General features: G+C 45.5%; 4 protein-coding genes across 6 annotated transcripts in view; 3 read left to right on the top strand and 1 right to left on the bottom strand.

Moving 5' to 3' along the window:
* Positions 1-473: 473 nt before the first annotated feature.
* ralbp1 (ralA binding protein 1) lies at positions 474-10,755 on the top strand. Its single transcript, XM_076293860.1, has 10 exons — positions 474-535; positions 1,747-2,109; positions 4,116-4,604; positions 5,244-5,593; positions 6,143-6,304; positions 6,489-6,620; positions 6,835-6,945; positions 8,034-8,155; positions 9,886-10,006; positions 10,198-10,755. The coding sequence occupies exons 2-10, from the start codon at positions 1,863-1,865 to the stop codon at positions 10,504-10,506; spliced, it is 2,043 nt and encodes a 680-aa protein (XP_076149975.1). The 5' UTR covers positions 474-535; positions 1,747-1,862; the 3' UTR covers positions 10,507-10,755.
* A 3,404-nt stretch (positions 10,756-14,159) lies between these two features.
* Positions 14,160-32,612, top strand: rab31 (RAB31, member RAS oncogene family). 2 transcript variants are annotated; one of them, XM_076293861.1, is made up of 7 exons: positions 14,160-14,341; positions 15,056-15,135; positions 19,279-19,360; positions 23,514-23,585; positions 26,692-26,798; positions 27,210-27,382; positions 29,059-32,612. In XM_076293861.1, exons 1-7 carry the CDS (start codon positions 14,303-14,305, stop codon positions 29,154-29,156), a joined length of 651 nt encoding a protein of 216 aa, XP_076149976.1. In that variant the 5' UTR covers positions 14,160-14,302; the 3' UTR covers positions 29,157-32,612. The 2 variants fall into 2 exon arrangements, with proteins under 2 accessions (XP_076149976.1, XP_076149977.1); XM_076293862.1 differs by having other exon boundaries at positions 27,210-27,319.
* A 7,991-nt stretch (positions 32,613-40,603) lies between these two features.
* On the top strand, positions 40,604-65,230 carry LOC143133909 (vesicle-associated membrane protein-associated protein A-like). Of its 2 annotated transcripts, XM_076293863.1 has the most exons (7): positions 40,636-40,780; positions 54,573-54,725; positions 57,436-57,539; positions 59,829-59,909; positions 63,105-63,278; positions 63,576-63,737; positions 63,816-65,230. In XM_076293863.1, exons 1-6 carry the CDS (start codon positions 40,723-40,725, stop codon positions 63,735-63,737), a joined length of 732 nt encoding a protein of 243 aa, XP_076149978.1. In that variant the 5' UTR covers positions 40,636-40,722; the 3' UTR covers positions 63,816-65,230. The 2 variants fall into 2 exon arrangements, with proteins under 2 accessions (XP_076149979.1, XP_076149978.1); XM_076293864.1 differs by having other exon boundaries at positions 40,604-40,780; positions 63,576-65,230.
* Positions 65,231-65,309: 79 nt separating this feature from the next.
* LOC143133910 (protein APCDD1-like) overlaps positions 65,310-69,269 on the bottom strand; it is a 22,828-nt gene continuing 18,868 nt past the window's right edge. The window contains exons 5-6 of the mRNA XM_076293865.1: positions 69,227-69,269; positions 65,310-67,875 (exon numbers count right to left, since the gene is read on the bottom strand). The exon at positions 69,227-69,269 is cut by the window's right edge and continues 279 nt beyond it. Of these exons, the coding sequence (XP_076149980.1) occupies positions 67,283-67,875; positions 69,227-69,269 (636 nt within the window). The 3' untranslated portion in view covers positions 65,310-67,282. The remainder of the gene's footprint in view (positions 67,876-69,226) is intronic.

Genomic DNA, 69,269 nt, shown 5'->3' on the forward strand with positions numbered 1-69,269 from the left:
CTTGCTTTTTGAACTGGCATACCACCCTAAAAAGTAAAATGATCCGCTATGATGCTTAATTCTATAGGTAACCTACACATGCTACAGTCTGTTGAATGCAAATTAACCAAAACTATGCATAACACTATTAAGTGCATTAATTATATGTCCCAAAGTGTGCACATGTTGCACTTACAGGTACACTGTGTGTAGTTAGCTACTACAAATTAACTTGCCCACTCATAAGATACCGCTAGAAAGCGAACCAAAAAGTTCTGAAATGATGTTTCAGTCTCTGGATACATTTGTTTCTTTCGGCTTACAGTTGTTACTTTGCTTATGTCTCCTTGCACCAATCAGAGACAGTTTAAATTAATAATGGATGAAGGGAGTTGTAGTTAAACATGGCAACGGTGTGGTCTTATAATAGTGCAATAAAGCATTTGAGGAACTACATTTCCCGAAGGTGATCTCGGGGTTGCGAACTGCTCACGCACAGTTCAGATAAGCACGTAAACAGGCGTCAGGAAGCTTGTCTTTGAACATTTCCTAACAGGTTCGTATTTCCATTTCCTAAACAGCCTCGGCTATTCACGAAATAATAAACCTAGCATCGAATTTATTTGTTTAATTTCAATAATATATAGTTTAAAATGACCTGTGAGTTGCTATTCCAACGACATCGTACTGTTAAGCCTTTACAAATGTTGTTAGCATACAAGCTGGCTAGCTGACGGTGGCTTAACTTACTCATTGACTTGCCATACTTATCGTCAGCTAGACTGCCAGGAGGCAAGACAATCAGTATATCTGGCCATATAAAACGACTATGCCAATCTATGACTTTGTGCTATAGTATGCCAATAATATGTGCTCTTCTGTAGGCTAACGTTGCTTGGTCAGTTACTCAGGCTCTCTGGGCATTTCCTGCGTGTTATCGGACATAAAGCTAACATGCCTACGAATCCTGTAACACAGCATTTGCAAATAGCGAACCGAATTTTGGAATGGAATGAGTTATTTTCTATATGGACCGACACGTGTCGTGCTTGTTGCAATTCATTCAAGTCATTTTAGACCAATGTTCTGCACATTTGCTGGTAACTTAGCAAAAGCTAATGCCGCTTAGTGGCTCTTCCTTTTGACGTCTCCATTTCCTCTTCAGTGACAGTAGATAGCAGGAACTTCCTTTTTAGCACTTAATGACACTGTAGTTGTTAATAATGCATTCCGTCGTTATTACCGTGAGAAAATATTACGTAACTTGGGCTAGTGTTGTGTTTCCATTGAAATAGGTTGTTATATCAGGTACGCTGTGTGAATCTATCCACTGCATCTCTGGGAAAAGTATATACTGTAAACAAAGGATGCTAGGGTGTTGACATGTAGCTCCATCTGCTGGTGGAGGCATAATCATTTGAAACAGGCCATAGAAAGATGCAGGGGCTTCACGCAGGGGCTTCACACAGCACGGATAGTGGAGGGCCTAACACTAGGTGGCGATGTCGTTTCCTTCTGGTAGACTTCAGGACAGTGGGTGTTTTGCAATTTTATGTTCCTGCTATTGGACTAGAAAGTTATGTACCAAATCTTGTCACAGTATTGACCTTAAATTTACTGATGTGTGCGTGTGCATGGCTGCTACTGCCTCTGCCTATTTGATCAGTGTGATTGTGCAAATACAGTATGTTGGTGTGTGGGCGGTGGAAGCATTCTGTATGTGCTGTGTTTGTTTATATTTGTATCCCTTCGTGATTGTGTCTCCAGGTGTCATGGCAAGGTGATGCCCTCCTCAACCCCCCCTCCCCCTCCCCCGGTTTGAACCCTGATCTTCTGAATCAGCCAATCCCAGAGCAGCAACAGTGTCTGGCCAGCCAGCAGCCATGACGGAGTGCTTCCTGCCACCCAGCAGCAGCCCGGCGGAGCAGCGTCGCTCCGAGCACCCGGGCGGCGTGGCGCGCACGCCCAGCTCCGAGGAGATCAGCCCAACAAAGTTCCCGGGGCTCTACCGCACCGGCGAGCCCTCACCCCCCCACGACGGCTCCCACCACGACCCCCCTGACGCTGCGTCTGACGAGGACAAGGAGCACAGCCGCAAGAAGAACAAGTTCAAGAAGAAGGAGAAGAGAAGTAAGCAGCAGCAGCAGGGCTAACTCTGTGTGCCTTAACAGAACTTCTTATGGTCTATTTAATGTTTAAATATGACGTAGATCACGCCAGAACAAAGCATGTTGGTTGACAATGGAGTCATGACTCATGAATACGATGTGCTTACTTTTCACCTGTCATCTTTCTCCGGCTTGTTGGTACAGATTTGCAGTACTTTTTCTGGTGATAGTGCAACAGCAGTAAGATCACCGTAATATATAGACTGCCCTGACCAGGCATGTCTCAAATGGCTGAGTGATTGCTCCAGAAGATCTGTTAAAGACAGAAAATAATACATACTGTATAGTAATCTCATAAGAAAAAACACACTTGTTGTACTGCACATGCAAGCTATTTTTAAAAAACAACTAGACAGCTAGACACAAGCTGACAGTTGTATGGTGGTTATGTGAGCAACACAACACAGAAACACCATACTGACTGAAGCTTATGGGGACGTGGACAAATCCTCTGTTTATGTGAAAGCATTGAGTACTGGACACTGGCACATGTTTACTACCACTGAGCCCAGCAGTCACACTGGGAAATTCTGTGGTTATCATAAAGGTTGTCAAAGCATTGTGCGCACATTGCTCAGTGTAGGTCCTGTTTATCTTAGCCTTATCCACTGCCACAGAGTGTTTTTACATTTGGCTAATTCTTGTGCTGTGGGCTGCCAGCCAGCCTGACTGTAGTACACACCATCCCCTCTCCCCAAACATGGGGTTAGGATCCCCTCCCTCTGTGCAGGTTTGCCTCCCAGCTAGCCAGCATTTCCTGCTTTATCAGGCTATTAGTTTCTACAGCTTTATTTAGCCCTTACCCCCTCCCTACTGCAGCCAATGGCGTCAAGGGAGGAAGCTGATTGACGTTTTTGGGGCACACCCAGGCCCCAGGGCTGCAGAGACGCTACAAGGTGTGTGTGTGTATGTGTGTGTGTGTGTGTGTGTGTTTTGGGGGGGTGGGGGGGAGGGGTTTTAGAGGCAAGGCCCAACCCAAACACAGGGATACTGTTCGGTCCAGCCCTGCCGGGTCCCAGCCCAGCCCCCTCTGGACTCCTGGACCAGCAGCCGTGAGCGGAGGATGGCCTGAGGCAGCGCTGGTGCTCCTGCACTCTGATTAATATTACTGATCGAGTCTGCAGCACGGCACAGCAAGACCTGCAGAGTGAGAGAGGGAGAGGGGGAGGGGAGGAGGAGAGATAGATGGATACAGGAAGATAAAGAGGGAGGTAGTGAGGGATGAAGGATGAAGGGTAGAGATGGGGGGGGGGTGTCAGGCTATGGTGGAGAGAGGATCACTATAAAAAGGACTCGGTACTACAATGTGGGCCCTGGGAATAGAGCTAAATTGAAGACTGACCTCTTTTTGCAGTATTCCCTTCTTTCTCTCTCTGTCTCTCTCTCTCTTCTCTCTCTTTCTCCTTCTCTGTCCTACTATTGTGCCCTTCTCAGTATGTTTATCAGCAGATGGAGAGAGGGAAGGACAGAGGTGTGAGGTAGAGCGTCTCTTGCTCTCTTTCTCTCTTCTCTCCTCTCTCTTTCTCTCTGCTTGGTTCAGAGTAGAGAATTATTTGAACACTTAACTTATCTTCTCTCCTTTTCTCTTCTCCTCACCCACAATCTCCTCTCCTTCTCTTCTTCATCCTCTGTTCTTCACTCCTTTCCTTCTCTACTCCTCTTCCTCCTCTCCTCTTATCCTTTCCTCCTCATCCTCTTCTGTTTTCCTCTCCCTCTGTCTACTCTCCTCACCTGCTATCTCTATTCCTCTCATTTTCTCCCTCTCATTACTCTTTCTCCTTCTCTTTTCTCATACATTCCTCTTCATCCTCTCTTCTCCATTCTGCCTCCCCCCTCCCCTCCTGACCTGCTATTTCAACTCTTCCCCCTTCCTGTCCTTTTCTCTTCCTCTCCTCCTCGTCCTCTCTCGTACTCTTTTCCCCGTTTTTCTTTACTTCTTTCCCCTTGTCTCCCCCTCTCCCACCTCAGCGGAGGGCTACGCAGCGTTCCAGGAGGACAGCTCGGCAGATGAAGCGGAGAGCCCGTCCAAGATGAAGCGGTCTAAGGGCATCCATGTGTTCAAGAAGCCCAGCTTCTCCAAGCGCAAGGAAAAGGACTTCAAGGTCAAGGAGAAGCTGCCCAAGGACGACAAGAAGGACAAGGAGAAGGACAAGGACAAGAAGTCCAAGGACCTGACGGCCGCCGACGTGGTCAAGCAGTGGAAGGAGAAGAAGAAGAAGAACAAGAACAAGAGTGGCAGCAGCGGCGGCGGAGCGGTGGTCAGTGGAGGCGAGCCGGAACCGAGTGCACCTGAGACTGTTGCCACAGCGATGCGGCCCATTTTCGGTGCGCCACTGGATGAGGCGGTGCGGCGTACATCGCTCTATGATGGCATCCCGCTGCCTGCCGTCTTCCGCGAGTGCATCGACTATGTGGAGAGTTACGGCATGAAGTGTGAAGGCATCTACCGCGTCTCAGGTACACAGCACATACACACATCACATCTCTGACTACATACAGACACACACACACACATAGTCCACATCGCAGACCACACACACCACACCACACCATACCACACCACATTACTGTAGCTGAATTGATTTGTTTGTACAGTGTAGTTAAATGTGTATAAATGAACCCCTGCTGTGCTACTACTACGTTGTTATGATATGCTACAGTATAGTGCTGTAATATTGAGAGCTGCAGGCTTTTTTTCGTGAAGTATTCTCTATTCAAACTTAGTTCAGGATGGAAGATGCCACATTTTGTTTGCACTCATAATTCACAGAAGCACAGTGTTATTTTCATACATTCGTTCATGAAAAGAGTACGTTTGACTAGCATGACTATAAGACGACTTGACTACAGAAAGTCACAATTTATGTCTGGAGTGTTCTTGTGCTCTCTCAGCTCATTCTATTAGAAGTAAAATAACACGTTGGGCTGTTAGCTTCACTATGAGACTACTTGAATACAGACTACAGAAGTCATTCATACAACATTGTATTCATGAAATGTGTTGTTGTGGTGACCTGCTCATCCTGCTATGACTGACTTTTGATCTCTGATTAACCTCTGACCCCTCCCTCCCCCCACCCTCTGGTTCATCACAAGGCATGAAGTCGAAAGTGGACGAGCTGAAGGCGGCGTATGACCGCGAGGAGTGCCCGTGCCTGGAGGAGTACGACCCGCACACGGTGGCCAGCCTGCTGAAGCAGTACCTGCGCGAGCTGCCCGACGGTCTGCTGGGCCGCCCCGCCGCCGCCCGCCTGGAGGAGGCCTGCGGCCGGCCCGCCGAGTCCGAGCGTCTGGCCGAGTGCCAGCGGGCGCTGGCCGAGGTGCCTGAGCCGGCGCGGCTCCTGCTGGCCTGGCTGGTCACGCACATGGACCACGTGATCGCCCGCGAGGCTGACACCAAGATGAACATTCAGAACATCTCCATTGTGCTCAACCCCACCGTCCAGGTACATGCCAAGGGGGATGACACGCATACATACATACATACACACGCACACGCACACGCACACGCACACACACACACACACATACTCACAGGCCAGTGAGTCAAACAACGTCCAGTCTGGGAGGGATGTAGAGAAACTAGACATCACCTTCACTCAGAGAGAGGGGGAGAGAAAGAATGAGACAGGCAGAGGCTTAACCCAGTATTTATGTGTTTAACCACAGCAAAACAGTCCACAAGTATTACATCCTCAGCATAAAAACAGACAGACCATGTAAGCATACAGACCATAGTGCAGCAAGAGAGAGAATGCACAACTCGCACCAAAAAGTTAACCTGAGAGACAGAGAGAGAGAAAGGAGGTAGAAAAAAGAAATTAGAAAAGAAGGATCATTACATGTAAATTTCTGCAGTCCTTAACCTTTTCCTTCACTGCCTTGTCCACCCCATCTGCCATCTTTTCTCTCTGCACTCCTTGCATCTATCCCCCTCTCCCCCTCTCCCCCTCCATCTCTCTACCCCCCCCCCCCCCTCCTCCTCCCCGGTGTAGATCGGGAACCGCGTTCTGTACCTGTTGTTCACACATGTGCGGGAGCTGTTTGGGGAGGTGGTGCTGAAGCCCGTGGTGCGTCCACTCCGCTGGTCCAACATGGCCACCATGCCCGCGCTGCCAGAGACGCAGGAGAGCATCAAAGAAGAGATCAGACGACAGGTAAACAAGCACACGCAAACACAAAAACTTACACACATTCACACACTTGGACTCATACTTAAACACGCACGCACGCAAACTAACACACGTACACACACTTCACTTAAAGGGAAAGTCAAATTTTGTCTGTGTGTGTGTGTGTGTGTGTGTGTGTGTGTGTGTGCGTGTGTGCGTGTGTGTGTAGGAGTTCCTGTTGAACTGCCTGCACAGAGATCTGCAGGCCGGAGTGAAGGATCTGTCCAAAGAGGAGAGATTGTGGGAGGTGCAGCGTATCCTCACTGCACTCAAGCGCAAGTTACGAGAGGCCAAAAGACAGGTACACAAATACACACACACAAATACAATCAACCCTAAAACGAGTATGGAAAGAGAAGGTCAACAGAAGGCTATGGAAATACAGAAAAACAAAAAAACTAAAAGTTACAGTGGGCACTACCCTCTAGGTTATGGAAATATGCACGAAAACACACACTGTGTCCCTCATTTCCTGTGTGTGTGTGTGTGTGTGTGTGCGCGCGCGTGCGCTGTAGGAGTGCGAGACTAAGATCGCACAGGAGATCGCCAGCCTGTCCAAAGAGGACGTCTCTAAAGAGGAGATGACCGAGAACGAGGAGGAGGTCATCAACATCCTGCTGGCGCAGGTCAGGACTCACACACACACACACACACACACACGCACACACACACACACACACACACACACACACACACACAGCTCTAGTCTCTTCCCTTCTCTTTTCTTCTATTCTCCTCTTTTCTGTCAGTCTGTGTGTGTGTGTGTGTGTATGTGTGTGTGTGTTTGTCTTTTCAGCTTTCTCTCTCTCTCTCCTTTCCTTTCTGCACCTCTCGTTTTGTTGATGTCCTAGTTTTCCCACCTCTCCTGTTTTCTCATTTGCACTGTCTTAGTTATGTCTGTGATTCCCAAAGAGTGTGTTGCTCTTGTGTTCAGTTTCAATGTGACCATACTCCATAGATATCTGACGGTACGTTTCCACACAGCGAAACACCTTGCAAATTTCACCCAATGAAAGGGCGAAACAGCAAAACAGTATTGGCTGCAATCGGTGCCAGGCGAGGTATCAGCTTGTTCAAAAGTTACAGGGGTCTTTATGCCTCAACTAAGTTTATGTCGCCTATAAACATCAATTCATGTTCATAGAAACAACGTCACTAACACAATATATTTCATACCTGTGTTGTAGCATGCAGCCTAGCCACCTGGCCAGGCTTACAATGAAATGCAATGTCCGGAAATGCTAGCGGTTGGCCTGTCGGCTACCTGGAAAGTTTTGAGTGTTTAACTAACATCTAGAGTGGTTTATTAGCCCTGACTAAGTTTGTGTGACATGAACCAGAATATGTCTTGATACAAGCACCAATGTTCGTCCAGAAACCTTTTAATCACATAGCCTACATGTTTTCATGTTACAGCTGTGGCAGCCTCCAGTTAGACTCAAGCACCAAACACAAACACGCAACTGATTTGTTCTCGAGTGGTCCTTTCGCTAACTTTGTTTCGCTTGCCTCGGCCATTCGCTCTCATTTCACCCAATCAGGGTGAATTTCGCCTCCATGCAACCTCAATTAGAGCGAAGCGAAATTTCGCTGTGTGGAAACGTACCGTTAGATGCTGTAGGCAAGGCTCCAGGGTGTGGTTTATATTGGCACTGCCATTTATGTTGGCATCACTAATGTGTGTGTGTGTGTGTGTGTGTGTGTGTGTGTGCAGGAGAATGAGCTCCTGACAGAGCAGGAGGAGTTGATATCTCTGGAGCAGGTGCTGCGGCGACAAATCGCCACGGAGAAGGAGGAGATTGAGAGGCTCCGTGCAGAGATCGCTGACATCCAGAGGTACACACACACACACACACACACACACAGAGTTGGGGATGGAGAGAGTTCACGCAGTGATTGCATCCAGAGGTACACACACACACACACACACACGCATACACACACACACACACACACACACACACACACACACACACACACACACACAAAGAGTTGGACAGGGTTCCCACGGGTCATGGAATATCTGGAATATCATGGGAATCTGATGAAGTCTATTCCAGACATGCAAAGAATTGTATCATTTGTGGGGCAAAGTCATGGATTATCAGGGAATTTTGTTGTAGCAGTTTTAAAATGTAAATCAGGTCTTTGAACCAGAATTATTTCCCAATTGGTTTGTTCCGAACAGAAACAGTATTTTAACGTTTTTCGGTTCAACCCTAAAATGGACGTTCCTGAACCGGTTAGAACAAAAAATAAAGTTCCCGAACCGGTTAATAACGTTCCATGTCGGCTGCGGGACATATAAATAAGTAGGCTGATCATTAGGACTTTATTATATTGTTAGTCTACATAATTTTCCTTAAGTCTCTGTCCTGTCATCAAACATTAAAAATCACTATAGGCTACATTATGTAAGCGGCATAACTGTAATTCTGGCATGCCTACATTTCAGTATTAAAGCCTACATGAAGACAAGGAACATTTCTGCCATGTTGTTTATTGGCAAACAACTGAACATACCCATTATACTTTTTACATAGCTCAATTGGTGCAAATGACAAATAGGGCAGGCTGTCATTGAGAACTTGACCAAACCTGGCCAGGGCCCAATCAGTGCATTTGTTTCTCTTGTGTCATCAAACAATACAAAACCACCAAGCATTACAGAAGCATCACTGTAATTCTTACATCTATCCAAAATTCTGTGCAACTCACTTAGCTAAATCTGTGCAAATACTGTAACTGGAATATGGTAGGCTGCCATTGTGAACATCAATTGGCCAAACCTGGTCAGGGCTCAATCAGTGCATTTTTGTCTCTTTATGTCATCAGACAATACAAAACCACATTGGTGTGTACATAGCTGCAATTGTGAATATCAATCTTATAAACAAATGCCTAAAACCATGTCAGGGCCCAGAGGGAAATGAAAAAGAATTATGCCTGTACAGCTGGCGGCAAGCTTCTCTATAACATTTCTCTCGATAAGTGAACGACCGGAAGTGAACCTCACCAAGTCATATTGCACAGAAATCTTGTCAAAGAACGAAAAAATAACGGTATTAACCGGTTACCTTTATTTTAGATAAAGGTTTCTGTTCCGGAACATAAAAAAATGTAAAGTTTCTGGGTTCGTTTCTGTTCCTAGCAAAACATCAACGTTTCTGGTTTTTGTTTTCGTTCCATGAACCGGTTCAAAGCCTTGATGCAAATATATTTCCACACATTATTGGTGTATATCTGGTAATTAGATTTACTGCTTGCTTGACTGGTTGTGGTTAGCCCAACTTTGTTTATTCAAAGCCCATTTATTCATCTCTCACTCTAAAAAAAAGTCAAAGATTCTTGACCGCTACGTGGCTGGTATGTTGTATGATTCATTCTATAGTAGGTCATGGAAATTCAGGTTTTTCGTGATTGAAAGGGAAAAGTCATGCAATTTTTCATCTGACTTAGAGTGGGAACCCTGGTTGGAGATGGAGAGAGTTCATGCATGAGATTGCACCCAGAAGTACACAGACACACTCACACTCATGCCCTCCCTCCTGTCTACACACACATAGTCGTCAGCAGGGTCGCAGTGAGACAGAGGAGTACTCCTCGGACAGCGAGAGTGAGAGTGAAGATGAAGAGGAGCTGCAACTCATCCTGGAGGACCTGCAGAAGCAGAACGAGGAGCTGGAGGTGTGTGTGTGTGTGTGTGTGTGTGTGAGTGTGTGTGAAAGAGAGATGGTATCATCTGTGTGGCTGCATATGGTATGTGAATGGATGTTTAGGGTTGCCTGTATTTGTCTCTGTCTGACTGTTTGTGTGTGATGATGATCAATCTGTTCAAATAAGTGTTCTGCTGAATGACTGACTTTCTGTGTGTGTAGAATAAGAACACCCATCTGAACCAGGCCATCCATGAGGAGCAGGAGGCCATCTTGGAGCTGCGTGTCCAGCTTCGTCTCCTCCAGAGTCACAAGCCCCTCTCAGCCGCTGAGCAGGCCCCACCTACCCAGCCCAGCCCTGATGACGCCATCGCTGCCCCATCTGTTGCCATGGCAGCCAGTGCCACCCCAGGGGTGGGAGGGGTGGTGGGCGAGGGCGTTGTGGCAGCTGTCGCTATGGTGAATGGGAAGCCAGTAAAAGATAGCCTGAAGCCATCGCCTAGTAAGGACAGGAGAGAGAACAACATGTGAAGCACTTCAGAAACTACAAGACCCATCATGCCCCAGCTTAAAAAAAAGTTCCTCACCTGCCTCCATTCTCCTGCCAAGCCCCTAATACACACACATACACAGTGTTTTGTATAGGAAGGCAGAGATGAATGGGTGATGACACTGATGGCCACCTCCTGAATATGGAGTGTGTGTGTGTGTGTGTGTGTGTGTGTGTGTGTGTGTGTGTGTGTGTGTGTGTGTGTGTGTGTGTGTGTGTGTGTGTGTGTGTGTGTGTGTGTGTGTGTGTGTGTGTGTGTGTGTGTGTGTGTGTGTGTGTGTGTGTGTGTGTGTGTGTGTGTGTGTGTGTGTGTGTGTGTGTGTGTGTGTGTGTGTGTGTGTGTGTGTGTGTGTGTGTGTGTGTGTGTGTGTGTGTGTGTGTGTGTGTGTGTGTGTGAAGTGATTATCACTGTGTTCACTCTGTGAGTGCAGGTGTTTTGGAGGGGACCGATCCAACTTGTTTATGTTGGGTTAGGTGGCCTGTGTTGGTGCCTGTGGGTCCAGCCTCGGGGTTGAGACTACACCTTCGAGCTCTGAGATTCAGCAGCTCACTCTTGCCTCCTAGCACTGGTGCATCAGCATTAGAGTGCCAGAGAATGGCATCTTTCCCCCAATTGAAATACTTCCTGTGATTAATTGATTAGCTCAGCTTGCCTGCTACAGTGGAACTCACTTCTTTTTAGGGTCAGTGAGTAGTACCCCCACCCCCTGTGTCTCTTTTAGCAGAATAGGCCTGATCAAGTGATCACAGAATTTACAAACAGACAAAGCTATGAGATCCCCTTATGATGATTGATGTAAACCACTGTGCCATAAACAATGAAGAGACAGAGAGAAAAAAATGCACAATAGTGACCCTTAAAAACAATGAAGAGATCCTTAACTGACTGCAATATGTACTTAATCAAAGTAATCTAAAGATAAATAAATTTTGTTGATGTATTTGTATAAAATAACATTTTTAAAAGATATATATATATCATTAACATATATATATATATATATATATATATATATATATATATATACACACACACACACACACATATATGAATATAACTTGCTGTATAACCTATATTATTTGGCGCCATTCCTAAAGTGAAATGAAATGGGGCCATTTGTAGTTTAAGATCTAAATGATCCAGGAACAGAGAACTGATGTTTTTCTTTTGTTTTTTTGTCTGGCTGCATACCTAATGTCTCACAATCAATGTGTCATTTGTCATTTCATGTGTTTCTGATGCACTAGCAGCATTTAAAGTGAGAAGAAGTGCAGTTAGTAAGAGCATGAAGTCCGTCTGTGATTATCTTCTCATCTTTACTGTTGACTGATGATGACTCCCAGATAGCTGTGACCCTTGGGTAGGATCATGTAAAAGTTGACTTAGACTAAGTGGTTATCTGAGTTAACTGAATTAACCAGGCTTGTCACTGAACGGTATACCTGGAATACTCCCAGAACTTTGGGCTGTCCATACGAGCCTGGTGATCATCTCAGCTTTTACAGTGCATTAATGCATTGGTGACCAAGTCCAATACAGTTTCTGCTGCACCTAAAAAAATGTAATCCTTTCAATGCTTTTCTCACACCTGATCAATCCTGCACTTAAACATCCTGTGCTTTACCATTATGATTTTCCATTCGCAAGGACAGCAGTTGAAATGATCAGTCCTGGCTTGGCCTGGATGTGCGGATGAGAGATGGCTACGCCCTGTTTTGTTGTGTCCATACATTTGCTTTCTTTTGATTGTTTCTGTTGTTTAGTGTTCCTTTCTTTTTTTTTTCTTGTGGGTGAGCATGCAAGTCATGAAGTGCGCCATGACTCTGCCTGTGTTTCTACTGGAAGATATCAAACTAGAATGATGCTTTGTTGTCACTAATGCTGCGTAGCCTGCTGAAGAATCTCCTGTATGTATATATGTATGTATGTGTGTATGTATGTGTGAATAAATTGACGCAAACTGCATGGCTGAGAGGTTGACTTAAAATGGATCGATTTTCTGATGCTGGTCCCGAAGTGGATCCTGGATGGATCAGAACAGAATTCAGTGTATTGCTGCCATTATATGGATATCTGTGTTAGAGACATACTGATCGACTAACTGTTAAAAGGATTTTTTGTTGCTAGCCCATTTGGCCCAAAGAATAACATTGTCCATATCTGACAGAGCCCTTAAGAACCCTTGATGTTTGTCATGGTGATTGTATGACAACTCATTGCAACTGAAATTACCTATGCTGTGTTAAGATCTTTCCTTTTTTTAAATTAATTTTTCATAATGTTTTTACTGGCTTTTTGTAGCTTCTCTGTTTCCGGTGATGATTTTACAGAGCTGATGAATAAAGTGTATGTCTGAGAAATGCTGTTTTTTTTGTTAAGTTTAAAAAACAAAAACAAAAAAAAAACAATTAGATTGATGACAGTGGGTTTGAAAGCTGTTGTATTTCTGTGTGTACTGTGCTTAACTATAGCCTTCTCTTGCAAAGGCAGACCTATCCAGCACATTGTCATTGAATCTTATTATACAATGGCATGGGGACATGACTAGATCCAACAGCATATATCTGTTTGAGTTTCATTCAGATTTACTAGGGAATGGTCGCCATTATTGTGTTGGCCTTTGAATGAACCCAAAGAATGCTGCACCCAAAGGATAACCAGACCAGTGTGGGGTGCTGCACTACACTCTTTGATGGCTTTCATGGCTGCTGACTATCAACATGATTTATTTGTGAATCATAATCACCTTTATCTATGGAGAGCCTCCTTAGTAGGTAGACCTGCAGTATGTGAGTTTATATGAACTCACTATATGGCTGTTATAATCTGTAATGTTCAGCTACTCTAACTGTCTTATGTTTTTATAGTTTATAAAGAAAGTGGCAGTAATATTGATGCTCAAATGCATTGCTAATGGAAAACGAAATTCAACCCTGATTGAGAACTAATATTTAATATTTGTATTTGGTGGTGCTAAAGATGTGTCAACCACTCTAAAGGTAACTAGGCTACTCTATGGTGGGATGAAGACATGGGAACACATTGATGTAAATCCATTATTGAAATTCCTATCCAAAGATGCTGTCATGCAAATTTTACGAAAATGACCCCTGATACCCATCCTATCTAAGCTGATGTATGCGCTTTGCGTAAAAGTTGGCCCACATATGCGCGCATGGGTTATCCAAAAAAGTGTGATCAATTGCAATCGAAAAAACACCAAAAACAAACAAACAACAAAATATTTCTGTAACTGACTGAGAATTTTCACCTGGCTGCATCACACGGCCCTTATGTGACCTACTTTTATTAAGGCTACAGCCTGCTTTATGTCTGCATTCCATATTGCTGACCGCTCTAACCTAGTGAGACGACCCGCCGCTTAGGAATGCGGAATCGGCGCTCAGGCTAACTAGGGTTGTCACATAGTTAATGGCAGAAAATATTTCTAAGACCAACAGAACTTCTGTATAATTGCAATAGGTTTTGTCTTGCTTTTAGACCATTACCTAATTTTCCACTATGTCGCCCGTTTATCTTTTTTTTGACTAGTTCTTTAAGTTGGAGAGAGGAGAGGCACATGCATCACGTGACTGACACCGCTTCGAGTGACTCCAACTGGTTTCCGTTATATTTGGGAAGATGGTCAGACAAGTCGCTCAGGGGCTGGGTTTGTCGTTTAATAGCGAAATGTCGTTGTATGCATATTTGCACTGAAGCAATAAAACGTATACAACGCGGACGAAGAATGAGCCAGTCTTCGCAGAAAGTCTAAAATGGCCATAATAAGGGAACTTAAAGTCTGCCTTCTCGGGGTAAGTCGAGAAAAAAACTTCCTCCGCCGGATTCCTCGCAGATTTCCCGAGTCTGCGGTTCTGTTGCTCGTTGCGTCAGGCAAACATGAGCGAACGCTGAGCTGGTATTGTTCTCGGGAAACTGGTTAATTCGGCTATTCTCTGTTTTACTTGTAATTTAAGATCAGAAAAAAACTTTAACACTATTTCAAAAAATCGTACTGTTTACTGATTGAGTATGCTATTTGGTAATACCCGGTCGTAATTGCCTAACGTCAATCTATTTTTGGAAAAACATATTTGCTTTCCGATCCTGTGTAACATTCGTACACCGCACAACCAGTAATCAAAGCCGGTGTCTCTCTGCTAGGCCCCGACATGTTTCTCTGTTCATTCAGATGTCATTTTCTCCGATTGCATAGCGATGCCAATTCAACATCCACAGGCAGGCATTACGTCACATTGTCAGGCTGCTGGTAACTGGACAGCAGCTCTAAGCGCATAGCGCTTTTGTCCCCATAAATCCAACATTTTAGGAATAGTTTCGGAATTTAAGTGTTTTGTCAACATTGTCCTTGTGACTACAATCTACAATTAGGCTATCCACATATTTTCCGGTCATTCTGAAAGTGTTTGTCCCCGGATGCTTGGATAACGAATATAGACGTAAGAATATTTGTTAGGATTGGCGAAATTACTTAACCTGAAGCCTACTCTTTTCCCCTTGTCTCATAGGATACGGGAGTCGGGAAGTCTAGTATTGTGTGCCGCTTTGTGCAGGACCACTTTGACCATAACATAAGTCCAACTATTGGGTAGGTCACACTGTCAAATTCACATGCGAACTAACTGTCTACACATAGTGCCAGCTAATTTGTAATTTAAAAGCAGAATATGAGTCAGTTGTGGTTTTGTCTAGGAGCGCGAAAGAGCTTAGCTCATCTTTTTTAAGAGGGAAAGAATGTGTCTGAGGCCCCTGAGACAGCACTTCACCTACTGAATTGTTATCAGACTATAAGATTGCTGGCCAACAAGGCAAAGGACAGGATTTCTTTGGAATTGAATATATATATATATATATATATATATATATATATGTTATTCACTTTTATTTCTATAATAGCCTGTAGGGATCATGGCAACCCAATGTCAGGGGCTGTGTGACACTATCTGGTTTAAAAGGCCTTTGGCCTAATTTGCAAGGGAAAAGGGAAGATTATTTAAGTCACAAGAGGGTTACTGTTGTTGATGATGCTGCAATATTCAGCAAGTAAGCAGCTTGATGGAGTGATGTCGTCTTTGTATACCATGGCTGCTGTTTTAGCCTAATATTGGGGTTATCTTGTGGTATCAAAACGTCTACTAAGTGACTAGGTGAAGCAAGTGTTTGTTGAGGACAGGTCTTGGACAGGTAGATTTTGATTGGACACAATTTAAATGACCAGTAGATTAGTAAATCCTAAAAAGGGAAGCCTCTAGATTATTGTTTCTCTGGCAGAGATTCCCCAAGTAAACAGTTCAGGCCTGTTGTAGAACCCCTGAGTTGATGCGGCTCCAGGAAGAACAACAGAATTGAACAAACAGAATTCTGGAATGACTGTTCTGTAGGACCACAGAGCAGTGGCGGTTTTAGCTTGCATGATACCGTTGGCAAACCCCCCAGCACACATACACACACACACACACACACACACACACACACACACACACAAAGGATGGTATATTTGTTGCCCCCACCCCCAAATGCACACTGAACCAATATGTGATTGTTTGGGTGAAATTAGATCTAATTTTTGCTAGTTCAGTTGGACTGAAAACTGAATACTTTCCTGTCATACTCACAAAGATATGACATAATAAAAGCATTGCCTTTGTGTTTTGCTGGTTTAGACCTTTGTTTTAATTTGGCACTAGAGAATCATCTCCCAGCACTGTCAACCAAGAGTCAAGACTAAACCAATTCACCTGGGTGGTGTGCAGACTAAAGCTGTTTTCAGACACGTCCTCCGCGGTACATGCAGAGCTTTGTCAAACGTAGGTCCGACCCTTCTGGTCATTCAGATATGATGCTGACATTATGCGGTCATGTAGATAGATAGATAGATAGATAGATAGATAGATAGATAGTTTATTGATCCCCGAGGGGAAATTCAAGTGTGTGAACGACACTGACACACATTAACAGAATCTCCGTGTGGTTGAACAGGTTGAACGTGGTTGAACACGCACATGAACAGAATCTCAGCATGTTCCTCGCTTCATTCATACAAAAGTTCATTTACATAATGTCCGTCGGAAAGAGAGGGGAGTAGTGTAACAGCCTAAGTTCGGAATTTCAAATGGACGAAGGGTGCCTGCTCAGACCCACATGGTGACCAGATAATTAACATGAGGTGCAAATGACCGATAGAAAACCAATTTCGCACAAATGAAAAATAATAAATATTCAGATGTTTTTTTTTAGCGTTTTAGTTTCCACACACACACAAACACACAGGGCGGGGATGACACAGACCCACATTGGGCAGCTATATCACTCTCACACACACACACACACACACACACACACACACACACACCAGTGGCGGACAGAGTACACAGCTTCATTACTTGAGTAAAAGTACAGATACCCTTTGTTAAATTTTACTCAAGTACAAGTAAAAGTAAAACAGTCAGATGTCTAATTAAGTAAAAGTACAAGAGTACATTTTCTAAATATTGCATTACTACTGGCACAGTGCTTACATTTATGTAGGCTACAGAAACGTCCTACATGGAGTTATGAAAAATGTTAATACCTTGGAGAATGCAAAAGGAATTGAAAGTAAAATCAAGTCATTTTCATCTTTTTACCATGTTGCCAGGGATGGGCAGTATTTCTAATACATGTATTTAAAATACGTATTTCAAATACAAAATACTATTTTGTAATTGAAACACTTGAAGCGAACACTATCATTGACTTGTTCAGAAAATTGAAATAGTCTGGCGAGGTGGGGCCACGGGTTGGCACATTCCCGGGATGGACCTGCTGCATCTTCATCCATTGTTTCGTCCATGGTTTCGTGTCTTATCTAAATCTGACCATGGAGTTGACTTTGGCGGAAAGCTGAAGGGGATTGCTGATAGGCTGTCCCAATCAGTGGCGCCTGCACAATCCAATCACGTTTGAGAGGGAAACAACAAATTGAGGGTTTCCGAGATTTTTCTTTTTTCCTTTTTTTTTTTAGAAGAAGTAACAGGTACTCACGGTTATGGATAGAAATGTAGTGGAGTAAAGACTACAATATTTGCCTCTCAAATGTACTTGAGTAAAGTCATGAGTACTCCCCAAAAATGATACTCGAGTAAAGTACAGATCCCTCAAAATTGTACTCAAGTACTGTACTCAAGTAAATGTACTCCGTTACTGTCCGGCTCTGACACACACACACACACACACACACACACACACACACACACACACACACACACACACACACACACACACACACACACACACACACACACAGACACACACACACACACACACTCACACACACACTCACACTCATCCCATGCTTCTCATTTGCACACACACACACACACACACACACACACACACACACACACACACACACACAAACACACACATGGGGCAGTCCCAGTGGGGTTGGGTGTGGGGTGGCGTGGAGATGTGATGTGCTGCCTCCCACCAGATACTGCCCTGAACGGCCGCCATCAAAACACACTTCTGCTACAGAGGTTCCGCTTGGTACCTATTTCAGGCTATGCTATTTGCATAAGCAGAGATCTTGATTATTATGAATAGCAACATATTCCTGTCAAAATATCTTTGCTTTGGTTTGCCTAGAAAAGTCTAGAGTTTAAAGTTTTACAAGTGTGTCACCAGGCATTTTTTGTGGAAGGAGGTAAATACATTATTACTGAAATATAGTGTGCAGCTTACACCAACATTGACACTGTCAGTTAACCCTGAAGCATGTGTCTGGCCCACAGCAGGCATGACATGCTTGTGTTTAAAAAAGTGCCTATTTGAATTCCAAATTCACCACAAACTTACGGTTCAAGCCTGACACATTTCACAGCTGTGGACCATTCTGGTGTACGAGAGACAAAATGAGGAGGGTAGAGAATGAAAAAAGCCCTATGTTGTTTTTGTCCAACTCATTTTGATGGTGCACTAAATTACAACAGGGAGAATGGCGCCTCTGCCATTTCCACCTGGACCGCCTGGTGTTGCCCCTATGTAGCACTGCTACACTATTGCCCCTATGTAGCACTGCTACACTATGACCCTTTTGCAGAACTCTTTTCATTACTTTTTAATGCCCTACTGTAGGTACCTGTTTGCCATCTTTATCCAAAGTGCAGGGCAGGCCGATATACCTTCAAGGAACACTGCATGTTGAAAAGCAATGCCATAAAGGTTTACCCATTTCATTGGAGCCAATGGCAAAGGGGTAAACACCAGTTAATACACTGTGTTGCTTTCACTATGTGGGTGACTCAAGTACCCCAGTCTGATAGTGTTGGCATTAATTTGCTTGCGTTACACAAAGAAGGGCATGGAAGCAGCTTAGCGTTGATCCAGCAGTAAGGAGAAAGGGGCTGCAATGTTAGGAGTTATTTTGGGCTAATCAGATTAGAAACTAAAATAAAACATTTGAGAGGAGAAAGGAAGACAAAATGAGATTAGCATCAGGAAGGCGTAGGGCAGCCAGTGTGGGCACTAATGCGCAATGTTCACAGCTTCTCTCTGCCCATCCACCTCAGACACTCTCTCTCTTTCTCCCCCATCTCCCTTTCTCTCTCCATCTCTCTCTCTGTTCCCCATCTCTCTTTCTTTCTCTAACCGATTCTCTCTCCCCATCTATCTCTGTCACCCATCTCTCTCTCTCTCTCTCTCTCTGTCTGTCTCTCACACAATAATGTTTGTGTTTGTGTTTTGTCTGCAGGGCATCTTTCTTGACTAAGACTGTCCCATGTGGGAACGAGCTCCACAAGTTTCTCATCTGGGATACGGCTGGCCAGGAGAGGGTGGGTAACAGAAGAGCATACAACAGACAAACCACAGACGGGGCACAGACACAGCCCCCTAAGGCCTGGAATGCAATAACAGTGCTAAACTAGTTGGGCAATTGGAGAGTACAGACCTCCACCAAGGTCAAGTGCAATATCTCGCAACAGTAGCGAAATTGAAAGTACATTTGTAGAGGCAGCCCATGAACCTGATCCACTGAAAGTAAATCCATCGCCTTGTAAGCCGCTCCATGCTACACCTTTCCACCACAGAGTCATGAAAATAGGACCGGTCATTTTTGCACAGTTCTGTTTACATAGAGACTACCAGTCAGGATGCACTGAAAACATAGCCTCCTTGGCGTAAAAGCAATAATAATATCACTTGCTGCCCTGCTAGAAGCTGATTCCAGATCAGATCTAGTTCTGATGAGAAACAGCAGCTAACAGGGGATAGCAGTGATGGCCACAGATGCAGTAGCACCTTTTATCTGATGGATAGAATCAACAGCACTGCATATTCTGTATGAGACAGCATAAAGTCAAACAAGCCTTACGGATAAAGACTACTCAAACAAGCCGCAATTCTAAATCCATTTTCAGACAGGAAGCGACTAGCAGCGATGTAGCGACGAGAGACCAAGAAATTAATAAAATTCACAGATTTGTAGCAATGATAGACAAAATAGATATTGATGAAGTGATGGACAAAGCGAATACAGCATGCACACACTTCCATAGACACACACTCACATTGACACACTGTCAAAGACACACACCTGGTTGGTGGTGAGTTGAATACTAAAGGTGAACATATAGTATACTGTACACTGTATAAAAAGTATAGAATAGAATCAACCATATTTATTCACCTTATTCATGAGCCATCAATGGGCGTCGGCAGTATTCAGTACTCTGAAATCCGGTTTTCTGTTTCCAGCCGAAGCTGATTTTAAGCAGCTTCATATGATTGACTAGTTTGACTAAAAGACAGTACCTGATGCATCCCAACTAAGTTAAAAGTTATAAACAGAATGGACCGAAGGTGAAAACCTGAATGGAAGTAGGTTTTTGGAATAAGGTGGATATAGCACATTTAAAAACAACATGAGTTCTATATAGCGTATTTAGAAGAAGAATGGACTTTGTTGTTGAAGTAGATTTGGTGCTGTCGGTGCGGTTGCATCTGCTGGCCCTGGGTTGCTGGGACCACCCAGCAGGCTGTCCTGCACTCAGAAGGTATGGACTGTCTTTCCAAGTCAGACGACTGACCTCATCACACCTCCACGCCACCCCCACACCTCTGCCCAACCCCGTGTCTGTGTGTGTGTGTGTGTTTGTGTATGTGTGATGTCGCTGCCCTCTGTGTGTATGTGTCATCCCCGCCCTGTGTGTGTGTGTGTGATATAGCTGCCCTCTGTATGTGTCATATCCCTGCCCTGTGTGTGTGTGCGTGTGTGTGCTTCCTCAGCTTTTGTTCCTCCTATCTCCCCATGTGTTCTCTGTCACACTACCTCTCTCCCCTTCTTGCTTGTTTTTCACTCAGTTGCTCACTCTCTCCTGCTCTGATTTCTGCCATGATCTCTGTACCATTTCCCTTTGTTTTTCACTCTCTTTTGTTTCTTTCTATCCCTCTCTCCTTCTCTTCTCCTCTCTCTTTCTCATTCTGTTTTTCACTCCCAGTACTCCCTCTCTCCAGTCTCCATGTTCTCTTTATCTGTTATTTCTTTGTTTCACTGGTGTACTCTCTCTCTCTCTCTATCTCTCTTTCTCTCTCTCTTTCTCTCCCTCTCTCTCCTCTCTCTCTCTGGACAGTGTGCACATCATTCTTTCCGCTGCCCTGTGTTCACACAAACAGGGTCACTCTGTGATGCAGGCTCTGTGTGTGTGTGTGTGTGTGTGTGTGCGTGTGTGTGCATGACACCCGGATGTCGGGGCAGGGGTCACTCACAAGTGTAATGACTTGTGGAGTTGTGTGTGTGCATGGGTTTAGACAGTAGATGTGTCTCTAATAGTTTAGTCTAGGCTAATTAGATTGAGGCTGATTGTGGTTTTACATATTTTTCATTACTTCACATTACTTATTCTATCCCCAATCTCATTGTGAGCAGAAATTTTAAATCTGTTTATTTAAATTAGACAAATGATGTGTCTTTTTGTTTAGGAAATTTCTGTGTGTGTGTCTGTGTGGGAAGTTTGTTGCTGAATGAGCGTATGTGATGGTATGTGTTTGTGTTTTGTCACTGTGTGTATGTTTGTGTGTGTGTGTGTGTGTGTGTGTGTGTGTGCAAGTGTGTGCGTGGGTTCATGTTGTTTCTGTGTGTGTGTGTGTGGCTGCCAGTTGTGTTTGTGCCAGTGTGTGGGAGGTTGCTGAGCGAGCATGTGTGCCATCACTGCATTGCAGAGCTTTTCTCTGTGTGTGTGTGTGTATATATGTTTGTTTGTGTGTGTGTGTGTCAGTGAGTGAGTATAAGCCATAGTGTGAGCGAATATGTTGCAGTGGTAAGGGATGTGTGTGTCAGTGTTTTTACATTTGACACACTTTGAATGTGAATGTAAATGAGAACCATGGTGTGAGAGTGTACTGTGTGTGTGTGTGTGTGTGTGTGTGTGTGTGTGTGTGTGTGTGTGTGTGTGTGTGTGTGTGTGTGTGTGTGTGTGTGTGTGTGTGTGTGTGTGTGTGTGTGTGTGTGTGTGTGTGTGTTTGTGTTAACCTGGCACTGCCAAACATGCAGTCAGGAAAAAGTGTGTCACCACTGCCTGTGGGTCAAAGTGGCCTTAACATTTGGCCAAGTTCCCTGTCCCCATGGTGACATCACTTCCTGTCTGTTCTGCCTCTGCTGCCTGTCAAAGGGAAGAGAGAAGGACCACTCTGTGGATGAAGGCTGGAGGAAAACACTCTGAGGAGTGGATTTCACTCATTACCCCAGTTAGAAATAGATCCTTACCCTCACACATGAGTGGGAGGGAGAGTGTGCTTTAATCAGGTCCGTGTGTGTTTCCATTTGCATTTCTGACTGGTCCTATTTACTTCAAATTGTTGAACAAGGTAGGGGGTTACCATATCTCAGTGTCCTACATGATGATAGTGATCCAGATCAGGATTTGGATGCAGTGAGGGACTGCAGTTGCAGTCATGGCATTCCTGCAGGACAAAAATATCCCCATTTCCCTCACTGTTCTCACGGCTCAAAAAAGAACATACAAATTGAATGGCTACTGGAATAGCAACAAGAACAAGAAAGCTACCATGGACAGATATTATCTAACTATTAAGGGGTCTGGAATAACTACCAGTTTCTCCCTTCGGTTACTTTTACTGTCTGCTTGTTTGGGCAACCATTAAACAGTGACAAACAGTGCTCGAGGAACAGTGTATGCTGCCTTTAGTTTATAGTAACCTCAGGAAGCATTAGAGTTACACAGTTAGAACAAGTTTTGTGCCCAACAGGAGACTCAGAAATGTAACTCATTCTGGACTCTGATGTAATGACCGACGGAAGACAGACATGACCCACCAGCCGTAGCGCTGTCACACCAGAGCAGGGGGCCTAAAGAAGCCGGAGTGCTGGTGTCACCATGGTCACATGGCACTGGCTGCTTACTGAGTCATGGATGTCTGTCCCCAGGCTGAGAAAGGCCAAGCCAGGTCATTTGGGTGTAGCTTATAACTTTATGGCAGTGAGATATTGTGTGTACTATGCAAGTTTCTCTTCCTGATTTTGGTTGCTAGTGAGTGATGGTTGGTGTCTGTTCAGATATGCGCACTGGCACTGGCACTCACACAATGTTAAGGGTTATTTATGTCAAGTCAAGTCAAGTCACTATTATTTATATAGCGCTTTTATATGCATGTGTGAATGTGTGGGTGTGCATGTATGTGTGTTTGTAGGTTTGTCTTATGTTTGTACTTTTTATGTAATACAATAAAAATGACTAGACACCCAAGTTATGGAGCTGTAACCAGTTTTATAAGCAATGAACATGTGTTTTTAGGTCCCTAGGAGTCAAATGCAAAACAGACCATGTGAAACCATATTACAGCAATATTACTAATGTGGTATTAAAATAGGCTCAAAGCTAATGGTTTCCTGTGATTATAACGATTATAGCTTTTTGATCAAGAAATGAACTGCCATGGCTAAGTGTTGATTAATGTGATTGGTTTCAGTTCCACTCCCTGGCGCCAATGTACTACAGAGGATCCGCAGCCGCAGTCATCGTTTATGACATAACAAAGCTGGTGAGTTCCATTCCTTTGAACAGTCTCCTTTGGAATGTTGAATGTGGAGGCAACTCAGGCTCGGGCTACGCCGGGTCCGCAACTGAAGCGCAGTTTGCAGAGTGTAAGAATAGCTTTAGAAGAGTGGTCTAATTTTTTTGAAGGTATGTGTGCTGCTACCACATCTGGTGTAGCCAGTTCCATTGATTATAGTGGCTGCTAATTGTTGCAGCAGACACTGTGAATTGTTTGTAGCGGTATTAAGCCAGACAGACACTTTTTGTGTTTGTCTTTCTTGTTTTTCAGTCACATACAACATGGTAACTCACACTACATGTTTCAGATACGAACGCTGTGTTCAGACTGTATGCTTGACTGCTCACACAGCAAGACAGCTGACAAAAAAAAACATGCCGAAAAACGAATTGGATCAGATCAGAGCTGGAACGTTGATTGTGATGTCTAATTGGGTGTCGTGAGCCTGCTCAAAGTACACAACAAATCGGACACAAATTTGGCCTGATTAAAAAGTTTGTCGGACTGATTCGGGGCTAAATCATGTCAAAGTCACACAGTGTTTGCTTGCCATTAGACACTTTGTGTCAGTCTGTGTGGCTCCCAGCAAGTGAAAAGTTGTCCTTGATATTCATACAGTAGCACACTGTTCTGCCATACCAAACCAAAACTTTACTCTGTTCAGGTGGGAAGTTTGTTTTGTTATTTTTATCCACCTGACAACTGACCTCACAGGGACTGGCAGATACATGTAATTAAAATACGTATTTCAAATACAAAAATATTATTTGGTAATTTGTATTTTATGTGTGTGTGTGTGTGTGTGTGTGGGGGGGGGGGGGGGGGGGGGGTATATATATAAATTGGGCCGGGGCTGTCCGGGGTCTGTGCAGCACATCTGCAGATCCAGGCAGTCTGCCTAGGCCATCACGAGCAATGCTATCCTACTCATTTACCCATTTCCCATTGAATATTAATGTTATTTTATAATAACACAATAATCAAAATAATTTTGCCTAAAACAACTAGTTCAAGCACTTTTTCAGTAGCAATTGTCTGTCGCAATTTGACGCATTCGATGGCTGTATCGGGCTATATCTGTGTCAGGAGATTTTTCTTTCTTATTAATAGCCTGATGAAATCTAGACATGTCATTAAAAAAATCCAGAAGATCTCCAGAACTTATTTTAATCTTTTCATAGTCATGCACAACATTCTAGACAGTTTAGCTTACAATTCTAAATGCACCTTGCACAATGGGCCACAGGTGGACCAAGAGGCTAGAATCAAATCAAACCTGAGCCAGGAAGGCTCAATTCCTCTCTCTCCATGAAGCTGCACAATGAAGTTTAAACATGACATAGTCTTGTTAGGCTACAAATTAAATTAATTTGCGACTGGCCACCCATGCGCAGGCAATTTCCTGACACCTGCAGAACTCGGTAAATAAGTCAACATCTACCAGATTTTAATGCCATATCACTTCAAAAGTCTAAAAGGCCTATTAAGAGGCAATGCAGTTCAAGCGTACAGTATGATAAAATTGTCCACACCAAGCGAGACAATATAGCCCAAAGCTGTAGGAGGGACCAGGTTCACCTGCCCGGTTTCCAGCGGCTGGTTATATTTCACCTCTTCAAGCTGGGCTATTTAGGCAAAACATATAGGCCATCAGGCATCAGCCTACTATTAAAAACAAAATAGCCTGGTGTAAACTATATAGTTTTAATTCCAGGTCCTAAATAATGGTAGGGATAGGCTGGCCTAGAAATCTTCTGTGCTGCAGCAAGTCTGAGAAGTAGGCCTATCGCGCACAAAACTTGCGCAGCAGCTCCCCCTCCGCTAGTTCAGATCAGACAACGCAATGCTAGCAGACATCTAGCGGTGAATGGCGAGGTAAGGGCAAAAATTAAGGTGCACAGTATTTTGAAACGTCATCATCAATAGGCTAATATCACTAGATTTGGGCTATTATTGTTCATCCATGTCAGTGTACCTTAAATAAGTCAGCTCTTAATGTGATCTTATCTGTTCTTATAAAACTCAAAAAGAGAAAGAGAAAGTAGAAATTGAGAATACATTCAAAAGTACATTAAAAAATGTATGCCACACCAGCACACTGCAGTTGCCAGACCAATCCATTCCACACCCCTCTGGGTCAAAAAAAATCCCAATTTAACCCATGCACATATGAGAGAGAGAGAGAGAGGGAGGGAGGGAGGGGGGAGAGAGAGAGAGAGGAAGGAAATACTGGATAAAGGCGCAAAGCTCTACAATGAAAGCTATGAAATGATGAAATTATTATCCAATCAGAACACATATGGAACCGGTTATGTGGTTGCCCTGCAATAGATTATTGCTCAAAAAATCACCTGAAGCAACATGATGAAAAATTCTTATTTATCCCCCTTGGCGTCAATAGAACACCATTTAGTGCTAACACGGTACCTAGTTAGTTAATAACCAACTTAAAGGGTCATGTTTCCCCCTGATCAACAGCTTTACACAGTGCAATATCAAGCAATCTGGGCATGCATTGATAATGTCAGGCATTGGTCTCCACTTTGTACCACTTGACAAGTTCAGTTGTGACTTTTTGAGTGCATTTCTGATACATTATTTAGGCTATGAGATGTAACAGGAAGGTCAGCATAGTTGATCTGTCGACTGTTTGTAGGTTTATGGCCTGTCTCATAGGCACGTAAAAGCTGTTGCTCTCAAACACTATCCACTTAATCAACAGTCAGTGTACTGATGAAGGAATAGATTAAATAGATAGATATGGAAGGTTTGCAAAGTGATTTCATGGTACCTTTAAAGATTATTGTTTTTATTTTTAAAATACACAAATACAGTATTTTGTTTTGATACATGGCGTGACTACTGTATTCTGTAGTTAGTTTTTTATAGACTTAATTAGGGTATTTGATATTTTTTTATTATTTATATATTATACATATTTTTGCCCATCCCGGCACACACACACATTCAGATGCCTCTATTTACCAGTTTAGCTTTTGCATGGTCAAAGTATGCAGCTGCACTATAATGTTTTTATTGAAAAATACTTAAAAAATTAAACTTTGCTATGTGTGTGCATTTGTTTGTACAGGACTCGTTCCAGACGCTGAAGAAGTGGGTTAAGGAGCTGAAAGAGCATGGCCCAGAGAACATTGTGGTGGCCATAGCAGGCAACAAGAATGACCTGGGAGACATTAGGTAACGGATGCTGCTCTCTCTTTTCTTTCTTTCTCCTTTTTTATCTCTTTCCTCTTTTTTCTCCTCTTCTATCATCTCTCTCAATTTCTGATACTCCTTGCTGCTTGGACTTTCTTGTTAAGGACCTTTGCTGAATCACCTCAAACACAAACACTGGCCGGTACTCCACACGGTTGTCTGTTGACCTCAGCTCTTGCTTTATGGATCCCATCCCACATGGCTTCGTCCCTGAGTTTGGTTCTCACAGCCTGGACTCATGATGCCCCTCTGGGATAGTTTTCCTGGCACAATCTGTGTGTGTGTGTGTGTGCGTGCGCGTCCGTGTTTGTGTTGTGTGTTTTGCCTATCTGTGTCTGTGTGTGTGTTTGGCCTGTGTTAACTCTCACTGTGTCCTCCTCCACCTCTTTGCAGAGAGGTTCCTATGAAGGAGGCCAAAGACTTTGCCGAGTCCATCGCGGCCATCTTCATCGAGACCAGTGCCCGCAACGCCGTCAACGTGGAGGAGCTCTTCCAGAAGATCAGTGAGTGTCTTGCCGCGTCCCATCCACCTCGACATGCCTTCCTGTCAGAGTACAACAAGCAGAGTGAGGCCCCGTTCTGAATCCGCACGTTTGTCTCTCGCCTGTGCCCGACGCATGAGACGTAGCTTAGGATGGATATGCCGTGAGCACACGCCTGCACCGTTATTAACAGCCCACCGTGACCTTGTCTAGGCAGCTGACGGCTCTTTTAGCCATCTAGTCCTGGGGGATGCTGCCAGAGCCATCAAAGAATCAGCTGATTTCCAATTAGTAGCGTATTTGTTATGTGCATGCTGCATTTCAACAGCCTACCTGCTTTGTGTTTCCACAAATGCTTAGTGTGCACACTACACGTTTGTTGGCCAAGTATGTTGACTGACACACACACACAAAGAATAGGCTATATCTTTTTTATATCCTTTTACTGCTACAGAGACACAAATGACCATTTGTGCTGAGTAACACTGACCTTTTTTATCACATTAAGTCAGCATATTGCACATAAAAGTGTAAGTGTGTGTGTGTGTGTGTGTGTGTGTGTGTCGCCACCTCTGGTTCCCAAGGCAGCTGTGGTGTGGTGTGTGTGGAGAGATCTCCCGGCAGGGGCGGAATAGATTTGTTTTATGTGTGACTCACACTGGAACCTGGGAAAACTCCAGAGTGCAAATCAGCCTCAGCAGTGGAGCTAATATAAAGACAGGACTGCTCACTGGAGTTAAGGCTCAGCAGTGGAGCTAATATAAAGATAGGACTGCTCACTGGAGTTAAGGCTCAGCAGTGGAGCTAAAGACAGGACTGCTCACTGGAGTTAAGGCTCAGCAGGAGAGCTAATATAAAGACAGGACTGCTCACTGGAGTTAAGGCTCAGCAGTGGAGCTAAAGACAGGACTGCTCACTGGAGTTAAGGCTCAGCAGGAGAGCTAATATAAAGACAGGACTACTCACTGGAGTTAAGGCTCAGCAGGAGAGCTAAAGACAGGACTACTCACTGGAGTTAAGGCTCAGCAGTGGAGCTAAAGACAGGACTGCTCACTGGAGTTAAGGCTCAGCAGTGGAGTCTTGGGTGCGCAGCCCTAAGCTAAAAAAGTGCATAGGAAAGGTGACGTCATGTAACATAAACATTGTGTTTCAGTCTCGATTTTTGGTGGAAGATGTACTGTAACGTATGTGAAATGTGAGATATCAGACACATTTGGATGCTAGTTTGGAACATTAAAATGTGTTGTGCCCACATCCAGACTTGAACTAAAATAGCAACAACTACCCGGCCGCTCCTGTCTGTACCAGTCTGTGTGTGCATCCGAGAGTGACTTTAATCTGCATTTTTGTCTGAGAGTGACTATAATCTGTGTGTGCGTTGAAGAGTGACTATATTCTCGCCCTTAGTCTCACTTGCAGTTAGGTCCATAAACTTCCAACACGATTTGGGATATATTAAGAATTTGGAGTAGGTTTTTCCTCATATTTTGTTTGGGGGATCTTTTATTGGTAGTTATGTTCCCATGTCATGATACACTACAGTGAGCCAAATACATCTAAAGTGACTTGCTTAAAATATATATCATAATGCATGTACTTGTGTTTTGAATATTTAATTTCCAAATATGTCTTTCTAATAAAATAGTAAAATAGATCTAGTGCATGGTTGAGTGTGCTGAATCCAATATGTTGTTGTTGTTATGTGTAATGTCTGACATCTGATCCTGGCGGTGACTTTTGTGTGTGTGTGTGTTCTGCAGGTCGTCAGATCCCGCCACTGGAGAACCCAGACTTGGACAGCAACGAGTCCTTTAAACTGACCCGTCAGGCCCCTCCATCCAGCCGCCGCTGCTGCTAGACGCGCGCGCGCACACACACACACACACACACACACACACACACACACACACACACACACACACACACACACACACACACACACACACACACACACACACACACACACACACACACACACATTTAGGTCTACACAAATACTTTCACAAGTAGATGCATGTATGAAAGTGGATGCAAACACCCCCCATACTGTACATGCTCGCATCCATCCATCCACACACACGCAGGCTTTGAGCTACAAGTGCAAAAGCACCTAGCGGTCCCGTCCTTACACAGTGAAAGCACAACAGCCAGGCCTCTCACTGCAGACGACAACCTCAGTTCATGAGGCGTGCCCTTCACACATCAGCACAAAACACACACATATTTGCACGCACACACACACACGCCCAGACCAGCTTAGTGTTTCAGGCTGCAGCCGCACATCGGATTCCAGGGAGGACCCACACCATCTCTGCCCACCTGACTGGATGCCTCAGTGCCAGCCAAACCAACACTCGCTGCTTCCCATTCGGCACACAGGACCGACAGATGCAGGGTCCAGGAAGACTTCCATAGCACGGTGGAACAGTCTCATCCCCACCTGCCCACCACCGCACACCCACCCAACAGGAGACACCCAGCGCCAACCCCCACAGCTCATACCCATAGTCACACACAACTAGCTCCAGGAGGGAGCAGCAGGATGGGAGAGATGCCCCCACAGCACTATGTGAGAACAGTCTCACCCCATCCACCCACTCAACAGGAGCCCCCCCCAGCATCTCGTACCCATCCTCATGCACGGCCAGTTCTCCTGACAGCAGCAGTGTCCAAAAGAAGCAGTAGGAGGGAGAGACCCCCCACAGCCCTGCGGAACAGCAGCAACAACAGGAGGCCAACATGGCATCACTGGAGAGCTGCTTCTGGAGGAGGATCGCTTGACTTGACTCTTTAGGACCCACCTGTGGTTTTCACTGTCTTTGGAGTTAGTTAGCAGGGCCCAAGCCCACACCCCGTCCTACCAGTGTTCTACACACACACACACACATGTTGGCCTGCAGCGAGCTAGCCGTCCTCCCCAAGGACCTCCAGGAACCTCCAAGACCTCCAAGTCTGGACCAGATCTAGAAGGTCACCACACACCTTGTTTCCTTAGTAACAGGCACTAAGTGTGTTTTTCCACCTCTGAACCAGGAAAGAGGAACTGTGTGGGCCGGAGGTTCCTGAATCTGAGTCTGTGTGAACATGTGGCCCCCTCTCAAGCCTTCAGTTAGTGGTCCAGCCCACGGACTTTCCAGAATTCTTTTAGAGGAACTTATTACCTGCTCATACCTTAATCCATGATTGTGTATAGGTACATTTTTTTCCCAGTTGTAACGTATGTTATGTAACATATACTAGGGAGACTGTGGTCACCTTTTAAATTAATGTTTGATGGCTAGTTAAATTTGCTAATAGATTTGATGCAGCATTTGCAAAAGTTCACTTGTATGTTGGATGTAAAAGAAGCTGTGCTTCGCTAATTGGGCCTGTATAGTAGACAGGCTTACCAACTCAAGAGCGTTACCATGGCATTTACATGCGTTGTCCACTAGGTGGCATCCGTCCTCTGTCATCCCATGAAGTGCCTTAACCAGGAGTTGATGTACATGTATTTATAGGGTTATGTAACATATGTATGTAGCATTGTAGTTTAGACTCCTTTATTTCTCTCCTTCATCTGTGTGCATGTTTTTTCCCTTTGTGTGCAAAGAGCAGTAAGCAAAGATAACCGAGACTTCTAACTGCTTCATCTGCTGTTAGGTTCTGATTGGTTGATTGAGTGTGTATGCTGGATGTCACAAACACCCACCAGGTGAAGATCACACAGGTAGCAGCCCTGTGGACATTGAAGCAGCCCTGTACCCTTTACTATATTGATGGGGTCATTGGGCCATTGGCATGTTTCAGTGTATCAGGTGATGATGCACAAGGCAACTGTTCTAGTGTTACTCTGAGCAGTGTCGTTTGGGCATTCTTTTAATCTGGAAAACTTTAATAATCAGCGTACAACTTTGTCATGATCATCCTATAACACTATGAGTCATATGATTGCCCAGCAACATTGCTCAGATAGTTTCCCACTGCATCATCACCTTTACTTGTTGAATGAAAAAACACCTTGAATGACTGGCCAGTGGTTTTAAAGCAGTAGTAGAAATCTAGTCGTTGAAGGACAGGGAAGAAACTAAACAGTAAGTGAGTAAATGGCGAGAGTTGGTACTACTTACATGTGGTGCAGTATTACCTCTCCAAATGCATCAGAAATTACCATAATAAGTGGGTGAGATGCAACATCTGTAGTTCATTCATTTCTAGCACCTTTGTACATTAAGTTTTTCGTATTGGCAAGAATGAAAATGTGGTCTTTAAGCAGAGCCTGTGTATTGTGTGCCAAGAGTCTCACTCCTGCATAGTGGCCATGTGTTACAGGGTGAGAGTAGTGTGCCTTCAATTCCCCTAGGCTCTGAATAATTGTAATGCTGTTTGAATTCTGTTTGAAAAGAGAACCTAATTGCTAAAGGAAACATATGTTTAGTTACTGTCTTCCACCCATTAGAAAAAGTTTTATTGTGCGATCTACCCGCTCAAGTGCCTTGTGGTCTTATTGTCCTGGTTTCAGATTGATCGTGTTGTGTGTGTGTGTGTGTGTGTGTCTAAACACTAGTCATAAAGTCACTAGTCACTAAACACAATCATCGATAACCAGGATCAAATGTGCCTTCAGTCGATTAGATTATTTTCTGTAAAACTGAAAAAGAAAAAAAAACTATAAGACAAACCACTATTAATTGTGCATGTGTTTGTTTGGTTACCCTAAATCAGTTAGAACTGTGGATGGACTTGGGACCTTGACACTGCTATGTAGCCAGAACGTTTATTGTTCCCCTTCAATTGACTTCAGGTTACATGTGATTTGTTTTGTATCACAGTATCTCTGAAGCCAATCACTTTAAGTCTGAGTGGCCAAATTCCTCACAACTGCCAAAATCTGAGATTAAAAAACATCTGAATTAGCAGTGTTGTTTTGACCATGTGGATCGAGTAATTTGACATACCTGATGCCCATAACTGCAGGCTATCTTTGCTAAGAATGTAACCATAAGATAGGCTGTCATTGATGGTGAAGTTGTTATTGGGACATTATACATACATTCGTGTGCTTTTTTAGCATTACAGAACTGAAGTGAGGAGTGTCTGTACTGACAATAGTTGCTTGGTAATCTGATGCCGTTTGCGCTTCAGAAGCGTGCATTCTCTCCGCCCTGGTTCCATAATGGTGGTTAATAGACTATCGCAGTCTGCCGTGCTAGATTCTGGCTGCCAATGCCTTCAGTTGTATTTGAACCTACTCGGTTTGTTTATGTATGATCAAGACAGACAGTTTTAACATTTTGCATTAATCCTTAATAAAGTCATACTTTGTCTACCTTAATTGAGTCCATTGCTGTACAATCATTACAGTTTCAGCTAATCTGGAACGGAACGTTCCTCTGTTTCTGTCCGAAGTAACATGAGAGAACATCTCGGCTCCCGTTTACTGTCTATGGTCCTAAGACCTGTCACCATGAGTTTAAGGGTCACAGCCCACGAACATGTGCGGATGCATTTCATAACATTGTGTTAAAAAATAGCGGTATGGACACTATGCTTAGAGCAAGCCATGTGGTACAAAAATACGCCGCAAACACTCCAGCGAAAAGGCCAGGCGTAATTGAGAGCGCAAGGTGTAAGTCGATCTGTCTGTAAAATAATACGTTGTCCCCACCTTTGGCAGAAAAAGAATGCACTTCAAGCGGATACCGAACAAAAATAGAGGAAATGTTTTACATAGGCTACTAAAAAAACTCAGTAAAGTGTTAATCCTATAATCAATGGCATAGGCCTAAATATCAAGCTTGTGGAATCTAGCCTTCACACAATAACGCGTTGTAACCTGAGTCGTTTTTAATGCTGGAATGTCAGTAGGCCTACTAAATGTCAATATCAAAAAATCAGCATCAAAAATAATTATTAGCCTATTCATTCACTGTAGTTTATTCTGTCAACACCGCTGTAGTTGACCTTTGAGAATGCTGAACATGGTGCGTTTTAAACGGGCATGGCTGTTTTTGCGCGCACGTAGGCTAGATAGATAGATAGATACTTTATTGATCCCCAAAGGGAAATTCAAGAACTCGGCTACTCGGCGGCGATGACACTGACCCCTGTGGTCTGCAGTTTTTCACTTGTCATGTTGGAGGCCCGTGTTTATCGCCGTCATACAGCCTAACAGTAGTAATACCGCCACAGAAAAGCCTAGAAGATGAGTGCAGATGTTAGCCTACATGGCAACTGGGCCCATGTTAACTGGCTGCATTGATGACGTTTCACGATTGATGACGAGTGACAGATCTGGCCGCTTGCAGATTTGTCACTTTCTGATATAAACTATAGACGAACATACAAATATGCATGACATGTTTAAATGTCAAAATTGTCTGTAGTTGCACTGGACCATGACTATGCCACCCAAAAAACAAACACCTAAACAGCATTAATTAACTCCACGTGGGTATCAAACCACTAATAAATTGAACTGCTTGCATAATAACCAGACGTCTACCTGCTTGCGCCACGAACCAGCTGACAGCACCTAGAGAAATTGACTTGACTTGTACGATTAAAAGAAGTCAGCTAATGTTATTATGATTGTAACAAGTTAACTCAGCTGATGTTATCTGGCTACCATGTTATCTTGCTATCGTTGCCCAATCCATTTAGTAGGCCTTCAAAGTATTAGGTATGAGCTACACCAGGCGCGTAACGGCTCCCACACACAGCTGCGTTCCGTCAACGCATTCCAGTGGGTGTTCCCGACGATAGCTATGCAAATGACTTGAAGTAAAACCGTAATGTGATTGGTTGGTGCCGTCCGTAGATTGGCTTGATTGGCCGGTGCCGTCTGTCGGTGCAGCAACAGCTGAACTCCTCAACGCGAGCAGCGGGAGAAACGCGACGCGACGGACCCACAATTCAGTTCGGCAACGGATCATGTGATCCCATTTAAAGTGAATGGGATGCGTCTCCAGCAACGCGATGCACGCAGCTGTGTGTGGGAGCCGTAACTGAAGCGTTCCGTTCGCGACGCGTAAAATCCATTTTAGATGAATGGTCTATTTTTTTCGAACGTACGCCCCACTGTCACGTCTGGTGTAGCCACTTCCATTGATTATAATGGAAGCTAATTGTTGCAGCAGACGCAACGCGAACGGAACGCTTCAGTTACGCGCCTGGTGTAGCTTAGCCCTTAGGGTTGCTGTGGCATGGAGGGAGGGGTTATGCATATGTGCTAATGTGCTAATATAGCACGCAAACAGTGAGGCAGAAAGACAGTGGTAAAAAGTGGCTAGTGGACAGACAGTATCCAAACATGGACGGGGTGAAGAGGCAGACACACTATGCAGAGAAGTCTATCTCTCCTCTTCCCTTAAGTGAAGCATTGAACAGTTCAATGGCCCTGGGGACAAATGACTTCCTCAGTCTGTCTGTTGTGCAAGGCAGTGAGCGAAGTCTCCAGCTGATCAGGCTCTTCTGCTCAGCAATAGTGCTGTGGAGTGGGTGACACTCATTGTCCAAGATGTTGATCAGTTTGTTCAGGGTCCTTTTGTCAGATATTGAAGTGATGCACTCCAGTTCAGCTCCCACTACAGAGCCAGCTTTCCTTACCAGCCTGTCAATTCGCCCCGCATCCTTCTTCTTTGTGGTTCCTCCCCAGCATACCACTGCATAGAAGAGGACGCTGGCAACAACAGACTGGTAGAACATCCTGAGGAGCTTGCTGCACACATTGAAGGACCGCAGCCTCCTCAGGATATACAGCCTGCTCTGCCCTTTCTTGTAGAGTGCATCAGTGTTAGCTGACCAGTCCAGTTTATTGTCCAGGTGGAGACACTGGCGCCTTAATGCAGGGGCTTACCTGGGCTTCAGCCCAGGGGCCTCGACCAATGAGGGGCCTCCTAATAATAATAATGATAATCAATAATAATAAACGGCGTGTCCGTATTCGCGGCGTCATTAGCCTACTCTGGAGCTAGCCTAAATAATTGAGCACATCGTACTGCTCTACATCTACATCCATGCAGAGGCCCCCTTTGTCTTCTCCAATTCTAGAGTGTAACAAAATGTAACAAAACGTAATAAATCCTAACGGGTGTAGAGGAGCTAGAGGAGAGGCTGAAACTGACTGACAAACTTATCATACAAACTCTGGAGAGTTGAAGCAACGATAAACGAATGACGTGGATTCCTGTAACTGTCCATGAAAACAGAAGGCATAGCAGGTAAATATCGTAGCAAATTGCCTGGAAATGAAACGGCTTTAAAAACATGTATTTCACTTGTCTCATTGGAGTGAACGCAGAACATAGGCTGTGGCGCAAATAAATGAATTAGTGATCTGCATCTCCGTTCACCAAAATCTAAGTTTGTGCTAACCCATTCGCACATATAATAGTCTATGTTATGTTTTCTCCATTGTTAACGTGAGATATGTCTCCATGTAGTGTAGTGATAATGCATAAGGTAGCCATGTTCACGTCACATGAGCCAGCTTGTTCTGTAGGCTAAAAGTATTTCTGTCCCTCCCAAACTGCGTTAAACTGGTGTGTTAAGTAGACAGAAGGGAACCCCCCGACACGACAAACACATGCACTTTTGAAAAGCTTTTAAATGTGTATATATGTGTACCCATCTTTTAACTTAGCCTACAGCCAGTGTTGTACAAGTTCAACGCTTGTTTTCGTGCAGTAGGCTAGCCTTTTTGATAAGCGAGGTCATGGGTAGGCGGACGTGATTCGAGGGCTTTCTGTTCACACTGCATGTTATTAACCAAAAGCGCACGCTATGTGTCGGGTCAGATCGCGGGCCGGGTATCATTTAATCATAATTAATATTTGCGGTGGGGAAGGGGGGGCCTTAAAAAACATATAGCCCAGGGGCCTCGGGTGGTATTAAGGCGCCCCTGGGTGGAGACCCAGGTACTTGTAGGTGCTTACCACCTCCACATTGACCCCATCAATGGGTACTGGTAGCAGAGTGGGCTTAAACCTGCGGAAATCCACCACCATCTCCTTTGTCTTTGAAGTGTTGAGTTGAAGATGATTGAGTTTGCACCATTGCACAAAGTCCTCCACCAGGCTCCTGTACTCCTCCTCCTGCCCGTTCCTGATACACCCCACACTTGCAGTATCATCAGAAAACTTCTGCATGTGGCATGATTCGGCGTTGTAGCAGAAGTCAGATGTATACAGGGTGAACAGGACTGGAGAGAGCACAGTTCCCTGTGGCGCTCCGGTGCTGCTGATCACAGTGTCAGAGAGACAGTTCTTCAGTCTGACGAACTGTGGTCGCTCGGTCAGGTAATCTGTAATCCAGGTTCCCAGGTGAGCGTCCACACCTATCTGCAAGAGCTTGTCTCCCAGTCTGAGGGGTTTGGATGGTGTTAAAAGCACTTGAGAAATCAAAGAACATGATTCTCACAGCACTTTTCCCCTTGTCTAGGTGAGAATGTGTCCTGTGTAGAAGATAAGTGATGGCATCGTCCACGCCCACTTTCTCCTGGTATGCAAACTGTAACGGGTCTAGTGCATGGCGTACCTGGGGTCTGAGCATACCTAAGACCAGTCGCTCCATTGTTTTCATCACATGTGATGTAAGAGCGACAGGTCTGTAGTCATTAAGCTCACTAGGGTGTGGCTTCTTAGGGACAGGGGTGAGACGTGATGTCTTCCACAGTGTTGGAACTTGTCCAAGGCGTAGGCTCAAATTGAAGATGTGCTTCAGTGGCTCCCCCAGTTCAGCAGCACAGGCCTTGAGTAGCCTTGGACACAGTCTGTCAGGCCCCGCTGCTTTATTGATGCGCGGTTTCTTTAGTTGGGCTCTCACTTGATCTGTTGAGATGATGGGGGGTGTAAGGGGAGGGGAGGGGGAGGGGTGCATCTGGGATCTGTGTCTGATGGCTGTTGATTGAGGTCGTTGTCACCTCATTGTTCGTGATCGCCATGTAGGGGAGGGGTGCAATATCCAGTGATGGTGGGGGTACGATAGCCTGTGATGATGGAGGTGAGTGTTGCACTGGTATTGAGGGGGTGTGGGGGTGGGGGCTGGGGGATGACCACCTCCTTGATGTCCCTGTCAAGGCTGCCAGAGTCGTGGACACCTCAACAGGCACAGGCAAGGAGGCGTCAGGCGGGGGCAGGGCGTGAGGTGACGGTGGCTTAGGTCGTTGGGTGTCACCAGGATGCAGAGCTAGAGAGACTGGGAGGCTGGGAGGTGGGGGTAGGGCAGGCACGCAAACAAGAGCCGTGTCTGAGTCAGCTGGGGGTGGTGGACAGACCACCGCCATTGGAGCTGGAGCAGGGCAGTCAAACCTGTTGTAGAAGTGGTTCAACTGGTTCGCCCTGTCCAGGTCCCCCTCCACAGAGCTGCTGCTCTTCTTCAGGCCAGTGATAATCTTCATGCCGTCCCATGCCTCCTTCAAGTTGTTTTCCTGCAACTTCTGTTCCACCTTCCTTCTGTAGACCTCCTTAGCCTCCTTCAGCTTGACTTTAAGTTCCCCTTGCACGCGCCTCAGCTCTGCCATGTCCCCTTCTCTGAACGCCATCTTTTTCCTGTTTTCCTGTCATGCATATTGTATTTGTTAGTCTCCAGTTTCCATCAGAAAGTGACAAATCTGCAAGCAGCCACATCTGTCAAAGTGTGATCTGATGAAACGTCATCAAGGCAGCCATTAACATGGGTGCCAGATGCCATGTAACACCGCCCCAGTATTCATGGATCCAGTTTCAGATTATAGACCTCTCCGGAATAAGTCCCGCCTCCGAAACATCCGGATCCACCCAACTTCCGGTTGTCGAATGTCTATGGGACATAACATGGCGTTTCGAAAAATCGTACCTGTCAAACTCTGTAGGTGGCAAAGTAGAAAAAGCTGGTGGGCCGATTGGCCTACATACTTCTGCCATCTGGTTTCCACTGGATTTTTTGATTGTCGGTGCCGTTAAAGTAGTAAACGATTATTAATGCTAACCGGGAGCTAGTTCCGATGTACGCGGGCGGAGGAGGGCGTTAGATCTCGCTCACAACCAGTCACAACCTAACGTGATTTTCACGTGTGATTCACGAGTGATTTCAGTGGTCTATAAAAGTAAATAGTTTGCAAGGTTCAGCCTCTTTTCAACACGACTTAATTTTGGTTTGACTGTGCTGAGAGTTTGTTGGCTGTTATTGAGATATTTGAAAAAGGAAGAAATCGCCGACAAAGACATTAAAGACATGACGAGACAAGATTTTTTTTTTTCATGAAAAACATATAATGATAAGCAGACTAGGAATCAGAGGCAGAGTCTTATTGAGTCGATAGCTTTATTTTGCATGACCTTGATCAGAACAGTAACATTTTCAGAATGTATTAACAACCTATCAAACATGATAATTTCATGCAGGGTTAGTGCCACCTCCGTAGACAGGCTCTGGTGCCACGAACTCCATTTCGGTGAAGACAAACTATAAAACATTGGCGTTGCTATGCAAACTTGACTCAGGGAGTTGCGGCGTCCGAAGCATGCGTTAGCTTAGTGCTTCTCACTGATATATTTCTACTTTAACGGCACCGACAATCACAAAATCCAGTGGAAACTAGATTGCAGAAGTGTGTAGGCCAGGGGTCGGCAACCTTTTTTGCCTGGAGAGCCACTTTTACGAAATTTATTTTTTTTAATCTCAGAAGAGCCACATAAAGACGGTTACAAGAAAAAGTTTGGATATTTAACGTACAGTTAGGCTACTTTCATTCAACAGAGGATTTTTAATACATTTTCTACTAGTTTTAAAAGTAATGTGCAAGTAACTTGAAATGTAAAGTGGAATGACAGAAGTATAGGCCTTAGGCTTCCCATGTAGGCTAAACACCACCCCCTATTTTCCCAGTGTCCTTTGGTATGCAAAGTGGCCTTGGAGTCTGGCTGGCTCATATTCGGTGAGGTGAAGTTCCATGAAAGAATTGAGGCTGTCATCATTTAAGGGCAACTCCATGCAAAACTGTAATATATCCATAACGCCAACTAAATACCATGGCATTGTGTTGGCGTTATGGATGTGACAGTTTTGCGCGGAATTGCCCTTAAACATGAGCGCAGGTTTGTCTTTATATTTTTCATAGGCCTATATGAGAAAGATTTCTCACATGCAAGTGGAATAGGGTTAACACAGCAATAGGCTACTAACTCGTTGCAGTGTGCGATATATAACGGGCAGTTCATTTCGCGTTTCCAGAATCAGTCTTCGGATGGAAACTTTCCCATTTCAGCCCGCTTGTGTTCGCGCTCGCAAGCTGTGGTCGCTGACGTTTCCTTTTTGACATTTTCCTTATCTAGCCTACAGCCAGCACACACATCAACAATAACAATTAGGCTCCAGTGTTCTCGTTGACTGGAATGGAGGGAAATCGGTGATTTTGTTTGACATGGCAACGAACCACGAATGTAGGCATATTGTGCAGGCTACGGTTACGGAGTCAAGTGAGGTGGAAAGTTATATAAATTAGGCTACTCAGATAGAGCTACATTTTAAAATGAACGAACTAAAATAAAATACATTTTAATTAAATACTCATTAATTATTTTCAAAAGCTGAGCCGCATCAGAGGGATCAAAGAGCCGCATGCGGCTCCGGAGCCGCGGGTTGCCGACCCCTGGTGTAGGCCAATCGGCCCACCATTTTTTTCTACTTCGCCACCTACAGATGTTTGACAGGTATGATATTTCGAAACGCCATGTTATTTCCCATAGACATTCGACGCCCGGAAGTTGGGTGGATCCGGATGTTTCGGAGGCGGGACTTATTCCGGAGAGGTCTATTAGGCCTATACCAAAGTCCTTTTAGGCAAGTCCCTCCACTCGGCGGCCATATTGCAACGCTTTTTGGGCACTCATAGGACATCCTATTCAGCAGAAATGCACGTGCACAAGGCTTCACGACACCAATTATGTTTCAGCTACGAGTTCACAACACATGATTGGCACGATGTCTTCACAACACACCATATGATTGGCTCAATGTATTCACATCACACCACATGATTGGCTCAATGTATTCATGTATGTATAAATGTACCTAGCTCAAGTTTACCTATCTGGCCACCACACAGAGCTTGAACATTTGGGACAAGATGTTTTGAGCACATGTTCATCAAGCCTGATTTACCACGGGGTATAATTGTGATCTAGATTGGATTTATAATCTCCAAGGTTAATAAATTGAATTTGCTAAAGGGATAAACAAGGATAACCCACCAATTAACCTCCAAGAAGTATCATCGACTGCAAGCATCGTTCTTGCGCGAGTGCGCGCTCAGTCGCGCGTTCAAGTGCCTGGATCCTTCTGCTACTCGTTTGCTCGCACACAGTAGGCTAGGCAACGTTCAGTCAGTGGCTTCAAACAGGTTTGGGATTTCTACGCTCGCAGTGACACCCCGGAACCGTCACCTAAGCGCATCCCTGGCAAACATGTCCAAGTTGGAGCAGATTCTCATTCTTGATCCACCGACCGATCTTAGATTTAAAGGTAAGGGAATTATGGAGTGTCACGACATGACTGCAACTGAATAGCATGCTAACATTATTATTTTTTAAAACGACACGGATAATTTCACACTCCCCGATTAGTTCACTACACTCCAAACCCGCCATTTTGAGGTAGAGAAAACGAGAATGTATGGGCCACTGCAGATCTCCGCACTGTAACATTAGTGACGTTTCTGTAAGCGGCATGTGTTTGGCCATGGCAAGCTAACATACCTGACTGGCTGGCTGGCTGGTTAGCTAGCTAATAAACTGACAGTTCTGTCTGGCAGGCGTTTTGACAGCGAGCACGTTTCATTCTTGTGACTGAAGTTCCCCAGGGGGGCGTCGAGGCATCCGTAACCGAAAGCCATCATCAAGATCCAAAATAGTTGTCTAATTTGCCTTGTCACTTGACTCTTTGGGTTTGCTACCTCAATATCACCCACGCATTGAAGGGGCCTGGACCTTCAACATTACCCGGTTGCTTGTCATCCGTGCAACGAAACAGCCACTAATTTCCCCTCGATGTGGATGGCCATCATGTCCCTATGCCAAGAGTTAGCTAGCTGGCTAGGTTAGCTGATAACGCTAACACAGTTGAATTAGTTTGCCAACATACATTTTAAAAGAGTACTTGACATTAACAAGATGTTGTCAGTGGAATAATTAGGTCGCTGCTAAATCTGATTGTTATCATCAAAGCGCTGGAGAATTGTTGTGACTGATTAGCGGGCTGACATTCATTGTGGCATCTGCCAAGCTGACCGGTCAGTGAATTGACATTTACATTTATGTCTGGTCGCTCGCTACAGAAAATGTCAATCATGCTGTCATCTCTTGTACGGCGTGTTTTGATGAACGGGAGGCTGTGTTGTATAGTGTGCTATCCACGAAATAACAACAGTTATGCTACGCAATGATCAGTGAAGATCTTGGCTTGCGACTCGTAGCTGCTAGACCTCCAGTGAGATCAAGTGAGGGCGGGGTTCATGCTAAGTTTTCTTACGTGAAATTGCTCCCAAGCTCGCAATTTACTTGTGTTTTCATAACTGCAAGTGACTTTATACTAACGTTTGATAATTGCAGATCAGCAGATGCCGAATCAGTTGCAGCCTGCATTCAGACAGCCTAACTTTGCAAGTGTTGCCTACTTGACGCAGCACGTTTCTATGAGGAGGTGTTAAGTTAGCAGGAGATCGCAGTCGCTGAATTAAACATCTTGGCGAGATCTAAAAACTACCTGACCACCGTTCTGGTAATCTACCAACATGTCAGGCCGCGCATGACGTGTGTTGTATAGCTTGCGGGATGTTACGTAACACGCGGCACACATCCATGTCTCACATCCAGAGCGCAAGAGCGCAAAAAAAGACATCCAGAGACTGCACACAGCACAAACCTCCCAACCGATGAGAAGCGCCGGAGGGTTAACATTCTTTCAAGGGTCGACTGCGTTTAGCTGGCGATTTGGTTGCATTGTTAGGAAATATACGATGGCTACGATATAGCTAGTGCATACCGTAGTTTAAAATGAAGGGCATGGACTTCGAACCTACTTTGAACTTTATAAACTTTCACGAAAAATCCTATAGAAGTAAATGTACAGTAATCTGTTGGTGGATTGATTGATCGATAGAATTGAGCCAGATGTGAATGGGCCTTGCATGCATCAATTGCAGGTCGCATGAGTCTCATTGGGAACTTTGGCAATGATGATAATTGCCTAGATGTTTCTGATGAGGCAGATTTGATAACCCTCAATATAGAGATAATTCTTTAACCAGGGACTGCTTATCTGTCCCCATTCTGTCTCTGTGACTGGTAGTCGCTGCCTTCATGGGAAACTATCAGAGGCTCCTAGGCCTGCCTGTGCTTCACTGGATGTGAGGGAGAGGTGTGTTACTTACACACACACACACCGTATAGTAGTATATACTCTTTTGATCCCGTGATGGAAATTTGGTCTCTGCATTTAACCCAATCATGAATTAGTGAAACACAGCACACAGTGATGTGAAGCACACACTAATCCCGGCGCATTGAGCTGCCTGCAACCACAGCGGCGCTCAGGGAGCAGTGAGGGGTTAGGTGCCTTGCTCAAGGGCACTTCAGCCGTGGCCCACTGGTCGGGGCTCGAACCAGCAACCCTCCGGTTACAAGTCCAGAGTGCTAACCAGTGGTCCACGGCTGCCCCAATCAGAAGGCTATGGCTACATGAAGGTGTACCGATCTCCCCCACAGTTCTGGTTAGGCAGCACGTTTTGCATGTTTGTCATATGAGGTCATCTGTGTGTGTGTGTGTGTGCACCGATTCCTGTTCATTTTGTGTGTGGCCAGGCTTGCCCATTGTGTGCTGGGGTGGCGCTACCTTGTCCACTCTGTGTGTGTGGGCGTGTACGTAGAGAGGATAGGAGTTTTCTGTAAACTCACTTGTTGCCTACTGCTCAGTGTGGTGAGAGGTGATTGGGCAGTGTCTCGGTCCTCAGCTGATCCAGGAACAGCTCATCTGGGGGAGGTTGTTATTAACTCCACACATAAATCCACCCAAGGAGTACAACTGACCCTCTACTCTTATTTGTGCGTGAGAGAGAGAGAGAGAAAGAGAGAGAGAGAGAGAAAGAGAAAGTGTGTCTGTGTGTACTGTACCATGGGCAACCCAGACACCTGCAGCTGGAGGGGTACACACACATCACTGCCACTTGACCGTGGGTATGGGTATGATGGGCATAATGGGCACTGCTGGGCATGGTGCCACTGTCTCCAGTCCTGTCTCTCTCCCTGCTGCCCTCTCTGGGATAGAGGGTGGGGGGCACTGCAAGGCTGCTGATCTCTCTCTCTCTCTCTTTCTCTGCCTGGTTGCTTGTGGTTTATTTAAGACTGTTGGGACTCTAATAAAACTCCAGTACCCCCCCCCCCCCCCCTTCGGGGCCTGGCTCAGAGTGAGCTAAATGCAGCCGTGACGAGTGGAAGCTCTGGGCACTGCTCTGGAGCTCCGCTCTGGATACGGACCCTGCTGGGAGTCTCACACAGTCAGTTTTCTCTCTCTCTCTCTCTCTCTCTCTCTCTCTCTCTCTCACACTTCACACCTCTCACACACACACTCTCTCTCTCTTTCTCTTCTGCTCTTCCTGTCTCTTTTTTGTCTTTTTTGCTCATTTTCTGTCTCTGTTCTCTTTATCTTTTTGTTTTTATCTTTTTACATTCAATAGACCTCAGATCTGTTTTTTGTGTCCCTCTTTTTTATTTCATTTTCACTAGTTCTCTCTGTCATTCTCTGTTTTCACTTTCTCTTTGCCCCACCCCCCCCCAGTAGTATTTATAGTCTGCTGCTGGCCGTGGGGACCCGTGTCTGCAGTGAATGGGAAGTGCAATCTCTCTCTCTCTCTCTCTCTCTCTCTCCCCCTTCCCTGCTCAGCTCCAGCTCTGAGAGAGGGTACAGGCCTTTCCCATCACCCAGCTTCCTGCCTCTGGAACTGGTGGGGCACCAGTGCAAACATTGGGTCCATGGACACCACCAACCCCCAACCACACACATTTGTGTAGCCTACATAGCCAATGCTTTCCCAAGGGATCTGATGGTTGGTGTTTTTCACCACTTATTCCAGTCTGTTCTGGATAGAGAATGATCCTACAGACCCTTTCCCCTCCCTGTTACATAGTATTTCCCAAAGTGAAAACAAATTCTAGCATCTGCATTCTGAGACGGATCCAGATAACCATGTTGTTGGAGGAAAGGTGCAGTACGTTGAACCAGTTCTTTCTGATTAGTGTTGTGGAACACACACTCCCTTTGGTTTGATTTGACTGTTCCATAGAACACTCACCAGAGGAATGGAGCAAGAAAGCTCTGTTACATCATGAGCGTGAAGTATGCTCTGAGCAAGAGTGGATGCCATTCTGATAAGCCAATTCAGACAGGTTCTAGGAGCCCACATTAGTACAGTAGGTACGCGTAGCACTCTAGAATCTTTGGTAGTGAGCGATGGTGTCCACCACAGAGCCATATAGAGAGGGCTATTAGTCCACTCTATTTGTGTTTCTGTATGGATTTGTGTTTGGGGAATGTGTTTGGTCAGGAAAGGTCCCCAGCTGCTAGATATAGCCTAATTAACCATCAGGAGGAGTAAAGCAAGACCTCTTCTGTGCTATCGGCCCACACTGCTGCAGATTTCAGCAGCCACGAGGATCCAGCTCTGATGGAGAATCTAAAATGATGTGATTGTTAAATGAATGTTAGTCAGAATTTTGGCTGGGTTGTGTGGAACACTTGGTTGAACATGTGTGAATGGAGAGAGTGAGAGTGAGAAAGTCTAATACTAATTAGTGTAAGACTAATAGCCTAAACACACACACACACACACACAGAGTGAGAGGGAAGAAGCTTGTCAGCTACCCGCCAGCTCTAGTAATAGGCCTACGCTCAGCATATGCTGGTGCTTATTACGAGACTACACACACATGCAAACTTCACACATAAACTCTACATAGGCCTAGTACACACGCATGAGTATAGTGCAAACACACACACACACAAACAAAAACAAACACACACACACACACACACACACAGTGTGTGTGCTCCCAGTGTATCTTTGACGGAGTGCTGGTTTCATAAGCACTTGAGGGATAAAAAAAATGTAAATCAGTAAATGTGAATGTAAATCAGGTTTGTAGGCCAAGTATACTTGCGTATACAAGGAATTTGGTCTCTGCATTTATCCCATCCGTGAATTAGTGAACACACAGAGCACACAGTGAGCACACAGTGAGGTGAAGCACACACTAACCCGGAGCAGTGAGCTGCCTTGCTACAGCGGCGCTCGGGGAGCAGTGAGCAGTGATAAGCTCATGGAGAGAGGCCCTGCCCTGAACGGAGGAGATTGTGAGGCCTTGTGAAGCCTTGAGATTGTGAGTTTGTGAGTCGTGACCGGCACAACAGGGATGCGGGATGGATTAGTCCCATCGGAATGCTGCTTAGACGAGCTCTTATCTGATTGATCTTTTCCGTGTCAGGTTAATGATTATCGTCTTTAACTTGAATGAGCACACACACACACACACAGGTTTTCTCTCTCCCTGTGGTATGTTTTGGGTAGGGTCCTATTCTATGTCAAACAGTGTGTCTGTTTGTAGTGTGAGTGCATAGTGCAGCAATATGCTTGTGTGAGTGTGTGAGTGACAGGCCTGGTAAAAGGACAGAATTCAAACAACAAAAGTATTAACAGAGAGGGAAGTGAGATTCTTCACGTGTTTACAATCTCCCTGAACCCAGGGGTCTGTTCAAAACCAGCAAACATGAAGTGAACCCTCAGCCTTGTGGTAAGCTAGAAGCCTGATAGCATTAGATTAACATACAGTACCAGCCTGCCCCATTCAGACCTCCCTGGACGCAGCTAACTAAAGTGTTCTTTTAGCTTTGGTGCGACTCCACACCAATGAGATCCTTACACTTACACACACACACACACACACACACACACACACACACTCACACACACACTCACACACACACTCACACACACTCACACACACACACACACACACACTCACACACACACACACACAGAAGAGTGCTTATGTGGCTTTAACAGATGGGCCAGAAATAAAGTGTCAGTTAAAGCGAAGGTTCGGAGTAATTTCACCCTGATGGATGCTACTATCTGCTACTATACCGCTGCGTCGACGTTACTTCCGTGATTTGGGAAAAGCCCGTAAAAGTCCTGGCAGGAAGCATGCATAAGGATGTAGATCCAGGAATGCACTAATATTTTGTTCATAGTACCAGTTTGCAACAATTATTAGTTAACACTAAGTTGTAAACACTTCGGAAAACTGGGATATACCAAAAAACGTTGATGTAATCGCTTCCTGCCAGGACTTTTACGGGCTTTTCCCAAATCACGGAAGTAACGTCGACGCAGCGGACTAGTAGCAGATAGTCACATCCATCAGGCAAGTATTATTTAAATAAACTCCTGGTGTACTTACAAACTTTCCAATGCCTCGTTTTATAAGTAAAAAGCATAGTTGTACTACTGTAGAAGTTTCGTACCATTCAGGGCATTATTAGTGGGGTAATTTACGAGATAAAAGTTGGTTCCATTACGCCTGGAGAAACTCATTAGTTTCTGACCGCACTACTCGACCAGGGTTCGACCAAGGGAAAACACGTTCTGGGAGGGTGTTTGGCTCGGGGTCATGGTGCAAAGGACCCTAGGGTGAAATTACTCCGAACCATCGCTTTAAATGTGATGACCTCCCCTCCTCCCCACGCACCCCTCTCTGCCACAGTAGAATTAGAAAGAGGGACATTCTGATTCCCAGGACCTCTTCGTCACATTACATTCCCAGGATTCCCAGGAACACTACATTACATTACATTACAGATTCCCAGGATCCCCAGGAACACTACATTACATTACAGATTCTCAGGAACACTACATTACATTACAGATTCCCAGGATTCCCAGGAACACTACATTACATTACAGATTCTCAGGAACACTACATTACATTACAGATTCCCAGGATTCCCAGGAACACTACATTACATTACAGATTCCCAGGATTCCCAGGAACACTACATTACTTCCCTCAGACTGCTCGCCTGCCCGACTGACAGGGGCATCTGCACATATATACTTAAATGCCCACGCAGCCATTAAACATTAATGTGCCCTTCCTTTGGAGGCCGCACTATCACGTTGTTTGATCTGATGTCATTTGTCATATGTCCTCACTCCTGTTGGCATTTGTTGTTGCTAACTGATTGAGATGTCTAAGTCAAAGGCACACAGGTCAGACGAGGCTGGCCATCCTTCTTAGCAAGAGCAAGTGGAACAAGCTAATCTCAGTATCAGACCTCTGGCCGGTCTTTGGCCCACCTCGTTGGCAATGCAATGGCCGCTTGTCTCTTCTTGCTTTAAATCTACAATCTTCAAATAAACAGCAGCTGATCACTTTAGCTGGTCGCTTTCATCTCTCTCTCCAGTGTCGCCCGTGTGATCACAGGTTTCTGAGTGTTTGTTGAATGTCTGGAGAAAACGTGAGCCAACCTGCGCGCCATCTCTGAGCTGAGAGGCGTTTCCCCTGAATCAAGCCGTTTCCGAGTGCCACACACTCCGCAGTCATATTTCTCATGCTCCTCTCTGAGAGGTGTGGTCATCGATGGGCAAAGTGCAGACTGGTCCCAGACATTCCCCTGAGTCACAGTCCTTGTGTCCCAAAGCTGGCGCCCGTTCCAAGTCCAGTTCAGTCCAGCCCAGCCGGGCCAAAGCAGGTTGAGCCCAGCTGACTGCTGTCTGTTGACTAAATTTAGATTAGACCTCTGGCGGAGTCATGCGGGAGGGATGGACGGTAATTTAGCTGTTGCCATCCCAAATCACAAATGAAGGTGACCAAAAATGTACCACCTTGACAAAAGATGTGGCGTCAGAGCGTTTGGAACAAAATCCAACATGTTCAGAATTCTTTTGAAATCAGAGTCTGTTTGCCTGTGATCTAATATTGAAACAACCATTTCTTGTGTTGTGTGGTTTTGACTGCAGCACATATGCAAGATACAAAAGGGATTTGGGAGCACTCAATGACGATGATTTTATTAATGTATTTTTTTAGGTCTGTGTTGGGCATGGGGCGAGTTAAAATGTGGTTAATTCATGTAATTGCCTGCACCCATTTCAAAGGTGAACGCCAGGATTCTAATCCAATATTTTTAATCAAATTCCGCTAATTTCTCCTCATGGTGTTCCAGCTGTCCATTTAGTGTCTGCTCAAAAAAACTGCTGTAGATACACAGTCCTGGCTCTGGAAATAGGAAAGCAAAAACAATGCCAGCTAATCAACATGTTGCTTTAGTAGCACGGGAAAGGAGGGGTGTACAGTAGTTTAGATAGCTACATGCTTCATTGATCCCAAGGTAAATTTAGGCAGCCAGTAGGTTTTGACACAAAAACAGGAAAAACACACACACACAAGTAGTGAAAGGATAATAGTAAAAATATCTAAAGCCTTTTGCATGCCTTTGCTGTGAATTTCTGCCTGAAGAACTGCCTAATATAAGAGACAAGAAGGCATTCACAGTGGCCTGTGTAACTTCCATGCCTTGCTCTTAACAACTCACCAGAGGTGTGTTGTAGCCATGGAAATGACTTGTTGACCGTGGCAGTAGGTTCCATATTAAGCATTGTGGTGGAATGAGTAAACATTCTAATCAAGACTGCTTGAGTGTGATGTGTTATCAGGGCACGCTTGTGCGCATGTCTCTCTCTGTGTGTGTGTGTGTGTGAGAGAGAGAGAGAGAAAGTGTATGGTACTCCCCATGTTCACTCCCTAGGCCTGTAGTGTTCTTTTCTCCACGGCTGGTGGTTTGGGAGTTCGCAGTGACCCATTTAGCCGACGCTCTTTTGCTTTTCTGACAGAATGTAACACAGGGGAGAGAGAGAGAGAGAGTTTGGAGTGGGCTGACACCAGAGCAGAGTGCTTGACCTGCCTATTACCTATCATTTTGCCTTGTGGCACAGAATGCCTTCACTCAGTACTATTAGCTATTGCGGTGCCAGGTTGTCTTTGGCCGGACACGTTTCAGACATCCCTCTGGTGTCCAGGTCAATGTAATGTTGGCGTTGCCTCCTCTTGTGTTGTTACCTTGAGATAGGGAGGTTGGTGTGACTCTAGGACTCTGAAAACTGTACTGGCAAGAGTTATGTATGATCCCTGTACTGTAGGTCCAACCAAGCAGGACATTTTTAGGCCAGACCAGAGACTGGGTGTGGGGCAAACAACTCCAACCCATAAAAAGAAAGGCAGATTGAGCTCACTAGCAACGAATTGCAGTTGTCAAAAAGGGCTCCAGACTAACTTTTTGCACTGGTTGCGCTGGTGCGCCTAACTTTTTTTCTTAGGTGCACCAGCACAAAAGTTAGGTGCACCCAAATTTTCCACCACATCGCATTTAACACCGCAGCAGGTTCACTTTTTTTCCTTAACTACTGTCCTATATAGGTTGTCCTATGACTTATGATTTACAATTCTACAAGAAAAGTAACTTATGAAGTGTTGGTGCTTTAAGTGCTTCACTGAGCTGAAATTTAAACTTAAAACATCTCAAGATGAATTAAATAAAAATAACAGTGAGTAAATTAACAGTGCACGTCTTTTAAGGGCTTCAAACTGCACATCTCATGGCTCAATGTCTTACATACTATCCTTCATGATCTTTAGGCCTTGGCTAAACCAGCATTTTCAACATGCTGGGCTGATCACCCATCACTACAAACAGTCTTAGATTACAGAAACTAGAAACTGAACAAACTCTTAGGGTGCTTGAGGAAAAATTTGCAAAGGTCTGTAGAAATGTGGGTGTCTTGGAAGTCAACTTTGGGAGCAGCAGCATAGCTGGCTGATGATCCGTTGGCCTGCATTCGACTCCTGAACCCGCTGTTGTAAGTCTGTTGTGGATGTTTGGATAAAAGCATCTGCCAAACATCAGTCACCTTTACCAGCCCTGGGTTACTTCTGCTGAAGCTGGCTGAGACATGCACTCCTACTGATGCTCCTCTGAGCAGCATCACATCCGTTTTATCACCAGGAAGGCTGGACTGCACTTAACATGGAAATCAGATTGAGACGATGGAGTCCCTTAAGGTTAAACTGCTGGGCAGGATACTTCATCGATTCACCCTGCAGCGCAGCGGGCGAGACAAAAGCATGTGAGCGTAGCCATTAAATACGGCAATGCTAACTCACTCTCACATGAACGCATAAGAGACCGGAATAAAACATGCACTATTGTTACACACATAACAGAGACATAACTAGTGTGCATGAAGACATACTTGAGAGATTGAGAGAGAGAATGAAAGCTAATGGAATACAGAAGAGCTACCAGATACCAGAGTGGCTTTTCGAGAGTCCTAGTGTAAGCCTAGCTGAATAAGAGCCCATATGGAGACTAAAACAGTATACTAGAAATGCCTTCTAGCATTACATACTACCATACTACTCTGACTAAGACTAATCTCGCTAACATTTCAATAAGTACAACTCAAAAGAATCCAAACTTGATAGGTGGCCTTGACGGTGTGTGATGCACCAATCAGAGGGGTGTACAGTAAATGGCCAGGGTGGCTGTAAGCCCCCCCAAGCCCCCTCAGCAGTAACGCTATCTGTGAACACTGAAGACGGCGCTCTAAATAAAGAGTCTGGACACCCACACTGCCGCTGCCTTATCTTCAGTCTGCTGGGCAGGATGAAGGACAGGACACACACGTGCACACACACACACACACACACACACACACACACACACACACACACACACACACACACACACACACACACACACAGACACACGCATATGCAAACACACACACATGTGCTCTGCGCACACACACACATATACACATATGCAAACACACACACACACACACACACACACACACAGATACAGCACACATGACCACATACACACACACATATACAGTACATACAGAGTAAGACATGAACTCACCCAAACACCCAAATCCCACACATAAGGGACTGGACAGAAAATAAACACGCACGCACACATGCACTCATTTGAGCTGGACAAAACACACACATGGAGGGCGGCAATGGCTGATGCCTTCACCTCTAGCCCTGAATCAGTTACAAGGCTCCTCATTGGTCAGTTTAGCGCCAGCTGAGTTGCACTGATTGAACGTTATGACACACCATCCATTTATTCTAAAATTGTTCTCACATACATGAGCATACACACACACACACACAGATATCCAATCAAGCACACACTCTCACTCCTTTGAAGATGGAATGTTCCTCCAGAGTGTTCCAGTGATTGTGGTTGGAGGGGGGGTGGGTGGGCTTTTCCTGCCCTTTATGAAGTTAAGTGAGTGCTGTGATTTCTCTGAGAATGTACGTTTCAAAGCCTGCTCAGCTCTTTGATCTTCCGGAGAGGACCCCCCCCCACCTTACCTTCAGGCAAATGATTCTGGTTTCCTTGCTGCTTCAGTCGCCTGGGACCAGGGGCTGGGAGAGAGACCTACCTGCCAGAGCTTCCATAGCCAGAGCATGTCCGTAATGTACGATTCTACCTTAAAGTCCCAGGACTCCAGAGTGAGTTTAGCTTGAGATAAGAAGTAAAGAGTGAAGTGTGCGGAATTTACCCAATGTGACACAGGCACTCGCTACATTCAGACACCAAACCCAAGCCAACTGTTTCATTACTGCTGTACAGATACTGCTGCTGTTCTGCTATGCTCCCATGTGTACATACAGTACAGCTCCAAGGTGTCACAGTGGTCACGACGAATGGTCACCGTGGTCACCAGGGGTGTAGTGGTAAAATAAGAGGTGGGTAAACTAGGAATTTTGTGATCATGGTAAGGTGGACTGCGCCATGCGGTATCGGATTTTTATTAGAATATGTTTGATGATGGTGGAGGTTATTGTCCAATTCCTAGAACAATACCAGTGGTATTAAATGGTTCCTAGAGTGTTGATGAATGTACATATTGTGAATGTGAATACTACAGTGTGATTTTATTAATGTTAAACGTTGCATTTGGTGAATAAACTGTTTTGAGAGGTGGATAAACTCTAATAAGAGGTGGATAAACTATATCTCTGAAGTTTCAGAGGTGGATAAACTGCGTTTACTTGCGTCTAGCCTCCACTACACCCCTGGTGGTCACATGTCCAGAGGATAACATTAACTTTTTGGTCTATCTGCCAATGGCAGGTAAATAGAAAAACTTAGTTAATCAACTTCTGTGTTGTAGTCAAAGTCCTTATAAGGTCTCTGTTGTGGTGGTGAGTGTTTGCAGTGAAGTAAACTCATGTAGGCGACCCGCCAACAGCGTCTCACCTTGTTTATTATATTCGAGAGTGCAAGAGTTTTTATTTGCGTTTGGTGAGTTGCACGTGCTAATTTTAAACCCTGGCTAGCGGGCACGGCGGCACTGTCATCGCAGTAAAACTAATGGAGGTTGGTCCAGGGCCCAGGTGCTTGGTCCACTCCACTCTGGAGCCGGCTGGCTCGGGTTGGCCCGGCCCAATTGATTTTTCCAGGAAAGCGATCCTGAAACCCGACCCCTGGGCTCTACCTGCACCGAGTCCAGGATCAATAGTGTAACGGCTCCATGGAGTCGCCAAGCACCCCGCCCCTGTGCCACGCTGTAGATCACCCTCATATGTTTCGTCCTCCACACAGGGGCAGCACCAGGAGAGAGTGTGTGTGTGTGTGCGTGTGTGCGTTTGTTACCTCATCCCAGGTATTCTTCAGGGCTGTCATTTGCGCTCTCTAGTGTCCAGCCCTGAGATCTGAGCTGACCGGGACTCGCATCTGATGCCTGTCTGATAGGCAGCACGTCCATTTCATCTCCATCATCACCATTACCAGCAGAAGAGTGCCAGGAGAGTCCTGAGTCTCACGCTGTAAAGTAAAGTAAAGCAAAATGGCTGGTATTTAACAAGCGATCCAAAGCAACAGACTCACAGCGGCAGGATCGGTATTCAAACGTGGCCCGACTGATTGTCAGGTGGCGTCCCGGCCTCTGATCAGCCACGGCCGGTCGCGGCCGTGTTTGCGTGCGTGTGTACTTGCGTGTATGAGTTCGTGTGCATGTCAGCGTTCCCATCAGATGCTTTCTCTCCACAGCTAGTCCCGGGTGCCTGCTGTTGACAGTAAACAAGTTTCCCTGCACAATCACCCAATGGGGTTTGAACTCTCGACCCAGAATCAGGAGTCACAGAAGCCATCATAATTTTTCTGTTTTTCTGCAGCCCCCTCTAGTTCTCTGAATTCATTCAGACATATGGGATTAGGATTGGTGAATGGTTGGATGCAGGTAATTGTGTTAGGTCTCTGAAGGCCGGCTCTGATTGGCTGATGGCTGGTGGGATGGATCGGTTATGTGGCTGATGGAGCTGCTGTGATTGAGTTTGGACTCTACTGGTCGGCCAGTGAGCCGCACCATCATATGATCTATGATTCCATTAGAGTGTTGTTCATCATGCCAATACAGTGTACAGCCATTAGGTCCATCAGCAGGAGGGATTAAGTGAGGACACACACACACACAAATACACACACACACACACACAGATAAAGATGCACGTACACACACATACATTTATAGGCATACACTCCCACAAGCAAATACTCTGATATATCATGCACGTACACACAGTGCTTGCATGTGTTTGTGTCTTTATGTTGGCTTGATCCAAGTGTGGTGGCATGATCAGAGAAGGATGTCCTATCCGAGTGTGGTGGCATGATCAGAGAAGGATGTCCTATCCGAGTCTAATGTCCTAATGGACAGCGTGTCCAGTCATGGGACGGTGTTTGGCCTAATTGGGCCCCTCTGTCTTCCCTGTAACCTGCTGAGTGCATCATCTGGGGCCATCACACACACGCACGCACGCACGGCATTAAGGACATGAACACACGCACACACCTGTAACCTGCTGAGCACATTATCTGGGGCCATCACACATGCACACACACACACACACACACACACACACACACATGGCATTGAGGACATGGACACACACACACACACACCTGTAACCTGCTGAGCACATCATTTGAAGCTCTGGTACCATCACACACACACCAGACCGCTCAACAAATACAGGTGCCCCCGGCATCCCCTTTAAAACGAGATGCTGCATCTCAGGGGGTTAACCTTAAAATAATAAATTTCTTGAAAGGTGCACACTCTTTAACATGAACTCTCTCTCTCTCTCTCACTCTCTCTCTCTCTCTCACTCTCTCACTCTCTCAGGTCCTTTCACAGATGTGGTGACCACTAACCTGCGTCTAAAGAATCCGTCCGACAGGAGAGTATGTTTCAAGGTGAAGACCACAGCGCCGCGGCGCTACTGCGTACGACCCAACAGTGGAGTCATAGATGCAGGAGCCACTGTCACTATCTCAGGTACACACACACACACACACACACACACACACACACACACACACACACACACACACTACAGCATGTGGCACAGTCACTTGGTACTCACACACTCCTTGTCCCCCTTTCTCTCTCTCTCTCTCTCTCTCACACACACACACACACACACACACACACACACACACACACACACACACAGTCCTTCACACACACTCCTGTTAATACCACACACTGCACACTAGGGTTGGGCACTGAAACACGGTCTTAATATGGCACCGGTGCCGACACAAACGATAGTAACTCCATCGAATAACAACGTGGATTTCGGTGCCTCATTTCGGTGCTTAAATAGAGTTTTTTTTTATTTATTTATTATTTTTTTTATACGAGGCATCACTGCATGTCATGTGCCATCTCTAATGTCTTGCTCTGATAGCAACACATCCAGACACAGTTAGCTAACAAACACTGGATGTATAAACCAGAGGGGTGCACCACGTAGGCGAGTGGACAGTGTTTGACAGCTTGCGTGAGCCCAAGTAGCTTACTTTAACATGATATCGCGAGCTCAATAAAAGTCAAAATCTAGCAGTGGGCCTGCCTAACTACACACAAGCAAAAGGCTATGAAACAACAGTAGCCTACAGTATGTGTTACACAATATCCTTGCTAATGCGCTAACTGGCATTTATTAGAGGGGATGCATCCCCTCTATTGAAATCCGAAAACTTCTTCTTCTTATTTTTCTTTTTACCTTTTTGTGCTCGCTATTCAGCCCAAACCGCTTAACGTACAAATTTGGTTCAAACACCGTTCCGTAGATCTTCCAAGGCTTTACCGTCCTATCCGTTTCTCATTTTTGAGAAGTTTATACTTTTTGAGATATTTGTAATTAAATGTGTATTTTTCCCCCATAGACTTGAATGGGGGCTGTGATGTCATAATAGAGCCAGCTGCGCTCGTTAAGTAGTTCTCAGAGCAGTTCCCAGGCTAATCAGAACACTGGCACAGGTGTCACCTGTGAGGAATTCAACTGTCTCAGCCTCTAAGCATACAATCTAGCTATACCTGAACTACACATCCTGTTAAAGTGTTTCCTGTGTGTCAAAATAAAAGTCCCAGCCATATCTCATGCATTCAGCATTATATCTCCAGAACGGCTTGACGTACATGCTTCAAATTTGGTACGAGTGTTTTTATGGACTCAAAGGTGAAGTGAGTTGATGTTGGAGGTTGAAGGTCAAATGTCAAGGTCAAAAACACCTTGAGTGTGATATCTCAAGAATGCCATGTCACACAAGATTCAAATTTGGTTACTCCAAAAGCACCTTTGCAGGTATCACAATTACCCTGCCAACCAGCTAGCAGCAAGCTCAACAGCCCCACCAACACCCTAACCAGCAGATTGCATCCCCTCGTGTAATTCCTCGGAATTGCATTTCTAGTTTGAAATGTTATCAGCAAAGTTGTAAGGTGAAAACTTTATTTCACAGTGTGTTCTAAACAACATATGGCATGATATTAATCTTTCAAGTGCATGAGGCCCATATAGCATCACAATGAATATGAAGATCATGTTAAAAGTTTGCTGGCAAAAACATAAGGTTAGGCTACATACCTGATGTCACTGAGCTGTCAAAGAGGCTACAAAACCATCTCCGTACGTAATTAAACTCAGCTGACTGGTGTTAGCGCATAGCCATAGTTGCTGTTAAAATGCCTACTAGGCTAGCGCTGGGAATCTAAACACTTCAACACCGACATGTAGCCTAACTATTGCGTGTTATGGGTTAAGACATGAAATGTCTTGAAGCATTTGGGAACACACTGAATTAACTGTTAGTCCCTGTTCCCTGTTAGATTAGCTTGCTTGCAAATGCCATTGTCCATGGCCTGGCAGTTCTATAATAAAAAAAAAAAGCAATTCATGCTTTAGACCATTTTAATTCAAAACATTTTAAAAACAAAGTTTCGATTTAGCACCAGTATCGGATAAAACCCAAACGATACCCAACCCTACTGCACACTATGTATGACTGCGAGGCGACTATGACTACATCACGCACACACATACTTTTAGTTATGCTTTATTACACATTCACACACTAGAATGCGATCACACACACATATTTAATAAGAACATATGTAAGACCCCCTCATTTCTCAATAAACTGAATCTGCCAAGAGCCAACACACCACTGCCAGTGTAAGCTGTGTTTGGAAACCAGAGACAGTAACGCCTCAATTGTAGAGTAGTAACGACTGCTATATTACACCTTAGTCTCAGAGTGCTTTGTGGCGTTTATAATGCCTTCATTACCCTTGTGTCCAGTCTGATCAGTTGCTTCTGTGGGGGGATATACGACTTCTGGTCTAAGGGCTCATGAGTGCCCTCCAGTGGCCACTAGGGCAATTTCACCACTGGATATTTTATCACACACTGGGATAATAACCCCTCTCTCTTTCCCTCCCTTCATCTCCTTCTCCTCTCCTCCTCTCTTCTCTTCTCCTCCTCTCTTTTCCCCTGCCTTTTCTTTTTCTTTCCTCTCATCTCCTCTCCTCTTTTCCTCCACTCAAATTCCCTTTTCTTCTTTGCTCATCTCGCCTTCACACACCTCACTTTTCTCCACTTCACTGATTCTCACTCATCCTCCTCTCTCTTTCTCTTTTTGCCTCCTCCCCTCCCTCTGTCTTGTCTTCTCCTCCTCTCCTCTCCTCTCCTCCTCTCCAGTAATGCTACAGCCGTTTGACTACGATCCCAATGAGAAAAGTAAACACAAATTTATGGTGCAGACCATCTACGTTCCATCCAGTGGCACTGACATGGAAGCTATGGTGAGAACTTCCTATCTCTCTCTCTCTCTCTCTCTCTCTCTCTCTCTCTCTCTCTCTCTCTCTCTGTTTGTGTTACTGTTTGTGTGGTTGGGGTTTTACACATGACTGGAATACATTTTGTTTGTGTATGTATATGTATACATTACTTTGTGTGTTTGTGCTTATGTAAACATGTTTGTTTTTGTAATTACTGTTACTTACGGTCATTACTTACCTTATTACTGCTACGAAATGCAATGTTGTTACTGTAAGAACATTCTGGCCTTAATCTTAATAGACATTATAGATCTACATCCTTATCACACACACACACACACACACACACACACACACACACACACACACACACACACACACACAATACAGAAGTCAAAGCGGACACACCTGATGCCATCAGTGTCATGCACACACACACACACAGGCACATACACACACACACACACACACACACACACACACACACAAACACACACACACGCCTCATATTGCCCCCACAGATGCCCTTACACACACATACACACACGCAAGCACTCACCCACCCCAACTTAATTGCCCTGAATGTGTGTGTTTGGCTTCGATTCTGCATTGACGTAGGCTTTCAGTCCCACCGCTATCGACCTCAACACACACATACATCGCTAGTCTCTACTGATCACCACAAACCACACACACACCCATACACTAGCCTCTCTCAGACCAAGTTCTTGTGGGCTTTGTGTGGAGGGAAAATCAGATTTTTCCACTTCATACAGTACTAGAGAAGGTCTGGGGAAGCACACCCTCATACACTCACATCACACTGACGCACTCCACTCCTGATATTAGTGTCTTGTGTAAGCAAACAAAGCTTTGAAAATGGTGATGACTACATGATACGTCATTTGAAGATTTGTTGTTTAAAAGATATAACAAAGTTGTAGAGGGCGCTCTGGGCCAGAGGTTGGTCATATGTGCTACACTGTAAGTAAACAATATTTGCAATACTAAAAATCAGACTGAAGTATCAGCTCCAGGCCACAAGGGGGCGACAGAGACCACAGGCTCTCTGGATTGCCAGCCTACCCCAATGAACAGGAAGCAGCATCTCAGCTCTCCATCACACTGGGCCGATCAGGGATCAGTGGTTCCATCGCATGCCCAGTGTTATCAGAGGGAGCAGCACACCATGCCTTATCCCCACATAGTTGGCCTGTCTCAGTCAGCTCTTCCCCAAGTCTAGAGGCGGACAGGACTGCTCAGCTTCAGAAATTAAATCTCCCAACACATATTTGTTGCCGCCATTCCTTAAACCTGCTGATCATAATCAGCCTAACTCTTCAGCCAAGTAGATCAGCTGATTCGTTGCATCTCCTGCCTTAGGCAGGGGGAATACATTACAAGACTTTTAGACCTCTGTCCATGTCATGTGAAGAATCCCCCTGAGCCTCAGGGCTAAGCTACACCAGGCACGTAACTGAAGTGTTCCGTTCGCACTGCGTCTGCTGCAACAATTAGCTTCCACTGAGTGGAAGTAGCTACACCAGACGTGATAGTGGCGCGTACGTTCGAAAAAAATAGACCATTCTTCTAAAATGGATTTTACGCGTCGCAAACGGAACGCTTCAGTTACGCCCCTGGTGTAGCTTCCCTGTCAGTATACAGGTGACATGGGTTAGGCCTCGTTCTTAACCAAAACCTTTTTATTTCAATGGAGAAATTTATTGAAGTTTTCTTTTTTAGTCTAGGACCAGTCTTAATCCATGCGTGGAATCCCAGACCTGACAGATGTAGTTTTAGGGTGATCTGATGTAGTGTGATCTATCTGAGTTTAGTCTAGTAGGAAGGGGCTCCCATATGGCACGGGCACCTCTCTTCTTTAGTGACCGTGGGATCATGCTGACCTCTCCTAGGCCCTTGGCTGCATATGACCTTCCTCTGACCTCTACTCTAGATCTGGCTGGAAAGTTGGGCTCTGCATTGAATAGAGTTGAGTTGAACTAAAATCTCTCCGTGTGGGCACCTGTTGTTATAAAACCTGATTACGAAATTTGTGTACATTTGTTGTGTATGTGTGTGTATGTTTTTGCATATGCATGAGTATGTGTGTATCTATGTGTGTTTACTCGGTGTGAGGGTTGGTGTTAGTATGCAGTCTGTGCAGACGTGTGTGTGTGTGTGTGTGTGAGTGTGAGTGAGACAGAGATCGACCAGCTGCTTGTAGTTGGCTCTGATGAGTAACATGCCTATCCTTCCCTGTTTGTATGTGTGTGTGTGTGTGTGTGTGTGTGTGTGTGTGTGTGTGTGTGACAGTGGAGAGATGTGCGGCCAGAAGACCTCATGGACTCCAAGCTAAGATGTGTCTTCGATATGCCTACCGAAAACGATAATGTGGTAAGAGCTGTATTGTGTGTGTGTGTGTGTGTGTGTGTGTGTGTGTGTGTGTGTGTGTGTGTGTGTGTGTGTGTGTGTGTGTGTGTGTGTGTGTGTGTGTGTGTGTGTGTGTGTGTGTGTGTGTGTGTGTGTGTGTGTGTGTGAGCGAGCAAACTGAAACGCTGCACTGGATTGTTATTCACAGGCATCATTAGAAGCCAGCATAAGTCCTGCTAGCCATCATGTTTGCGGTGTAGGTGTCTTATACTCTCTTCTCTCATCGGTTGCTCTGCAGACTTGTTCCTATTAAGCTGCTTCAGTGTTGGGGTGATATGTCATCATAGAGACTCCCTGTGTCCATGTTTCACTAAACTCGTTTTCTCCAACATACACAGTCAAACATCAGAATAATACACTCAAAATAACACACACACACACACACACACACACACACACACACACACACACACACACACACACACACACACACACACACACACACACACACACACACACACACACACACTCACACACAGTGAATCACTTACTCTGTTCTGGGGTTGTGGTTTGAGCTTGTCAACTCACACTCAGACACACCACCTGACACACACACACAGACACACTCACACTCACCCTCTCAATCATAGCTGAATGTTTGCCTGTCACTGGGGCAGTTACAGCCCACACAGACTGACAAAGTTACCCACAAATATATTTTGTCTTTTCTACGTAAACACTCACCCCCACCTCAAACCACACACATACACATCTAAACATGTACATGAACACACACACACACACACACACACACACACACACAGTTCACTGACTGTCACTGCTCTGCCATTGGGCTGTATCTCTCTCTCACACACACACACACCCCTCTAACTCGTCTCTCTCTTCTGTAGTGTGTGGCAGGTGAATGTAGTGGGCCGGCGGCGGCCTCTGCGTCTTGGCCCTGTATGACCCCGGGGGCGTTCAGTACGCCCCTGAGCGCGAGCGTGAGCGGCCGCCCCCCCTACAGCACCCCGGCGTCCAGCGCAGCAGGGGTCCGCCGACTCGGCCAGAGGTCAGAGGTCATGCAGCTCAGGAGGCAGGTTGGTGAGGGTCAGGAGGTCAGGCAGGCTAGGTGCAGAGGATGGATGATAATCGCTCACAGCCCTAGGACTTCTCTCTCTTTCTCCATCTCTCTCTTCCTCTCTCTCTCTCTCTGTCTCTTTCTGTCTCTCCACTCTCATGGCTCACTCCCGTGTGGTAGTTGGAGTCTGGACCAGATTGACTCTCTTCCTGCACGCTCCACAGCAGTGGGAGAGAGACAGATGCCGGAGACATGTGGGTCTCATCTGGTGTCTTTACACATAGTGTAAAGTGAACGCAACCCACCAGTGTGGCAGGTAGTGCTCTGTGATTTCGTGCTACTCGCCAAACGGAAAATCTACCCGCATTTGGCGTCTGACGGGGGCTTTTTTTGTACCAAGGATCACTGTAGTTCCAGACCAAACCACTACATTGACTGGCATGGGCACGAAGGCCTTAAGAGGCACAAATATGGTCACCGTGGCTGCTGTGGAATACCTGTCCTGGTTAGTAAAGCTTGTGCCTTTTTTCTGCCCCTCTTCACCTCAGGTACATTAAGCATGGTTTAAAGACTTGCTCTTGTATTTGTGATTGGCATTATGGCACGTTCCATTTGCCTTTTAAGTGGGAAATGGGAACTGGGCATTGTGCTTTCATTTACTGTTGATTGACGCAGCCATCTTGAAATTTCAAACTATTCGAAAAAAACGATTCTGCCCGTCAGGTGACCTCTGAAGCAGGTGCTAGTGTGGATGAGGAGTGCCCCTCCTACTGCATCCAGAGGACACCCCCCCCCCCCCCCATCTGCATCCAGCCGCAGTTCATAGCCACCAGCAGCACATAGCTCAGGGTCAGAGGGCAAAGGTCAAATAGGTCAGCTCAGCTCATGGGTCAGACTTCAGAGGGCTAATAATTACAGACCTGACTAGCACAGGAGGCCTCTTAGTCACGCATACTCTCCATCTCTCTGTCTCATCTTTCTGTCTCTCTCTTTCATCACTGATTTTCTCTCTGTTCTCTCTCTTTCTCTCACTCCTTAACCTCCCTTTACCATCTCTCTCTCTCTATGTCTGGTCTTTCTCTCCCTCCCTCTCGCTCTCTGTACAGTATCTCTATATCTCTCAGCCTGTTCTATATCTTCTCCTTGCTCCTTAACTCACTCCATCTTTCTGTCTATCTATGAGTCTAATGGCTCCTACACACAGCTGCGTGTGTTGCAGTGCTGGAGACGCATCCCATTCACTTTACATGGGCTCACGTCATCCGTTGCCGAACTGAATTGTGGGTCCGGGTCACGTTTCTCTCGTTGCTCGCGTTGTGAAGTTCAGCTGTTACTGCACCAACAGACGGCACCGGCCAATCAAGCCAATCGACGGACGGCACCAACCAATCAAATTACGGTTATACTTCAAGTAATTTGCATAGCCACCGTCGGGAACACCCACTGACATGCGTTGACGGAACGCAACTGTGTGTAGAAGCCGTAACCCAGATTATCTATGAGTCTGCCTCGCTGTCGTCAACTGTCCAAGGAGTCACTTGCATCGAGATAGCCACACCACACCGAATGCTGTTTTCTGTTTATTTATTGTTGGGACACCGTTGCCAAGATACCGACAGTTGTCTTCTCAATATGTTGAAGGATGGATACATGCAAATTCAACAAAACGAAAACAATCTTAGAAGCCGGAATTTTGTACAAATATTTGATTCGGAAATGACTCAATACCTTGCTGCTGCGGAATGCTATCTTAGAAGGCAGTATTTTCCCCGTTTCGGACAGAGTGAAAGTCTGATCTTTCGTTCTCTCTCTTTTATTGTACCTTTTAACTCTGCCTTCTCTTTGCCCTCGCTCCATCAGTCTCAATTTCTCCCTCCCTTCTGCATCTCTCTCTCCATCTCCTTCTCTCTCATATCTCTCTCTCTATATATGCATCTCTCTCTTTCCCTTTTCTTACACTCATTTCTCTCATTCTTGATTGAGTCTCTCCTGTGTCCCACTCACTTATTTCTGTGTGTGTGTGTGTGTGTGTGTGTGTGTGTGTGTGTGTGTGTGTGTGTGTGTGTGTGTGTGTGTGTGTGTGTGTGTGTGTGTGTGTGTGTGTGTTTGTGTGCATGCATGTGTGTATGTCTGTCCAGCATGAGGTGGATTCAGCTAAGCCGGCGCCAGTTCTGAACTCCTCGCGAGTGGACGGCCCGTCAGGTCTGAGAGGTTCCACGATGGACGATACGGAGATGAGGAAACTTCTAGAAGACTGCAAGAGACTGCAGGCTGAGATGAGCAAACTTGCTGACGAGAACCGACTACTCAGGGTAACAAACACACACATCATCACGGAGGCGCACACACGCTCTCTGATAAAGACACACACGCTCTCTCATTTTAGATGCATATGGAAATTACCGTCAAAAGCCTCCAACTCTGGTGTTTCTTTTGATGTAATGATATAATAAATGTGCATAAACTACACTCTGCATGCAAATACAGTCAGCATTATAGATAGGATTAACAAACAGTCATCTGTCTGCAAGGCACCACTGGCTGAGATCTGGTAGACGTTTGGCCTGTATTCGGCACACTGACCAATGCCCTGTCTCCTCTGTTTGCAGGACGACGGTGTGAGAATGAGGAAGCCCATGTGGTCAGACAACGTCATGTCCAACGCCAGCGCTCTGATTGGCCGGGAGTCGGCTGTCAGCTCCCTCCCTTCCCTCCTCGTCGTCATAGCAGCCATCTTTATCGGGTTCTTCCTGGGCAAGTTTGTGTTGTAGGCGGATCTGAGGATGGGACTGGGCAAGTTTGTGTTGTAGGCGGATCTGAGGATGGGACTGGGCAAGTTTGTGTTGTAGGCGGATCTGAGGATGGGACTGGGGGCTGTCTGTCTGTCTGTCTCGCAGCCTGTCCGCTATCCCTGTCAGCCTTTGTGTGTGTGTAGGTGTGAGTGTGTTCGTGTGTGTGTGTGTGTGTGTGTGTGTGTGTATGTGTGTCTGTCCGTCTTTATGTTTGTTTGTCAGTCTGGTATGGGAGAGGGTGGGGGAAGGGGTTTACAAGGGCTGGAGAAGCTTATAATTCACTCTGCCATATCATTCATTACCTGTGGTGGGGCCTGCCTGAAAGCCACACATACACACACACACACAGACGACATATACGCGCACACACGATACATACACAACATAACACATAATACATGTCATGTATACATATACACAATACGCAGAAACACACACACACACTACATAACTTCTATGCACAAGCATATGCACTACATGGACATTACAACTACATAATAATGACATACTCTCTGCACAAGCTGTATCGATACACACATACACACACTCTTTAGGTCTGGCCTGTTTTGCAATCAGTCACACTCGTACCACTTACTGAGCAGAGAGTGGTATTCCTCTCTCACTATCTTTGTTTGTTTGTTTGTTTGTTTATGGGAAGATAGAGAGATGAATGCTGTCTGTGTGTTGTCCTGTGGAGGAAAAAGAGGCAGAGAGGCTCAAGGAACGAGTGATGAACTGTCCTCTAAGTGGAAGAGAAGAGAGAGAGCGAGTGAGAGAGAGATGAAAGTGTGTCCCTGTTCCTCTGAGTGAAGAGGTCCATTCAGCATTTTTTGTCTTCCTTTTCTTTTTCTCTCTTCTTGGATGTCCCTCCATCCCTCGCTCGCGCTGGATCTCAGTAGAGGGACGGCTGGAGGGTCATATGCTTTTAATTCTTTTAAAAATAAATAAATAAATAATAAGAAACGATCAAAACTAAGGAGTGAAGAAAGAGTGAAGAAAAAATGGGACTGAGAGAGCGAGAGTGAAAGAGAGAAAAGAAGGAGAGCAAAAAAGTCCTTCCCTAGAACTTCAGAGTCCGCACAGTAACGGTTCACTTTTAACAATTGCTTTTTTATTACTTTTCCCCCTTTCTCACTCTCCCGCCCTCACTCTCTCTTACTCTCTCACTCCTTGTGAGTGAGTTGTCAGGCAGACCACAGACTGAGGTGCCTCTTACATCATTGTTGTTTTTGTACATCTGATTTCTCTTCCCTAACACAACACAACCTGTTTTATTACTGTTATTGTTATTATTATAATTATTATTATTAATGACTCATGCTTTTGTTTTGATGCTGTGTCCTTACTGAGGCGTAAGGTGACTGAATATGAACTCTGTTCATCTCTCCTCCTGTCCCTTGCTATTCAACGTTTCAGAGAAAAAAGAAACATGGAAAAAAAACAAAAAAGAATAAACACCTTAAAAAACAGGACTCTAGTGTTGGACTTGTTCTTGTTGCCCTGGTAACAGTTGCTATGTGGATTACACAAAAGACAAAAAAAAGGCAGTGGTAAAACAGTGTCAAATATTTAATGTTGTACATGGTTAAGAATCCAGTTATGCTTTATAAGGTTTCATCTGTATGAGGTTTGTGTGAGTGTGTGCCTGTGTATTTGCACAAAGTTCACACCTGTGACCCAGGTGTCTCACATGTGTGAGTGGGTGTGTGTGTTTATAATTCAACCCCACACAGTTCTTTCATCTGTGTGTGTGTGTGTGTGTGCATGTGTGTTTGAGAACAAAGAAAGAATATATAAAATAGCTGACCTGCACAACTTTGGTCTCTGTAAAAGAAGGGCGCGTGTGTGTGTGTGAGTGTCTAGTGTGTGCATCCGGTGTAACACACAGGCCAGTCATGAAACACCCATCATATTGTTCCATTAAGCCAGTCAGTGTCATTCTCCTCTCTCATCTGGGTCTAAGAACCTCTTCACACACATATTATTTCAACACCAAATTCCTGTCGACCCACAGAGAACACACACACACACCTGAGCTTTACCTGGAGAACCAAGATCCAATCATTCCAGTTGACCCACACACAAGCAGGTCCTCTACATGTATTTTAGGCAATAGCATGCCACAGTTACATATTCCCCATCATTGGTCATGGTCAGTCTTTGTTCTTAGGATGAACCCTTACAATGGGGTACTTTACGAAGTTCCATTTTTGTTTGTATATGAGGCCACACAAACACACATTTGAGTCGAGTCTATCTGACTCCAGATATAATCGGTTTAAGAAAACAAACACTCAAAGGCAAATCGTTGGCGAACAGGTCTTTGGAAAACTGGCTTTCCCCTTTAAACCACAAATGCTGCAAATTTACAGTAAACAGTTGTAGAACAGGGTGGTGATGGGGGTGTGCTTGAGTCCACAGATCTCAAAAGAACATTGGATTGAGCAACCGAGTGTTCTCACCTTATCAACAATGGCCCCAAGCTATTCCAAACGGCACCATGCCACCGGGACCGCTTCCATGTCCCGCCACAAAGACTTGTACAAACTTAACATCTTTCTCAATGATATTTAACACCCTTGACAAAGACATGTTTCTATATCTGTATTCATTTATACACCTTGATCATTTAACCTAACACAAAAACTTTTCCCAAAATGGCTGCTTTTTTTGACAGAATGTTTATATTATGTTTTATTTTATTAAACCCTGCGAGTGGCCCCATGACCAGGGCTACACTGTGGCGTCGGCTATGGAGTAAGATGCTCAATCCAGTGTTCTTTGAGATCAGCAGCTTGATTGTAGAGAGTTGTGTATGTCATGCCCCATATTAGCTGATATGAGATGCACTCATATATTGAATGAATAGCACACGTCCCCAGTGTAGTGGTCAACAACACACCGATGTGTAGCTTTGGGGAATTATAGTGACACAATAACAAATGAGAATGGATGAAGTTTCAATGTACTGTAGCACACTGCAATAGTCTTTAGCTAAACTCACGTAGCTTTGAAACAGGCTCTGCATAATAATAAGCAATGAATCACTGGCGTATGAACCCTGATGAACCTTGTGTTTGGCACAGTTTTGGGTCTGGGCTCCAAATGTGTAGCGGAGGGCGCTTACTCGTGCCGGGACAGAGGGTCTGCGGGTGCGCTCAGGTAAAGTGCGGTCGCTGTGTGCAGCTGAGAACAGCCGTGTGACGGGTCAGCACCGGATCTGGGCCAGTGGCAGGCCAGCGCTGGCTCCTCAGAGGGAGAGAGACAGGGGAGGGAGGAGGGATTCACAGGCCTGTCTTTGGTGTCTAGCTTCAGGGCCACACAAAAGTGTCAAATAAAGAGTTTAAAAAGCTGGAATAAGGCAAACACATATGTAAGGCTGTTTAAAGTCATGGCTCTGGTGTAGAGCATAGATTCAGGTCTGTGGGTTGGAGTATGTGTGTGTTGCTAAGAAAAGTTTGCATCCTCCATGTTCTCCTCCTCCTCCTCTGTGTGTCTCCTCCTGTTATTCTCTCCATCAGCTCTCAGCCCAGGATGGCCATACCCAACAGCACCAGCATAGTAGGCAGGACCACCCCCTCCACGTTGCCATGCCCGCGCCCTTTGACCCCTCCGTTCCTGGACTGCGTGACTCGTCTGTGGTGATGGTCCCCCGCTCCCTCCATGGCCCCCTCCCTACCCTCCCCGCGTCCATCCATTCCCTCCACGTCCTCCCCCTCTGCGTGGTTGCCGTGGTGACGGCCGTCATCATGACCGCTGCACTGCACCATGGGAGTCTGGTAGGAGGTGGCGCGTTTCTGGGGCCGGTCAGGACTGGAGCCGTCACTGGGCCGCTGGCCGTTGTAGAGCAGCAGTCGCCCCCCTCCTCTTCCTTTGCCCGCTGCCCCGCCGTGGGGACCGCTGCGGTGGCCATCGCCATCCTCCTCTTGCTCCAGACGGAAGAGCTCGTACTCGGTGTGGGGCAGCCGGACGCCCAGCGCCACACAGCCGCCGGTGGGCGTCACGTCCTGCTCCACGCCCAGACGCCATGAGCCCTGAGGTCCGCACTCGTCACCACTGAACACGTTCAGCAGGGAGGTGGTGGCCACGTCCAGAGGACGCACCCGCATGTGGTTCACTGTGTGGAGAGGAGAGAGAAAGAGAGGGAGGAGAGAGGGTAGGAGGGAGGGTGGAGTGTAGGAGTGGAGTGGAGGGTGGGAGAGGAAGAGGTTTAATCAGACTTCCAATTATAGCATCACCCCCACCCCACCCCAATGAAACACATGCTACATGACAACAGCACAGACACCCTTTCACACCCACATGCATTCCATGTAGTCCTCTAATTTCTACTGCATATATTACAATACAAACCATCTGCTGACCTTCCCACAACAACCCCCCCAAATAGCAGGAAACCAGGATAGAGAATCAGAGAGAGCCAGAATGGGGACGATGGGTTTAAAGGAGAGAGAAAATCAACAGAGACAAGCAGGGAGAGGGAGACAGAAATGGTGGGAAAAAGAGATGGTTGTGAAGGAAGGAGGAAACAGAATGAAAGACAGATGAGGGAAGGGAAGATACAGAGAGCATGAAAGGGAGAGAGGGAGAGGGGGTCAGAAGGGAGAGAAAGACAAAGGAGAGAGGGAGCGGTGAAGGTGCAGATAGATGATGAAAGGAGTGAGAGGGTAACCAGAGAGAGATTGGGGGCATGAGGAGGTAGGGAAGAAAGAAGGAGAGAGATTAGAACAAGGTGAGAAGACATCAAGAAAAGAGGTAGAGAAAACTATGTGGGGATTTTTGGTCCAACGCCCAGAATGGGGAAGGGGGAGTGTGTGTGAGAGAGAGAGAGAGACATTTCTCTCCCTCTCTCTCTCTATGAGAAATGAATGCTGTGTGTATGCTGTATATCAATGTGAGAAGAAAAGTGTGTGTGTGTGTGTGTGTGTGTGTGAGAAAAGAGAGAAAGAAAGAGAGTATGTGCTGCACGTGATATTGTATATGTGTAAAACTGGCCATTACATCCAAGAGGGTTAGGAATAAACTCTCAGCCTCCCAGTTGACGTAACCAAATAAATCAGCCATGTCTTTCTCCTCTCCCGTAAAAGTTTACAAAAACACTATGGGCCTTGCTTTCAAATGTTTAAGAGATGGCTTGGAAAAAGTGAGTCTCAATTTGATTTAGAGACGTAGAGTCTGAATGAGACATCAGTCTGCATTAGAAACCTGCCATTCAGACTTCAGAGTGCAAACCTGCACACCTCTACCTCTCTACTCACACACCTGATTTGATGACCTCATCTGAGCACATCCCACCTCCCCACCACCTCCCCACCACCACCACCACCACCACCACCACCACCACCACCACCACCACCACCTCCCCACCACCTCCCCACCACCACCACCACCACCACCCTTTCTGCCTGCCACCTTAAAGAAACACGAGGAGTCTCTCCCCCTCTCTCCTACACGCACTGCAGACAAACCTTTGAAGACGAACTCAGTGCCTCCCATGACGCGGGGGGAGGG

The sequence above is a fragment of the Alosa pseudoharengus genome, unplaced genomic scaffold (genome assembly GCF_046254945.1).
Source record: "Alosa pseudoharengus isolate Yale_2024_CS ecotype anadromous, Long Island Sound unplaced genomic scaffold, YU_APseudo_1.1 YU_APseudo_1.1_scf_2, whole genome shotgun sequence".
Lineage (NCBI taxonomy): Eukaryota > Metazoa > Chordata > Actinopteri > Clupeiformes > Clupeidae > Alosa > Alosa pseudoharengus.

Bases quoted from the DNA above. Each gene is read 5' to 3' on its own strand.
- LOC143133909 (XM_076293864.1), top strand. From the start codon at position 40,723: ATGTCCAAGTTGGAGCAGATTCTCATTCTTGATCCACCGACCGATCTT. The intron at 40,781-54,572 runs GTAAGGGAATTA...TCACTCTCTCAG, and splicing joins GACCGATCTTAGATTTAAAG to GTCCTTTCACAGATGTGGTG. The intron at 54,726-57,435 runs GTACACACACAC...CCTCCTCTCCAG, and splicing joins AGCCACTGTCACTATCTCAG to TAATGCTACAGCCGTTTGAC.
- ralbp1 (XM_076293860.1), top strand. From the start codon at position 1,863: ATGACGGAGTGCTTCCTGCCACCCAGCAGCAGCCCGGCGGAGCAGCGT. The intron at 5,594-6,142 runs GTACATGCCAAG...TCCCCGGTGTAG, and splicing joins TGCTCAACCCCACCGTCCAG to ATCGGGAACCGCGTTCTGTA. The intron at 6,946-8,033 runs GTCAGGACTCAC...GTGTGTGTGCAG, and splicing joins TCAACATCCTGCTGGCGCAG to GAGAATGAGCTCCTGACAGA.
- rab31 (XM_076293861.1), top strand. From the start codon at position 14,303: ATGGCCATAATAAGGGAACTTAAAGTCTGCCTTCTCGGG. The intron at 15,136-19,278 runs GTAGGTCACACT...TTTTGTCTGCAG, and splicing joins AACATAAGTCCAACTATTGG to GGCATCTTTCTTGACTAAGA. The intron at 26,799-27,209 runs GTAACGGATGCT...ACCTCTTTGCAG, and splicing joins AATGACCTGGGAGACATTAG to AGAGGTTCCTATGAAGGAGG.